The sequence below is a fragment of the Balaenoptera physalus genome (assembly GCF_965194825.1).
Source record: "Balaenoptera physalus genome assembly, chromosome: 1".
Taxonomy (NCBI): Eukaryota; Metazoa; Chordata; class Mammalia; order Artiodactyla; family Balaenopteridae; genus Balaenoptera; species Balaenoptera physalus.
Genome location: NC_138882.1, coordinates 147,215,196 through 147,287,284, shown reverse-complemented (window position 1 = coordinate 147,287,284; position 72,089 = coordinate 147,215,196). Strand labels below are relative to the sequence as shown.

At 43.1% G+C, this 72,089-nt stretch overlaps 1 long non-coding RNA gene across 1 annotated transcript; it reads right to left on the bottom strand.

The window, feature by feature from the left end:
• Nucleotides 1-51,820: 51,820 nt before the first annotated feature.
• On the bottom strand, nucleotides 51,821-54,723 carry LOC309663471. Its single transcript, XR_014265304.1, has 2 exons — nucleotides 52,448-54,723; nucleotides 51,821-52,229 (listed from the first exon to the last, which is right to left on the bottom strand). It is a non-coding gene; the product is annotated as an uncharacterized lncRNA (long non-coding RNA).
• Between the last annotated feature and the right edge of the window lie 17,366 nt (nucleotides 54,724-72,089).

Below are 72,089 nucleotides of genomic sequence, written 5' to 3'. Positions count from 1 at the left end.
ATTTTATCAATGCAGCTATTAAGCGTGAGAGGAGAGTTGCTTAGTCCATGGAGCTGGTGGGGCAGAAAGGGACCTTGAAGGTCATTTAGTCAGACCCTCATGCTGGGGCTGCAATGCCTTCAACAGCATTCTTGCCAAGGCCTTATCCAGCTAACATCCAAATGCTTCCGGGGATGGGCAGTTCAGTCTGTCAGACAGAGAAGTCTAAGTATGGGCTAGGGGAAACCCCTTTCTGACAAGACTAAATTGGAGGCAGTCTGGGCTTGATGTCTGAGAGGCTTGGGTTCAAATCCCAGCCCCACCATTCACTAGCGGGGCAAATGATCGATCTCTCCAAGTTCCATATCCTCATGTATAAAATTAGAATACAAAAGATCTACTTCCAAGAGTTGTTTTGTTAACGAAATAAATAATAGGTATCAAAGTACTTTGGCAAATATAAAGCAACACATACTTGTAAGTTATCATTAGTTTCACTATTATCATAAAGGCTTTCACCTTGGCAGGTATCATCAGGCATTGTTGCTGGACTATTAGTTAGCACAACCCTTTTGATGGACAAAGTGGCCCCATTAACCAACATTTAAATATACACATTCTTTTTGAGCTGCAGATTCTACTTCTAGGGATTTATTCTACAGATCCACTTCTACATGTGAATAATACGTTCAAAGATATTATTAGAATATTATTCATCACTTTATCATTAGTAATTTAAAAATACTGGAAACAATCTTAATGTCCTTCAGTAGGGAATTAATTAAATATTAATTAAATATTATAATATGGCAATACAATGGAATACACTGTTGTCTTGTTAAGAGAAAGAATTCTTTCTATACGTGCTGTTATGGACTAATCTTTAAGATATATTATTTAGTGCAAAAAGTAAGCTGCAATACAGGATATGTAGTCTGGACCACGGTATTAAAAAAGAAAAGCGGATATAATATGCTCACACATACACACGTGCACTCTTAGACTTTGGAAAAAATACACAAGAGGTTGGTAATAGTGGTTGCTTCTTGGAAAGAAATCAGGGAACTGATTTTTGCTGGATGCATTTTTTACTGTTTTAATTGTTTTTGCCAGTATATGTATTCCTTTTATAGGAACAGAAATAAAAGCACTATAAAGATGCTGACTCTCTAACCATAAATCAAGTTTTAAGGGGCAGAAGCACATCCTCTCCTCATCTCAAAAAACGGCCACCCCATGCCAATCCTCAGAACTGTCCTGTCTCTTCTTTCTCTCATATCTAACTATCAACAACTTCTATCTGCTGCATTTTTCACACAGGTCCAGAATCAGATCACTCCCTGCCCCTCTGCTGCTTCCTCTCTGGGCTGGCCCAATGTCTCCTCCCCCTCGGACCTCTGTGCTACCCTCCCCACTGGTCCCCCGGCTTCCATTCTCACTCTGTAGTCTCTTCCCCACAGAGAAAGAGCCTAACTGAACTCCTTGAAAACCTAATGCAGATCACATCAATTCTCTGCTCAAAACTCCCAAACAGTGCAGGCGTCCCTACCGCTGCCCCTGAGGACCCACACGGCTATGGCCCCAGCCACCCCTCTGACCTCATCTCCTAACCTCATTCCCCTGCTCATTCTGCTCCAGCCACATTGGCCCCTTGGTGTTTCTAGAACTTTCTCCCACCTTTGCACCACTTTTTTCCTCAGCCTGTAAGGTACTCCCCATATAGAGCTGTATGCCTGGCTCTCACTTCCCTAAATGCCACCCTAACCCTTCCTTCCCCACTTTTACAAAATAGCACCCCTATTACTCTTTATTCCCTCCTTCTGCCTCGTTCTTCTCCTTGGCAATATTCCCCACTTGACACTATTTGTTCATTGGTTGGTATAGTATCATCTCCCCCATTAGTGAGAACTTCAACATCGTTCTTAGCACAAAGCACAATGGTAGACCCATGGAGTTACTAATAAATGCCTGATGACTTTAGTTGGGCCATTTATTAGTGCAACAGAATGAGAACTGGACCAGAAAAAGGAGACCTGAACCCTGAACTCTTGTTCTTGCTTAGTTATGCCCGATGACATCAAGCAGATCTTTTCACTTGTCTAAACCTCAGATGGTAGTAATGGCTCCCAGGCCAGGGCTTCTAGGCCCTTGGTGGTTTCAGGAGGTTGTCACAGGGCTCCACTGTCAGTATTTCTAAGTGTCAGAAAGATTTCCCTAAAGTGTGTGCTATGGAATACTAATATATGTTCCTCAACAAAAAGTGAGGAGTCAACCCTCCCTCGTTGGCTATGAGACCCTCAAAGTCATAGGCTTGGTGTCAATCATGAGTCTCTGCAGCAGATGGTATAGGCCTGAAGTTAAAGATAGGAAAGGAGGGGGAGAAAGAGAGAGTGAGGGAGAGAGGAAGGAAGGAAGGAAGGAAGGAAGGAAGGAAGGAAGGAAGGAAGGAAGGAAGGAAGGAAGGAAGGAAGGAAGGAAAGGAGGGAGGGAAGGAGGGAGGGAGGGAGGGAGGGAGAATGGAAGGAAGGAAGGAAGGAAAGAAATGTTTGGGAATCACTGAAAAAGAGGAAGAAAGGAATTAAAATAAAGACAGAAAACAAGCTGAGCAGAGTACACAGCCTGAGAGCCGAATGTCTGGAGCGGCTTTGCCCTGAGGAACCACCATCCATGAAATGGTCCTATTTGTTCCATGAAAGAATTTCCAGGGACGAGTACATTGAGAAATGCACATCATGATGAACCGCTCATGGAAATATATGATGCCCACCCACAAGCATAATAAAGTTCTGAGAAGTTTTATAGTTAAGGGCCCTGTTATCTCAGTGTTCCCAAGCTTTCTTTTGACTATAGCACTTCTTCCTTTCTTTTCCTTCCTTCCTCCCTCCCTTCCTTCCTTCCTTCCTTCCTCTCTCTCTCTTTCTTTCCTTCTTTCTTGTCTGAATGGAGAGAGAAAAGACAATTTAGAGAACAGAGACAGAGACCAGAGACTCGGGCTGAAACCCTAGATTAATCCATGTCCAATCAGTCACCATCTCCTGAAGCTTTCAGCGTGACTCCCCTGTCTGTAAAGAAGTGGAATGGGAAGAACGAGAGAGGATTATAGGCTTCTGTCAGTTTTGCACACAGGAGCTGAAAAGGGGATGTCCCACTGTTATAAAACAGAAGTGGGAAATGATTTTGCCTGAAAATAAAGCCAGAGCGAGGAAGTGTGTCTCCCAGTGACGAGTGGGATGTGCATCATCTAAATGTGTTGGCCATGTGTGACCAAACACCCATGAGCCAGTTCATGAGAAGGGCAGGACAACCAAATTGATAGCATCAGGTAGGCAAACACACTTCTTCATTTTAGGGTATATGATCACCAACAGTCACAAACATCAGGCCACAGTCATGTGTGTAGTCCCGGATCTACAACTGGCAGTTAGCAATTCATTAGACAAGGTAAAAATCGCCCCCTCACTGAACTCTAAGCTGTCCTCTGCAAAATTCTTTTAGGGCAGAGGCAAAGTCTGAAGTGATGTCATATTCTGGACCCCAGTACCGACCCTGAGGATGAATGAATGAAGGAGTGAACAATAGGGGTGAATGAATCTGAATCTCAGGGTCATCCTGTGTATAATGGGGCAAACCATGGACCTCACAGGGTTATTATGAGGCTTTTCTAGGTTGTTAAGTGTTAAACGCTTTTGTTTTCCCAGACATAGCATTAATAATAAACACCTCCCAAATAAGGAATGAAATTTTAGTAGCAATGGAGAAAGTGCAAACACAGTCCATAATTTTCACTTCCACATTTCATACAAATGCAAATCAAACACAATCCAAGTGAGGCGAGAAGAATTAGAAAGAAACATTCCTAACAGACAAACATTTGGGCATTAAAGTCACCAGACTAACAAGGAGCTTTCTTTCTATTCATACCCTGCAAGTTCAAAATGTGTTAAACAAGGCTGAGTACAAATCTGAAACACCAAAAAATAAATAAATAACCCTCGTATAGTATCTTGACCCTTCATAAGGCAGTTTCTTATTATTCTCTCCATTAATTCACGTATTTATTCAGACAACAGTTAATGAGCGCTGTTTAGCAGTCCTCCACTTCGAAGGAGTGAACCAAGCACCTCCAGGAACTGGCTGTCTGATGCAAGAGACAAACAAATGGAAACTTATCTCATTTGATTTTTGTAACTACCTGTAAGAATGCTGAGACATCACAATATCAATTTTACAGTCTAATAAACTGAGGGACAGAGATTTACTCATTGAGAACTCCAAGGCTGGAGTTACACAGACAGGAGAGTGAATCGCCAGGCCTGCCACCTTCTCACTGGGGGACCTGGGACCATGAGTTCCTTACCTTCTCTGTGCCTCAGTTTACTCATCTGAAGGATAGTAATAATAATGAGCCCTCCTTCAAATGGATTAAATGAGTTTATTGTAAGGTTAAAAATAAGTCAACAAAGCTCTTGACATGTAGAGCCCCTTAATAAATGCCAGTGATCATATTAACATCTTGAGTTTTATTCATGTTATTATTGAGTTCTAGTAGTAGTTTTACCTAACGTCATACGATTAGTAAGTTTCAGAATGGGATTCAAAGCCATATGCACTCAGATGAATATCTGTGTACTTTCCATGTAAAGACAGAATAGGCTGAGAAACACAGAATCGTGGGTCTGAAAGGAAACTCAGTGATCATGAGCTTCAGTTTTCCTCCTAGTGACTAGCGGTCATCCCACCTCTCATCAAGATCTTTACTCCCTACTTTAAAAATTAACCCTTAAGGACAATTAGAAAAGTATGCCTTGAGTTGAGTCCCACTGTCACTCTGAGTCACTGTTCAGAGTAACTCTAGAGTAACCAAGAGCAAGCCTTCGCCTTCTACATCATGAGAACCTTCTGGAGCCAGTGATTATACTCTGACTCGTCTGTGGGATGATTAACAAGCTGCGTTTCCAGCATGAAATGGGTCACACTTGAAATACACGCCAGCAATGTACAGAATTTTTGGAAACATTGCTCATCCTAAGCAGAGGGGCTGTGCCATTTTTATTCACTCACTCAACATTCATCAGGCAGCCTTTTTTTTTAAGAGATTGGAGTTTGTTTATTTATTTATTTATTTATTTATTTTTGGCTGTGTTGGGTCTTCGTTTCTGTGCGAGGGCTTTCTCTAGTTGCGGCGAGCGGGGGCCACTCTTCATTGCAGTGTGCGGGCCTTTCACTGTCGCGGCCTCTCTTGTTGCGGAGCACAGGCTCCAGACGTGCAGGCTCAGTAGTTGTGGCTCACGGGCCTAGTTGCTCCGCAGCATGTGGGATCTTCCCAGATCAGGGCTCAAACCTGTGTCCCCTGCATTGGCAGGCAGATTCTCAACCACCTCGCCACCAGGGAAGCCCCATCAGGAGCCTTTATGTGTCAGGAACAGGGCTAAACACTGGGACCACGGAAAACAGAACACCGTCCTTGCTCTCAGAGAGTTTCAGACTAAAAAAAAATATGTTCTCTGGGTAAAAATGTTCTTTCTTCATGGTTCTAAGGAACATAGGTCATCTGGTCCAACTGTCCCTTTCCAGAGACGTCAACTGAGGCCCCCAAATGTCAAATGACTCACCCAAGGTCACAGAGTAAGAAAACGGCAGGCTTGACTACATGTCTTAAGAAAAGGCATGATCAAATACAAATGCTCATAGGCTGATGACATAAAGAGGTCTGGGGTTTCTCTGGGGCTTACCCTGATTTCCTTTTGACCTTGGACATGGGGCTTGCGGATGAGTCTTAAGGCTATCATAGGGTATGCCCATTTCTGCTCCTTGACAAGAGCTCCTTGGGGTATTTAAAAACACATTACACGACGTGTAAGCTGGAGCACATTCTCATGGATGGTTACCCGGAGTCCTGGTTCCACTCCCTACTCTGCCACTGAGACTGTGTGATTGACGACCTGGGTGTCTGTGACCCTGGGCCAACTGTCCTCCGCAGAATTGTGGGGACAATGGGAATTCCCAGGCACACTGGTCCATTGTGAGGATGGATTGTTTCTCCAGGCCCATAAAATTCTCTGAGTTCCGCTGAGAAAGGCCCGATTATTACGATCCCTTTGAGAGTTCCCCTTCCTTTGAAACTAAAGTGAAACTGTACTTTATCTCATTAGCTGCACATTATTATTGGTCACCTACTGAGAACTTGCAAGATTTCACATGTAAATTAGCCTGGGTCTAGGAGCCAAAATGGGATAAAAAGTTGGGGAGGTGTGAGGCATGGTGAACCAGGTGTCAGGGGGCTTGAGTTCTCAAATTGGCTCTGACCCTTGTCCTGCTGTGTGGCCTTGGGCAAACTTCTAGACCTCTCTCTTGGTCTCCCTGGCCCTCATCAAATGGAGATAATGATCCTATCCTTGTTTTCCCTGCCTTGCAGTATGGATGTGAGGCTCACACAAGACACAGACATGAAGGTACTTTGCAAATAGCAAAGCCAGGTATGAGCAGCAGATATGACTATTAAAGATGGTCTCTAGCTTATGGAAAATTTGTCTCCAAAGTTTGGAAGTCATGGGCTGAAATCTTGGGACACCAGCACTCCTCAAAATAATGTCATGCTTAGGAGTGAGGTTCCCAGGCAAGCTTAATAGAATCCCACTTAGGGACTTCCCTGGCGGTCCAGTGGGTAAGACTCTGAGCTCCCAGTGCAGGGGGCCAGGGTTCGATCCTTGGTTGGGGAGCTAGATCCCACACACATGCCACAACTAAGAGTTCGCATGCTTCAACTAAGAAGTCTGCATGCTGCAACTAAAAAATATCCCGCTGCAGTGCAGCCAAAATGAATAAATAAATATTAAAAAAAAGAGAGAGGGAGAGAGAGAGAATCCCACTTAACCCCAAATTGCAAAAACAAAAACAACAGGATTAAAGGCACCATTTCCATTATACCTAATCACCTTCAATAATATAGTTTCTCAAGAAAAATGCATTCTGGATTCTAAGTCCCCCAGAAGACATCTTCCTTCCCAACAGCCTTAAGTGAAAGGGGGTCACAAACTTGGGAACCAGGAAGGCTGGGTTCAAGTCCCACCTTTGCTACTCCCCTAGTTAAGTGACTACAGGCAAATGAATTAACTTCTCTGATCTCCAGTTTCCTTATCTGTGAAATGCAATTGATGATGACCACCTTGTGGCCAGTAAATGAAGATCAGAGCAAGTATTACACCCAAGATAGTTCCCTTCTTATACGTGAAGAACTTGCTAACTCTTTTCATTTCCATAAAGAAGGCAAATCTCTATAGCTCTACAGCAATCTCTCCTGAAGAGTCAGAGATTTGGGGATAGAGGTCAGCTGCCCCGTGGGGTGAGAGCTCCAGCCTCAGTCCCCCTCCTGACTCTACATATGGTAAGTGAATCATAATCATCAGGCTTAAAGAAACCATCCGTAGTTACCAGTGTCCCCTCCTGATTTAACAGGAGCAAGCCAGCGGCAAAACTTCTCTAGGGCAGTGAAACTACTCTGTGTGATACTATAATGGTGGATATATGTCATTACACATTTATCCAAACCCACAGAATGTACAACTCCAAGAATGAACCCTAATGAAAACTATGGACTTTGGGTGATGATGAGTCCATGTAGGTTGATTAGTGTAACAAATGCACCATTCTGGGGAGTGATGTTGTATCAGGGGAAGTTATGCATGGGTGGGGCAGGGGTTATATGGAAAATCTCTGTACCTTCCGCTCAATTTTGCTGTGAACCTAAAACTACTCAAAAAGAGTCTTAAAATTTTTTCTAGTGGCGGTAGAATGAGGGATTGTGAACCGTTGATTCAATTCTTTCACTAAATCACGTTTCATTCTGATCCTAAGTGCCCTGTAAATCAGGGTTTACCAAGTTAAAAGTTAACAACGAACCTAAAAGTACATTCCTTTAAATGGTGCACAAGGTTTTGGTTTCCAATAGGACCATTAGGATTGTCTCTTTATTTGGAAGGCCAGTAAACGTTTAAGGAATTTTTTCTTTTTTTTTTGCTTTTTCTCCAACATTGTTATAACTTTCAAACACACTGAATGCTTTTATAATGAACACCCCTGTACCTAGCACTTAACATTTACTATGCTTATTTCATCACATTATCTACCCATCTATCCATTCCTATTGCCAACCACCAATCTTATTTTTTGATGCATTTTAAATTAAATTGAAGACATCTGTATACTTTCTCCCTAAATACTTTTGCATGAATATCATTAACTAAAGCTCAACATTTGTTTTTTTTTTTTTCCTCTTGAGGTAAAAATTAGATACATTTAAATGCATGAATCTTACATGAAGATTCTCACTAAATAAGTTTTGACAAATACTTGTATGACCAAAGCCTTGACTGAAATATGAAACATTGCCATCACCCCACAAGCCCATTCTCATTCAGAATCCAGAGGCAACAACTATTCCTTTTGTTTCATGGTCGGTTTCGCCTATTCTAGAACTTCAGATAAATGGGATCATACAATACGTGCTCTTTTGTGCAAGGCTTCTTTCACTCAGCATAATGTTTTTGAGATTCCCCCATGATATTGTATGTAACAATAAGTTGTCCCTTTTTATTGCTGACCAGTATTTATTTGTATAAATATACCACTGTTTACTTATCCATTCTCTCATTGATGGACACCTATTTCTAAGTTTTGGCTAGCGTGAACAAGTCTGCTATGAATATTCTTATAAAAGTCTTTTCCAGATGTAGGTTTTCCTTCTCTTTGGTAATTGGCAAGTTGCAGATCTGCTGGGTCATAGGTTAGGTGTATGTTCAGTTTTATAAGAAACTAACAGGCCCTTTCCCCTGTTTTTCCTCTTTAGGAGGTGGTGCCATTTTCTACTCCTACCAACGAGCAGTAGTAGCTGCACAGGTTTGCTAGCATTTGGTGTTGTCAGTCTTTTTAATTTTAGCCATTTGGGTGGGTGTATAGTGGTATCTTGTGAGAAAACTGATTTTTAAAAGACTCAAAATTATTTGAAAATAAATGAAACATCTTTGAGCCAGAAATTTTTAGAAATACAAATATTTCTAATTGTATTATTTTTGGATGTGTGGAAGTAGAGGGTTAAGAGGGGAAAAAAAATCACGTTCTGTCAACGTCAAAAGCACAAAGATAATAAGAAGTATAGCTGATATAATATGCTTATGTTCCAAGAACACCCTTCTAAGCTCTTTACATGCATAAACTCCCAGTAACTACCATGGATTGAGTGATTACGATGTGTTAAGTACCTAGCACTTTACTTGAGCTAACTTAATCTTCTCTACGGCTTTGCCAAGTCAGTTTTGAATGCCATTTTTCATAGATAACGAATCTGGCTGGCCCAAGACCAGTAAAGAATGGGGCCAGGATCGGAACCCACATCCATCTAACCCTAAGACCCACGCTCGGGCTTGGCACTTCTTCACTGTGCCTTGGGGTCACCCTGACATGGAGGACATTGTGCTGGACCCGTCTCCCTGCTCAAATTTCCAAGCTTCCTGAAAGTTTCCATCTGAGCAAACTGTAAGGCAGGGGTACGACTTTTGCAGGCTCTGCGCTCTGCCAGAGAGAAGAAACAAAATTTCTGTGACCCAAGAAACCACTCTCCCCTAAGGCAAGTCATTTCTGGCTGTTCCAATTTCATTCACTTAGCAACTTCTGAGACTCAATCTCCTGTTCCTTCTCTGGAAGTTAAACTCAAAGCCTAATTGAGACATACATCTCCTGCCACCAGCTTCAGGCCTTATGCTGACTCATGTCTGCTGCAGAGGATAATTAGCGAGGTAACCTGGCACTTATGACAGCACAGCTAGTCTCGCATGGGAGTCAGGAGGGCTCAGGGATTAGGACCATCTCTTCTGGAGTCAGAGGGGCCTGCGTTTGACCCCTGACTCTATCATATTCTAGCTGTGTAACTTCTGGTAAGTTGTGTTACACCTTGCTGAGCCTCACTTTCTGCATCTATAAAATGGGCATAATAATCCTATTACATACATCATGGAGCTCTTCTGAGGATTAATCGAGGTAATGACTAAACTATTCATCACAGTTCATGACCTAGTGCTCAAGAAATGTTGATTATGATGATGATGATTGTTTAACGGTGTCTGTCTTCATTTGAGATTTTTAAAAAAATATTTATTTATTTGGCTGCACTGGGTCTCAGCTGCGGTACACGGGATCTTCATTGCCACGTGCGGGGTTTTTAGTTGCAGCATGTGGGATCTAGTTCCCTGACCAGGGATCGAACCTGGGCCCCCAGCATTGGGAGTGTGGAATCTTAACCACTGGACCACGAGGGAAGTCCCTTCATTTGAGATTATTAACAAATGAAAGTGAGTGTTACTGCTGGGGTAGTGAGCAGTCCACAGGTCAATGTTAGGAGAAAGAAAAGAGAATGAACAATTATTCTTCACCAACTAAATGCTGGACTAACTATATTCATATTTATAATGATTCTGAGAGAGGGGATTAATATTTCCATTTTACAGATGGGGAAAGCAAGTCACAAAGTGGTTAAGTAACATTAACAAGGGCAATAAGGAGGTCAGAGTCAGAATCACCATCAGAAAAAAAAAAAGACTGCATAAAAAACTGTCCTAGGCAGACGCTGTATCAGGCTGTCCACAGCTGCTGGAAATGCTGGGGACTAACTCTGTTCGACTTGGCAGGTGGAGAAGGAAACTTGAAACAGATCTCAATTTTTGCAGTGGATGGAGTGTAATGTTAAAGAAAGATAAAGAGAGCAAAGGATGGGCTCAATCATTGAAAGACCTGCTTTTAATTTCAGGCTTCATATCTTTCCTAAATGGTGACCTTGGGGCTGTTAATCATCCTGAGCCATGGTTTTCTTATCTAGAACGTGGGCACACTTTTGGAGGAACCCAAAGGCAACTGTATAGTGAAAACTAAAGCCTTATAGCAGCTTATTCCAAAGAAGACAGCAGCCCTTAAATAAATAATCAGCCTCGAGAGAGAAAGGCTTGTACTTCTGTAACTCACATTTGCTAATTGATTTGCTGTCTGTGATCATTGGCTGGAGCCTGGACCCCAGTCACATTTAACTCAAACTATATTCTGAATGGATCCATTCCCCTGCCTCTCTCAGTACAAGACACCATCAGTTCTTGCCCAGGTCACTGATTTAGGCCCCAACCAGCCTTCCTGCTTTTCTCTCTGCCTCTTCAGCCCACTATAAGGTAGATCATGTCACCCACCTGCCTGGAACCTCTTAGTGGTTTCCAGGAGCTTTCACAATTAAACCCAAGCTCTCTTCAAGGGCCTAAAACACCAACATGTTTGGGGCCCTGCGGACCCCACCAACCTCATCTGACACCCTTCCGTCTGCTGCTGATTCCCTTTGCTCCAGCCACACTGGCCTCCTTCTCTTTGTGACTCAGCCAGGCTGTTCCTACCTCAGGGCCTTTGCACCAGCTCTTCCCTCCATCCATGATGCATTCCCCGTGAGTTTTCACATGGCTGCCTCTTCTCATGTTGAGCCTTGGCCCAAATATCTTCTTCCCAGAAAGGACCTCCATGATGAATGCTAATTAGACCCCAGCACGCCGCTCCCAACTCCATCACCTTGATTCATTTCTTTGTAGTCACCATTTTTTTTCCTTCTTTTTTAAAAAAAATTATTATTTTATGTATTTATTTTTGGCTGTGTTGGGTCTTCATTGCTGTGCGGGCTTTCTTCTACTTGTGGCAAGTGGGGGCTGCTCTTCATTGCAGAGTATGGGCTCTAGGAGCACAGGCTGCAGTAGTTGTGACACACGGGCTCAGTAGTTGTGGCTCGCAGGCTCTAGAGCGCAGGCTCAGTAGTTGTGGTGCACAGGCTTAGTTGCTCCGCGGCATGTGGGATCTTTCCGGAGCAGGGCTTGAACCTGTGTCCCCTGCATTGGCAGGCGGATTCTTAAACACTGTGCCACCAGGGAAGCCCTGTAGTTACCACTTGATATCGTTTGGGGTTAGTCAGTTTTTCCTTTTACTTTCTGATGGCTGCCCTGCCTGACTACAGTGTAAGTTCCAGGAGAGCATAGGCCTTTTCTTAGTATCTCAGCACTCCTGTGCTTAAAATCAGGCCTGGCACATAGTTGGTGCTTGGTCGATATTTATGGAAGGTACAAATAAATATTACTAATCTTGGAACTGTTTGATAATGGGGGCAGCCACATGGAGAAGGAGCCCAACATAACTCTCCTGCATGATCACTCTGGTTGCTGGGTGGGGGTGGGGGGGGAATGGGGGGAGGGCTTGCCTGAAATCAATTTAGTCAGTTACACCTGCCAATCCAGTCCAGCCTGGAGCCTCTTAGCTAACATCCCACTAGTACCGGAAGAAAAATAGCAAAACTGCTCATGAGAGAAGGAGGAAAATGAGCTAGAGTTCCATGTCTATAACAGGGCATCAGAGTCTATAGCCACTGTGGTGACCCCTGGGAATCCAGATACCAAGGGAGGCAGGTGGGGGTGCAGAGAGAAGGCTGGAGGGAGGGAGATGGCAGGTGACCTAGAGAAATAACAGGACAAGGGCCAGCAATCAGAGGTGGAGCTTTTATAGGTCCCCTGGCCACTTCAAGTGTTCTGAGCAAAACAGCATCCCTAACCTAAAACACCAACAGCTTCAGAACCTGTTGCTGATCATTCAAGAGCACCCGGGCCAGGTCAGTGGGCTGAAGAATTCAAATCTTCCTTTCCTGCTTCTCAGTGGCCACTCCTGACTGCCTTCTTGAACAGCTGACGTCATGGAGCAGGCCCTGCCCTTTCCAGTCTGATGCACTTCCCGAGTGCCCTTCTCTCTTGGGAAAAGGAGGACACCACGACCCTCCCTACTGCTGTCAAGCCTCAAGGTCAGCCCCTTCAGTGGCCGCGGGATCTGTGCATGACATTGCCCACGGGCAGAGATGAGCTCCTGTTCAGATGGTCCCAAGGTGAGGGCCAGCTGACTGTGCCTGTCCAGAGAACATTCTGGGCCTCTGGTTGTGACTAAGCAGAATTAATCAGCTCCTCCTGTTATGGAAATCCCTTTTCATGGGATCCTCTGGATTCAGAGTTAGAGGTCTTTAGGCTTCACCCCTTGTTGGCTGCGTGACTCTGGGCGAGGCACAGGACACTTCTGAACTTCCCTTGCCTCTTCCTGTACAATCAGGATGATGACATTTCACACATCTGCTTCCTACGGTGCTCGCGGGATGGAAAGTGCGCCATCATTGAACGTATCACATTGCTCCTGAGATGTTTGCTCTCAAATCTGTCTTCTCTGTTGGGTTATGAGCTTCTTGAGAACAGGAGCAATTTCTCAAGACAACAGGTGGTATTTGAGTCATGCTCAGTACAGGGATTTAAACGAATGTGAAATACAGTTAACAATCAGGACTGATTTCCAGGCAGTAAGTATTGGCAGGATCACACTGGTTCTTACAATACTGAAATATTTCCATACCATCTGTTCCATGGATGGAGCGTAATGTTCAAGAAAGATAAAGAAAGCAAAGGATGGGTTTAATCATTGAAAGACCTACTTTTAATTTCAGGCCTCATACCTTTCCTGACCCAAGGCCCTACTCGCCTGCAGTGGCCACAGGGAAGCCACTGTCCCTCCCCAGGACCTCTTCACATCCAGTGACTAAAGGGTTAACACCTGCCTTAGGGAGCTGGAGGGCCAGGTCGCAGCTTTTGCTCTTTCTGCTTCCCTTTGCTTACTCTGTGCTGGGTCAAAGCAAATGCTATTAAATCTGTTCAGTGTCCCCTAACGACTCATTACTTTTCAGTATTCAAACAGTATTAGTCAAATGAATTTCTATAAGGTGAGTGTCTTAGTTCAATGGCTCTAACAGAATATCATAGGCTGGGTGGCTTACACAACAAACATTTATTTCTCGCCGTTCTGGAGGCTGGAAGTCTGAGAGCAGGGTGACAGCAAGGCTGGGTTTTTGATGAAGGCCCTCTTTCTGGTTTACAGATGGCCAGATCGCTGTCTTCTCTTGTATCCTCACACGACAGAGGGAGCTCTGGTCTCCTCATCCCCTTATAAGGACACTAATCCCATTCACGAGGGCTCCATCCTTATAACCAAGTTACCTCCCATAGGCCACACCTCCAAAAACCAGTACATTGGAGATTTAAGCTTCAACATAGGAATTTGTTGGGCCATAAACATTCAGTTCACAGCAACCAATGCCCCATAAGAACTATCTAACAAGCCAAGTGTATATTTAGGGACTTGGCTCTATTCAACCCACCACGTTCTCACTCATCTTCAGAATGTTGAGATGCTGAGCATCCTTTTGGAAAAAGTCTCCCTTCTACCCCACCTGCTCTCCAGTCTTGCCTTCATCTAGCCAACTATTCCTTGTCCTTGTGGTCTCAGCCTAGAGGTCACTGCTTCCAGGAAACCTTGACACTGCAGGTCAGAGGAGGCTGAATCCATAGCCTTGTTCTCCACCTGGACTTGTCTCCCCACAGGGCTGCAAGCTCCTGAAAGGTGCTGAGTGAATTTGTGCTGTTCTCCACAAAGCATCTTCATCCTCTTTTACAGATGTGGAAAGCAAGGCCACATGAGGCCAAGGAACCTCATGTACACCATACCTGGTGTACCTCTGTTAAATACTGGAGCCAGCTTTCCCACTGAGGTCGGGTTTGGGGCCAGGTGTGTGCCTTTCCACTGCTCTGTCCCATCCACCTGGCACTGTGTCTGGAGAGCACATTATGGCTCCAATAAATGTTGGATGAACAAACAGCCTCACAACATATTAAGAAACGTTATCCACCTTATACAAATCTAACACAGCACCATGAAAGGTTGGACTATTACTATTATTTATACAGAAGGCCGATCCCATGATAGTAATGATGAAGACAAATATTGAAAAGACCACAGAAGGATGCAGAACTTCAGGAAAGGCTAAATGTTTAGCTTTGGTGCACAAACTTTAGAGACTCTGGCCTTGGTTTCAGTGAGGGAGACAGGTCCTTCTAAGTCCAGGGCAGCAAATTTCAGGGGATTGAGGGTCGTGCTGCCTGCTGCATGTCGATACTCGGTAAATAATTTGTTGGCTGAGTAACTGTTCCAAAAAGAGGAGGTCTTAGAGATTCCAAGGAAGATGCAGTGTTTGCTGATATTTGCTGCACTGGATTTGTGAGGAAATCACCTCCTTGAATGAAACTCAGAACCCCTAGCACCTGTGCCCCACCTTCTCACTTTACAGAAAGGGCAGCCACAGAGGTCCAGAGAGGTTAAGTGCCTCGCCCAAGGTTATATAGCCAGTGGCAGCCAGAGTAGAGGATGAGAACTTCCATCTCCTAGCCTAATGCTTTTCGAACTTACTGTGCAAAGGAATCACCTGGGAACCTTATTAATAGGCAGATTCTAATCCTGTGGGTCTAGGGTAGAGCCTGCCATGCTGCCCTTCTAACCAGCTCCAGGTGACACCAACGCCCCGGGGACCACATTTGGGTAGCGCGGTTCTACCCACAGTTATGTTCTTCCCCACCCTTCTCCCACTAGTGTAAAAACCAAAGGCAAATGAAGAATCAAAGGACTGAGTCCTGCAATGCCCAATTTAAGAAGCCCTTATGGGGAATGCGAAGCTTTCTGTCAACGGTAGCCTGCCAACCTTCCTGCGAGGACATGGTAGCTCTTCATTTCTCCAGTGTAGTTTTCGGTTCTAGAATCACCATGTGATGAGGAGAGAAAACCCTAACAGAGGTACACCAAAATTGCTTCTGATCCATCTGCTTAATGGCTGTAAAGGTCCAGGGATGCAGTGAGCATCTGATTGTGAGTGGAGGAAAATGCAGCTCCCATGGTTGAGCATAACATTGAATGTTCATGGACCTGGAACAATCCCCTCCTTCAGGACTCAGGCGTGACAGAGGACAGCTCCCTGCCCCCGACAACACCTCAGGATTATCAAGTGGCTGTAATTAAATTATACTGCAGGCTTTCCAAGTTGTGGACTCAAGTGCAGATTTGGGTCTCCTGGCAACACATCAGTAACAGTGCCTGACGCTGGAGGTGCTTGGAAGGTGCAGTTTACAAGGCGCTTGGATATTTATCTTTTTATCCACAGAAAAGAGGCCTGGCAACATCGGCTTACAAACAATTAATTTGAGGTTCTAGCACCTCATTTACTGCAAAGAATATTTTATCAACACTTTGGGTCTCTGTTTCCTCATCTGTGAAAGAGGGATATTAATAACAATACTAAGCACTTGTTATTGTTGAAATTATTTTTAATCTGGTATGAGAAATCTAATGGGGTGGTGAAAAAGTTCCTGATGAATTTGGAAAACTGGATTGTGATCTTAGTGATGCACTAACTCTTCAGGTAACTTTGGGCAAGTCACTTAATTTAGGACCTCAGTTTTTTCATCTGTGAAATGGAATAGGTCAAGTGTTTTCATTTTTGTTTTTTTCTTTTCTGGGCAGAGGCAATAAAGTAGACAAATGTTACCCAGATACTCAATATATAACCAGGAGTTGGTTGGCAGCCAGAGTCCTGTGGACCAGGGTGCACTAAGTCCACGGTGAACCCACGTTGTTGTCAATGCACACCATTGCATCATTCCTCACAAGCCGTACTGTAGGATGACTTAGCCTCCATCCCAGGGCATATTGTAATCCATCAGTTAGTCTTTCAACCAACACTGAGCAACTGCAATGGGTCAGATTCTGTATGAAGCTCAGGAGGATACTCAAAGAGGTTAAGTAAGAGCCAAACCCTCAAGAATATTTTAATCTAGAGAGGAGATAAGACAGATGCATTTTTTTTTGGTAATATTTATTTGTTTGTTTATTTATTTAGGCTGTGCTGGGTCTTATTTGCAGAGGTGGGATCTTCGTTGTGGCATACAGGATCATTTAGTTTCAGCATGCGGACTTCTTAGTTGCGGCTTGCGGACATCTTAGTTGCGGCATGCAGACTCAGTTGTGGCATGCGGGCTTCTTAGCTGTGGCATGCAGACTTCCTAGCTACGGCATGCAGACTCTTAGTTGCGGCATGCATGTGGGATCTAGTTCCCTGACCAGGGATCAAACCCAGTCCCCCTGCATTGGGAGCGCGGAGTCTTACCCACTGGACCACCAGGGAAGTCCTAAGACAGATGCATTTGAAACTACAACTAACTACTCAAGGTAGTACTCTGTCTTCAGGTAGGTAGATTTAAGACCTTCAAATGGAAGTGATGATAGGTATGTGGCACACAGAGTATTAATCACCCCCATATCCCTTTTTCTCTTGTATTTACTAACACAATCTCCCAAGTTTCACCTGGGCATATGACCATCCAACAGAAGACTCCATTGCCCAGCTGTGTTGCAGCTCGGTATGGTCATAAGACTAAGTGCCAGTAAAGAAGTCGAAATGATGTATGCATTTTCCAGATCTCAATCTTTTAAAAAAAAGTTGCCTGCCTTGCACTTTTTCTTTCTTCTTTCCTGTGTGCTAGAACCTGGATGTGGCAGTGGCGAGACAACTTTGACCATTCAGAAGAGAACATTACCATGGGGAATGGCTGAGCAATAAGATGGAAGGAATAATGGTCCTGGAAGACATAGAACAGAGTGATCTACTGTCTTGAACTTCCTGTTCACTCTGGCTAGGTGAGAGAGAAAGTTCTACCTTGCTCGAGTCATTGTTCTTTGGGCTTAGCTGTGCTTTAACATAATTTGTTATATATTAAGCTATAGATAGCTTACAATCAGGGACCGTTTATCCATTCACTCATTCATTAAACATTTATTTGGCATCTATAAAGTATCAGGTGCTGTGTAAGGCACTCTCACATATTTTATCACAGTTAAACAATACAGAGCCAAAGATTACTGTCATCCCCATATACAGATGAGGAGATGGTGACCAAGAGGCATACAGTAACTAGAGGTCAGTACAGTAACTAGTTGCTAGAGGTCACATGGCTAATAAAGGACTGACCAGGGACTAAAATGAAAACCTGTCGACTGTCTAAAATAAGTTACACTCCTTCCACTATATCTACATAGCGCCAGACAAGAGCTGGGGATGCTGAATTACAAGACATGAAGACATTGTCCTCATCTTGAGAAATAATGTTGTGATTAAGAATCAAGAAACAATGAGAATATAATGCAAGAGTAAACCCAATCGCACAGCTAATTATGTGGTAAAATCAACACAAGCAATTATTATTTGAGCTGTTACAGCTGAACAACCTTGAAGTAGGCTGGTATGTGTTGGAGGGCAAAGGGTTCCAGAGGACCCCATGGAAGAGGCCCCTATTCCATTGGAAGGGGCCGTTCAGAGAAGCACAAATCCTGTCCCTGCCCCCATTGGACCTGCCCTCTAAATAAGGAGTCATGATAAATTGACCCTCATCAGCCAACATGCCTATATTTATTATGTCTATATGAGTACAGCCTATAGAAATAGAAATAATAGTCACTAACCCTCAGGAATATTCACCAGTGGGAAAGCACGTAATTTATAGGCAGCGGCTGTGAGAATGCTCCCGCTCATCTAGAATGGCCATAAATTGCAGAAGTAGATACCCAGATAGCAATTCTTTAGATTTGAGAAAGGCAAGAGCCGTTTTATATTATGCAATTACCTAAACCCACCATTCACCACACTCACACCCAAGATTTATGGTAACAAGAGAGCCATGCATGGGCCCTGGGGCATTTTCTCCTGATTTATAAGGAGACATTCAGAATGAGAGAAACGGCCAGTGAGAGTTCTGCCGTGGAAGGAAGAAGGCCAACAGGGACCTAGCCTGCTCCTGCCTGAGAGATGGGAGTAACTCTAGAACTGGCTGGCCCTTCAGCACTCACTCAGCCCACCCCCACTCCCCCCGGTGTTACGCCACTCCCCATTGGCCAGCAGGTGTTTCTTTACCTGTGTGTGTGCCCCACATGATGCTATAGGCACCTTAAGTGCAAAGACTTAATAGAAGGGGGAAAGCACAGACTTTACAGTGATTCCACCTTGAAGTCAAATCTAAATTCCAGCATCCAACAGCTTCAAAACCTTGGACAAGTTGCTTAGTCTGTTTCCTGTAGATGTTAAAATGAATATGATATCCATCTTGCAAGATTAGTATCCTGATTAAATCAGATAATAATTATTAAGTACCTTTCATTCAATAAATTTAGCTTGATCCCTCCTCCATATCCACACCTCTATCTCTACTGGTTGGTACAATTTCTGCCAGGTGATATGTGCTTAATTAATATCCAGTGAATGAATACATCAATAGTCATCTGTGATTTTGGAATTTATGACATAAAGATGTTTTAAAGATATTACTTATCATTGTCCCCAGACCTTGGAACTAGGGAACCTCCCAGAAGAGAAGCTTCCATGGAACCTAGTCTTGGAATCTAGCCTTGGTCAGAGTCAAGGTTATCCAGTTGGCTTGGAAAGTATCTAATAATATCTACCTGTGTAAACAACGGACACACCTGTGAGCTCAACAGGACACTCCAAAAAGTGCTGTCTCATCTATCTCCCTCTACCTTGTCAGCGACCCACCTCCACAGCTTGCTACATCTCACTTTACATGTAATCGTGTCATCTCACACACGGGACAGAGCAAGCACAGACACATACAAGCACATATCTCTTCTCTCTCTACCATGGTCACCATCATCATCTTTACATGCTGTCTTGGTGAGATACTGAAACCTGAGAGTTGGAAGGGACCTTACAGGTCACTTACTCCAGTGTAGAATGCCCTGTAAATGATCTTTCAGCATCATCTTAACTGTGTTGGACAACCCCCCAATCAACTTCCTGACATCTCTGATTATTGGAAACTGATTTATTATGTGGAGCTTATATCTCCTTCTTGAAACTTTCATCCTAAAGCCCGAATTCTTCCAGGTAGAGCTACAAAGAGGTGATTATGGAGGCATCCTCTAATTGTATTTTCTCAACACTGAATACTGTTCGGGTTTTTTGTTTGTTTGTTTTATTGCTGTTCCGCTGAATCAGAGGCTTACAACTTGGTTCTCTCAGGAACTCTCCTCTAAAAGTTCTCCTTCAGCGATTCTTAACTTGGAGAACCTAATGAAATCTTTCTAGAAAAATGCACATACATACATAATATGTATACAAATCTCTGCATTCAATTTCAAGAGTACAGAATCTCCAAAGCCTACCTATCAATCCCAGGATAGAAACTCTTATTCTAGACTGTGATTTCCTTAAAGGTTGGGGCTTTACCTTAGTCATTGTGATGTTACTCCAAGCACAAGACTGGCACCGAGTAACTGGTCATTTGATAAATGTTAAATAAATGAAATCTGGTCTTAGTGAGTGTGCCAAGGTGCCAAGGATGGGATTACACTCTTTCAAGTTTTCCTAATCCACAAAACAGGTCTGTATACTAGAGACTGCTACCCCCATTTTACAGGTGAAAAAACTGAGTCCCAGAGATCCCAAAGCCAGCAAGTGATAGAGCCAGAACTGGGACACAGGTCACCAGGGTTCCACTAAGTCACGCTGCTTTCCAAAGCAGCCCCTACCATTTTCCACCTCCCAGTGTGGAGATTCTCTGTACATTTCTCTTCTCTGAAGCAGGCATTACTCAGAGAAGTCACAGCAGCCTTTATCAGAACAGAATTGTGTTTCCCCCTGAGTCTGGGGAGTGAGATGCACTCCGAGTGGGACAGATGGTCACACGTGGTGCTATCTCTCCCCTGCGAAGAGCTGAAGTATTGATGCTAACATGTTGATCTGAGAGCAGGTTATGATGCCCAAATCCCAGACTGCTTCTACCCCACAGACCCTAAGACTACGCTGTAACTGACATTTTCTTGGCCTCTTCAGACCCACTCTCCCCACCTTCCTAGCAGGACCCATGTCCTCAGAAATGGACATAACAGCTGCATCAACAGGCTTTTTGCCCTCTGGTTTCCTGTTTGTTGGATTCCAGACAATGGGAGGCACAGGCAAGACATAGAGAAGGAGGAAGAAGAGGAAGCCTGAAATTTATTCCCTGGCTCTCTCCACAAATGTTCACTCTATCTCCTAAGAGGGGGGCCCCTCCCCCAAACTACCTTCTCTGGATTCTCGTAGCTGTTCTTCTCCTTACCCTCTCAGATGCAGGCAGTGTAGCTCAGGGGTCCTGCATTACTCCTTGTTGGTTTCCTAAACCCTCCCCACATCTTTATAATAATGCCTTTAATAAACTTTCCTCAAGTTTCCCAGTTTCAGTGTGCCGTATGTGACTTGCTCGGACCCCATCTGATACCCATGCCTGGCCACCACCCTTATTCCAGCTGAGCAAAAACATTTAATATTTACATGCAGAGAAAACAAATGGAGACGTCCTAGATTATAAGAGTTGGAAAAAATCTAAGAGTCCATTTCCAAGCCCTCTAGTCTATTAATAGTAACGGCAGTGGTGCCATAACAGTGCTGATCATTGAGCCTCTTCTATGTGTCGGGTCTTACATAAATTATCTCAATTCCTCATACTTTTCCAAAGTAGGCACTGTAACCCCTGTTTATAAAAGATGAAACCAGGACATAAAGACTAACTTGCCCAGGACCTCACAGAGGGTAGAGAGTTGAATGAAAATTTGAGCTCACCTTCATCTGACTCATAGCATGTGATCTCCGTGCTAGACGTCCTAGAGATGATGGCCCAGAGACCCAGAGGGCACACACTTGCCCGAGGTCACCTAGGGAAATAGCTGCAGAGCCAGGACCAGAAATGAGTGCTCTGGACAACCCACCCAGCGACCACTATACTTCATTCAGCATGTTTCAGGGTTTCTCAACCTCAGAACTGTTGACATTTTGGACTAGACAATTCTTTGCTGTGGGGCCGTCTTGTGCACGGTAGAATATTCAGCAGCGTCCCTGGGTCTACCCTCTACATGCCCAGTAATACCTCCCTCACCAGTCACGACAACTAAAACTATTTCTAAACCTTGCCAGATGTCTCATGGAGGGAAAAATCTCTCTCGGTTGAAAGCTACTAGTATGTAGTTCAATTCCATACTGTTTAACTGACTCACATTCCACATGTCAGACAGGGCAGGAAACACAAAGATGCTTCAAACCAGGCCCTCAGCATGTCTTCTGTCCAGGCAGGACAATCTAGAGGTGGGCACACAACCAACTCCCACACACACCCTAACACGCCCAGCATCAAAGGGCTTGAGAGGTCAGCAGAGGTCCGTGCCTGTGGAGGCTGGAGGGAGCTGGCTTCCCCTTAGCTGGGGGGAAGGAGGCTGCAAGGAGAGGGCAGCCCATTAGTTTGCCTTAAAGAATGTGTAAGACTCTGCCAGGCACACAGAGAGCCTGCAAGAAAGGCAATTCTTGTCGTGGTGTGTCCTGAGTAGGACAGATCACATCCCAAACTCTCAACAGAATAAACTGTGGCCTCTCTCTGAGAAGTCCAGCTTCTCCTGCAGGGAGTAGAAGGCCTTCCAGCTCCCACCTCTCCTGCTTCGTCTCTCTTTGTTCTGTGCCTTGTACTTCGGGCTCAAGAAACATTACGGCACCTTCACCGCTATGTCCTTGCTTATGCTATCATCTTTGCCTGGATCCTTTACTCTGCAACCTCACCCTCTCACCTGCTTCTTAGGCTTCCTGAAATCCTACATTTCCTTAGAGACAGAGCTCAGACATATGGTTGGAAACCCTTGCTTGGGTAGGAGGCCCCGTTCAATGCTTTCATAATAATTTATATACATATAAATAAAACATGTATATTAAAACTTGTATATCATACTAAGTACACATATATATATATATCCCCCCCCATGACTACTTACTCAGTAGTAGATTATGAATTTAGCTTGAGGCTTGAGGACAAAACTGCGACAATCCTTTCAGTATTCAAAACACTTAATAAAACACCTAGAACTTAAGAGGGGCTCACTAATGGCTCATAAATAAAAACTAAATGAATGAAAGAGTCACATAAAGTTTTAATAGCCTAATAAACCACCAATGATGTATATGTTAAGTGAAAAGGAGACAGGTTACATCATTGAATTTACAATCACCAATGCAACAAAAAAATCGAAAAAAGACTGGAAGGAAATAGCTTCCAACATTAACACTGGTTTTTTTTTTTTCATTAATAGCTTCCAACATTAACACTGTGAGATGGCTGGTGACCTTTATTTTTACCTTTATAATTTTCTCAACTTTCAAAAATGTATAGTAAACATGCATTATTATGTAATCATAGGATTTTAACTAGTTCCTCTGGGCATTGGCTGTGTTTACCACCGACGTCTATCCTTGGTGTGGCACTAACACCTCAATTTGGCTTTGGAGGAGCCAGTGCTGTCCTCATTCTTAACCACTGTGCTCTAAGTTGATTCCAGCCCAGGCCACGTGATTCCAGCACATGACCTTGACTAAATCAATCAGTGCAAGCCTTAGCCTCAGGGATTGATTTCAGCACTGAGCATGACCCAGCAGGCCAGTAGGGAGGATGAGATTCATTTCTGAGTCACTTACTTGAGCTGATGTTTCCATCAGCTCAAGCATCAGAAGATGCTTTCTGCTGGACTGGGTACCAGAACAATGTGACTCTGCAGCTGCCAGGGAAGCCACACTGTCCAGATTAACGAAGCTCTTAATCTAGAGGAAGCAGAGCCATGCAACAGAGCCCTGGGTCCTTGTTTGGGTCCTGAGTCAAGCCAAGCCTGAAGCCTATTCTACCTCCTTGGATACCCTGTTCCTTTCATTACCTGTTGAAATATTTGTAATATTTAATACCTACAAGAGAGTAATAATAATAAAATAAACAACCATTCGCTTAACAAAAACACTGTGCTGCCTTTACCATTGTGCCAACTATGTGCCCCTACTTATCCTGTTTCCCTGCCTTCCCCTCCAGCAACAACTGCCATCCTTAATGTTGTGTTAAGCAATCCTTTTCTTTTTAAAAAATAATTTACCACACATGCACATATCCCTAAACAATACATTATATAAATTTGGTTGTTTTTGTGCTTCGTAAAAATGGAATGGAATCATACCATATGTGGTCTTCTGAGAATTGCTTTTCTTTTCCAACATTAGCTTTCCAAGATTCATCTATGTTGTTACAGGTAGTGGTAGTTCATTTATCGTCAGCACTCTAAGAATTTTCATCTCTCTTTATAAAGAACCTTAATGGGAGTTGCAAATTGCCAGCATCCTCCAAAGGGAAGGAAGGAAAAAGAAACTAGCATTTGAGAACTGTTTTCTAAGGCCCCATGGTAGTCACTGTATGTACACTGTCCCTTAAATCCTCTGAAAAATTCTGTGAAGGGTATATGATTATCTCCATGTCACAGATGAGGACATAGATTATCATGTTTTCAAGGTTATCAAGCTAGTAAACTTCATGGATGTCCTGTTCATCTTCTTCCTAATTCACTGCCAGACAATTCTTCTTTATTACCTTCAAAGGGAAACTTAGGAAGCCTAATATTTCAATAAGAAAATCAAACGAAAGCATCCCCTTCAGTGCTTAAGAGACAAGGCTGTGGGGCTAGACCTGGTTCAAATCCTGGTTCTGCTGTTTCTTTGCTGGGTTCAATACCTAAGTTTCCTCATCTGTAAAATAGGGACAATAATAGTATCTACCTCCTTGGAGTGTCGTGAGGATGAAATAAGTTATAATAGCAAAGAACAAAGAACAGCACCTGGCACTTGATAAATCCTTAATACATGTCAGCTGCTTCTCTATATCCATTCTCCAGCTTTACTTCTGAGACATCACACACTTATATTTCATCATCTCTCATCTATGATAATTGCAACTGCTTTCTAACAGGTCTCCCTAATTTCTCCAAGCTCTCGTGACATTGCCAGGAGGGATATTTCTAAAACATAAATGTTGCCACTTTACTCTCCTACTTAAAACTCCTCGCTTCAATCAAATAAGGTCCTTAAACTGACATGGTCAATTTATACTGCAATATTCTCTATCTGCTTCTGGTTCCCAAAACACATGATGCGTTCCATGCCTTCTTTGCCTACTCTGTTCCCTCCACCTGGAATGTTCTCTCCTGCATCTGATTACAGCCTATGTTTCAAAATTCAGCTCAGACATTACCTCCCCTCCTCATTTCAACTCAGAGGCAAAGCTCTCTCTTTTAAACCAACAACACCCTGGGTAACTCTCAGGGCACTACAGTTATTTGTTTCTCTTATTTTGTTCTCCCCCTGTGGACTCTTACCTCCCTGAGGGCAAGGTCTGTATTTTCTCCACTTCTGGTCTGCAATTGCTAGTTTATAACCAGGCACCTTGTGGTACTCAAGAATGTTGAATGTTGTCAAGATGAAGTCCTCAGCTGTGCTGGGTTAAGGAACTAACAAATGGAGAGGCTGGAATTATGCTACCCTGATCAGAATGATTGCAATTTCCTTGCAGACTGGGGAGCTGGCATATTAGCACGTAATTTATTAGACCCTGGCATGAGCTCATTTTTATAGGCAGAGCATCTATTTTAATGGTTAGATATATAACCACGGTTTTCAATCTGCTCCTTTCCCCCAAGAGAAAATCATGAAAGGAATTAAGAAAGGATGGAAACAGAGGGGAGAAAATTAAGTCCTGTGTATCAGAGAGAAGGAGGAGCCTGGTTCATAAGGAAACATACACTTACTTGGAAAGTTAAATGAGCACAATGGACAAATTGGCTAGAATATTTTGTCTTGTGTATCATATTCATATTACCAATGTGACCAGTGTAGCAACTCTGAGTTACCCAGCTGTTTCATTTCTGGGAAGCTTCCCTATCGCAAAGCTCTTTACAGAAAAGTTGCAATGCGATGAAAGGAGCAATAAACCTTGGAGCCAGAAGGTTTTATGTTTGAATTCTGAATCTGGCACTTTGTAGCTGCAGAGCTTTGGGAAAGTGACTTCATAGAGTGTTGGTTTTCTCATCTGGCAATTGGCAAGAGTACCTAATTCAAAGGGTACCCTTTGATGGGATGAGGTAATGCTCATAACACAGTCAGCAGATCACCTGGTACTTGGCAGGTGCCCTGTAAATGTTAGCGTGTAGTACCATTCCTCACTTTTGCTGAACTGGGGACAATGGCAGGGGTGGTATTGTGGCGGTGGAGGTGGTTAGCATTTGAATCAAATCTTCACGTAATCCTTGGGTGCAGGCAAGACATTCAGCCTGGTCCTCTTACAATGCTGAAGACGATCTTGGAGGATGGTTTTCTTGGGAAAGCTTTAAGAGGGGGCAGGTTTAAACTGGTATTTGAAAGATGGTGTACTTTGGTTTCATAGAGGGCAAAATGAGGACACTCTGTTTAGAAAATATGTCCTGAATGTGCTACCAGGCTCCCGACATCCATTCATTCCGTCTTCCTTTTACTAACATACTTCTTCCTTTATTTAACTGGGCATGTGGCTGTCCAACTAGAAACTCTATGTCCAGCCTTCCCTCTGACTAGGCATGACCACTAGGCATGACCACAAGTTCTGAATGATGGGACATGACAAGAAGTTGCTGTGGACCACTTCCTAAGACGAATTTGCTTATAATACACGTCTTCATCCTCCTTTGTGAGAAACGGCATGGGGGTGTGGTAGAGTCATCTTTGGTCATGTTTGCAGACCGTGAGGGATGGTAAAGCAATAGGACAGAAGGAACTGGGTTCGTAGTGACCTTGTGAAACACTGCCACCCTACCCATTTGGACAACCCAACAGCTCCAATTTTACACGCGAGACCAGTGCATCTTTCTTCTTGTTAAGCCACTGCCATTTGGTCTCTTTTATTACAACCAAACCAATATCCTAACTAACCATACCCTGGGGATATATGTGAAGGAAGAAATGAGCCTGAATGTGTGGGGACAGAGGAGACTGGTCTGAGTGGAGAAGAGGATGAGTATCTGAGAGGAATGAGTAAAGATGAGGAGAGGATACTCGCTTCTAGATTCTCCATGGGAGGAAGGCTAGGCATTTCGAATTGAGGGTAAAATAAAGCCTCCCCACCCACATGCCACCAAAGAGGAATGGAATCAAATTAAAGATAATCCAGGAAAAAGAGCCAAGCAGACACATTCCTCTCATTACCATTCAACCCAGCATCAGCTCAATTCATAGAGTAGGATTGGGGCTCAGAGGACAGAATCCAACACGTCCTCACCAAGCGGGCAGTCCACTTTCTGTTAATAGACCATCTGCACAGATGGGAATCCAGGTCAAAGAGACCAGCCATTCTGAAGAGCCCTCTGCAAGCTCTGACCTGCACTTACCATAATCACCCTATTGTCCTAGCTCTACCTCCTGAGACCACACAAAGTGAGTAGAATCTTTGCATAATCCATGCTTCCATGTGTGAAGGTGGCTCCCATTGAAACCGAGCAGGATCCTATGGGGCTCCTGGGCACAAAAGCCTTCCTGTGTCCCCTGTTTCTTGTTTATAGGAAGTAGGCTTCATTCAGCCTCCATGACCTTCCCTGAGTTCCAAAGGGCAGGTTCAAACAGTTGCTAATCAGGGAGGGGGGGGATGTACACACAAGGGAGGAGCAATGAAGAAACAACAGTGCAGCCTTGGGGCAGGGTCCGGTTCCCCCTCAAGGGATATACATAACAATATCTTTGAGCCCTTTTGCAGATACTGAAATCCCCAGCAGGAAGAAGTTAACTGTACGCTGCCCACAAGCGCTAGACCCCAGTCCGGTTGGAACCAGAAGGTTGATGATGCTGACTCCCAATTACTTCACCACCAGCCAATCAGAAGAATGTCCACAGGCTGATCATGCCCTCCTCTTTGAACCATTACTATAAAACTCACTACCCCCTCCAGGTTGCAACACTCAGTATCGAGGGCCTTAGCCCACCGTGGCCCCCTTTCCCTGGCAAAGCAATAATGCTATTATTTTCTACTCCACCCAAAACTCTGTCTCCGACATTCAACTTGATACCAGCGTACAGAGGCCAAATTTCGGCTATACCATCTAATGGACACAAACAACGCTTTCATCCAATCCTCCTATTTACATATTCCTATTTTTGTCTGTGCAGACAGAATTCCCACCAAAGCTGAGTAGCCAGGGGCCAAGAAGCTTTCCTTTCCAGGCCCAGTTTCTCTATCTGAAAACTGAAGAAACTTGACTTTTCTAACCACAGGTGCTCACATCAAATACTGTAGGAAACATGAATGTATACAGTGGCAGGCATTAGACAGTGGGGAATGGTGCTGCAAAGTGCATCCTTAACTTAAGGACGGTACTGTGAAGATCTGAGGGTTTTTTGCCTATTGTTTGCTTGTTTTTGCTTTTGACTTTAAAGCTGTGTCAGACATGCGAAGCACATCTGAAGGCTAGATATAGGCAAGTGTGTGACCTCAGGTCTGAACGAGCTTCATGGCCCCTCTTGCCCTAAAATCCCATGGTTCTTTTAAACTGTCCCATTTTACAGAGTGCACTCGAACTAGGCCATTCTTTGGGCCAAAGGGAGCAGATGTATCCTTGCACTGGGTGTGCTCCGTACGCCCCTCCGGATCCCCTTGCCATCCCTTTCTGCCTTGCCCTGGGGGTCTGTTAAGGACTGCGTCAAGCTAAGTGCCTTGACTTCTGACTTGTAGTTGGGATTGGCCAAGGAGAGGCACAGCAGGGAGTGGGCAGGTGGAAGGAGAGAAAGGTGGTTGTGTTCCCTGCTCCCTCCCTATTGGTCTGCCAGGTGCAGGGGCTGCTTCCCAGGGCTGAAGGCCACAGCTCCTATCCGCGGGCCCTTCCTTCCCTAAGCTACCTGTCTCAGTGGGTTCAGATAACCCTCCCCCCACCCTTTCTCTCTCAGGCCAAGGAACAGAAATGGCTTCCCACTGTTGATAGTCTTTAGATACTTCACCATCCCTTTTTGGTTTCTTAACCCTTCCCACACCTCTGTAAATAGAACCTTCTCTGAAGCCTCTTCAGATTCTCCTTCCGAGTATACCACGTTCCCTGTGGGGACCCAGACTAACTCATTCTCAACCCTCTTCCTGATGTGCTTCCAGTGGGGAGTGGGGTCTGTCCTAAAAAGTCCAGATGTTTTAGTCTCCAAAACGTAGTTTATAGGATGTAATGTTAATGAGATGCTTGTAGTGGTTGTCTATTTTTCTGTCCTTTTAGCACCCTCCCTTCTGGGAAGAGTTGAACAATAGCTTCTTCTTTGATCCAGAATATGTAGAAGGACCAATCATAGTGCCCCTCACCCTGGTCATAGTATGGCCATGTGACCCAAGCCAGAAAAAGTTCTCTCAGGATGTTTTCGAAATGGAAATGAGAGAAGAGGGTCCATTCCTTTTGGATGGTGATGCTGGGAAGTGGAAGGTCTGGGAGTTGCAGTGACCAGGTTTCAGCCTCAAGGAGAAAGTTGGGCTGTGATAGGAGCCTGATGAAGCTGAATCATAGGAAGAAGTAGAGAGTCCAAAAGCAGCAAGTTTGGTTTGTGTTTGAAGACGAGCCTCCTCTCATCCTGAAAGCCCAGCACACACCAGACATCCTGCAGTTTGCCTTTGGTTGACTTTTTGGCTTATATTTCCTTTTTTTCTTTTAAATAAATTTTTTATTTATTTACTTATTTATTTATTTTTGGCTGCGTTGGGTCTCTTCATTGCTGTGCATGGGCTTTCTCTAGTTGTGGCGAGCAGGGGCTACTCTTCGTTGCGGTGTGAGGACTTCTCATTGCGGTGGCTTCTCTTGTTGCAGAGCATGGGGTCTAGGTGCGTGGGCTTCAGTAGTTGTGGCACGCGGGCTCAGTAGTTGTGGCACGCAGGCTCAGTTGCTCTGTGGCATGTGGGATCTTCCCAGACCAGGGTTAGAGCCCATGTGCCCTGCATTGGCAGGTGGATTCTTAACCACTGTGCCACCCGGGAAGTCTGCTTATATTTCCTTGAGTATAGTTTCTCTCTCAATTAATGCATTCCTCATGGAAATGGAGTTCAGGATTGGTCTGACTCCAACTGACCAGGTACAAGACCTCTTAGAAAAGTGTTCAGCTCTACATGGTGAAATGTCTGCTGGATCCTCACTTTGGTGTAGTGTTTTGTGGTTTATAAAATGCTTTCATACCCATTGTTCCATTTTATCCTCACAACAGCCCTGGGTGACAAATAGGGCAGAGAGCATTATCCCCTAGTAACTGACATGAGTCCTAGGATTCAGAGAGGCAAAGGTCCCAAAGGTAAAGCCAGTTTTAGCTTTGGCCTTTGACTTTGCTGGGGCCATGCCAAACCTTCCCTCAGAGAGGCACGGTGACCGTGTTCAGACAATTTGTTCCCTGCTGGACCTTGCTTATATCCACACTTCACTTGCCACTACCTTCTCTAGGTTTGAAAATATTTTTTATGCTCTTGAGCTTAGGATATACAGTCTGGTCTACAAAAACCTCCGGCTTGAACTCTGGCACTTGGTGTTCCAGCTTTTAGCCTCTGTGATGTGCTGTTGATATTGAGGTCCGTGGCTGGTTTTCTCCCTCCTGATTCCACCACTCTTGCTTCAGCTCAGCCATCTCTCTCTAAACTGCTCCTCTGAGCAGGTCTAATGGGCACTGCTTGGTGTGAACTAGACTCCAGCCTTGGAAGGTCAGGTAGCTGAGGAATCGGGGCTCCCTGTTAACCTGACTTAGCCCAGTGTCCTTGGCACGGTGCGTCCACTGAGTGCAAATCAAGGATGTGCCCAAGGACAGAGAAAGACCCTGCTATTCAAAAATCGGTGCACTTAGATTTCCCCTAATTACAGTGCCTTTTTGTGCACGCGCCCCAGAGTCAAACAGTCTGAGGGTGGAATGGACTTTCTAGCCTCACTTTCAGTCGCCGTGTAGAATCTCATACAGAAAAGTGTAGAAGTTGGAACAATACAGCATGCTCCTTACAAATGAGACAAAGGACTGAAATAGAGGATACAGCCCAAATTAGCACCAAAGCAACTCCCACTGATGAGGAAATTATCTGACTGCAAATTACACACTGTGCTACTCCACGAGCTCCACTGAAGTTTAAGGTATTACATTAATCAAAATGAAGCAGGAAAAACAAAACAACAACCAGAAAAAAACCTAGAAAAACAAATGCACCAAGGTGAAGAGGAAGGAATATGAATTCATATTGGCAAAGTGCCTACTATGCACCAGTCTATATCACTCATATAAATCCCATTTAATAATGTTCAAGAGCTGGTGGAAAGTGAAATGCCAAGAAGTGAAGGCACTTAGCCATGGTCTAATCCAAGATTACAAGATGGGTCAGTTTGGCCTCATAACCCTACCCCCCAAAAGCAAGATTGACTTTTATTCAGCTGAGTAATATGAATCAGAAAAAGAATCTGTTTTGTCAAAGGAAGGGAATATAGCAGATCTAATTACCACAGATAAAATGTATTCAGTCAGGGAAACATTTACAGATCACCAGGTATATCTGTCAGGGTCCCAGCAAGAAACTGGTGGCACATTCAAATGAGAATAGCTCAGTGAGGGACTAATTATAAAGGTGTAGACAAGGGAAGGGAAACTTAAGGAATGGGGAAGGAACCCAGAGGTGATAATAGTGGAGGTTAACACCCCCAGGCTGGAAGGGAAGAGGTAAGAGGGAGCCATTATCAGAACCTAAATGAGGGGGCGTTCTGTAGAGCAGCACCCCTGAAAGGATTACTGACATCTGGGACACAGTCAGCCCAAGGTGACCTGACAGGGAGGGAACCAGAAAAAAAAATACCCTGACCTCACTCTCTTCTCTCCCCACTTCATCCAGAAGCCTTAGGGCGCTGGAGCCCACGGATGTGCTTCATGTAGGTCAGTCTCCTGGGGCAGTGGCCAGAGTAGAGGAGGACTGAAAGGCAATTTAGTTATCCAGCATACCAAGAAGTTCAGAAAAACGGACAAGGTAAGGAGGAGACTGCAACTGACTTACCTTCTCGCAACCTTAAGAGTGAGGTAAGCCTCACTCAGATGAAGCTTGACCCAAATAGATAAGAGGCTAGGGCTTCCCTGGTGGCGCAGTGGTTAAGAATCTGCCTGTCAATGCAGGGGACACGGGTTCGAGCCCTGGTCTGGGAAGATCCCACATGCCACGGAGCGACTAAGCCCGTGAGCCACAACTACTGAGCCCACGAGCCACAACTACTGAGCCCACAAGCCACAATTACTGAACCTGTGCGTCTGGAGCCTGTGCTCTGCAACGGGAGAGGCCGCGACGGTGAGAGGCCTGCACACCACGATGAAGAGTGGCCCCCGCTCGCCGCAACTGGAGAAAGCCCTCGCACAGAAACGAAGACCCAACACAGCCAAAAATAAATATAAATTAATTAATTAATTAAAAAAAAAAGCAGTTTCACATTTAAAAAAAAAAAAAAGATAAGAGGCTAGAAGGACACTTGAACCACTCTATGTTGGCTATTCCTCCTGTTAGCGATAGGATGTTTTTAAAAATCACATGCAAATGAAGCAGATATTTTAATGAGATGTGGAGCAACATGTGATCTAGTTAAACCCTGTCTTGGGGGAGAGCCTGGGGAGATTTGGGGAAGCCCTGGCACAACGATGTGGAGAAGAGCTTGGCTCTTCACGGGATTAAACTGAGATTACGCCCTCAGAAAAATCTTGGGTCCACCAGATGCTCATTTCTTTGCAAACGTGAACATAGTCAATGTAAATAAAACTGAATGTGATCTAGTGAATGAGGAAATAAAGTCCTAGAGGTAGTGAGGAACTAAATCATCTAGTACTGATACCGACTGAATCGGGCCCTGCTGCTCGCCACTTACAAAAGCAAACTCATAAACGTTGGAAGAGGGGAAAGTTGTCTTTAGTCAGAATGCCGGCAACGTGGAGAGACGGTGGATTCAGTGTCCCCAAAGAACCACCTCCGAATATTCTGCTCGGCCATGAAAGTTTCAAAGGAAAGCTGGGAAGTAATCTCAGTTAATCATTGAGATGGGGAGGTCAGAGACGTCGCCGTCCCCTACTGCAGGTAGGCTTGTCGGGTCCTCTTGATCTTCCTCTAGATGTTATCCTGTTCACACAGTTTGGTCACACAATTTGTTCTCGAGACTACTGAAAGGGAAGCTAGGAAACAGACCTGGTCATCTGTTAATTACTTATTCTCCAATCCTACTTCTTTTGATCTACGGAAAGAACCCGACAAGTTAGGCATGGTATGATGTGATCAAAAGATGTGAAACGTGTGCGCGGGCCAGAGGTGAGTAGAGCATGAGGGTTCCTGGTTTAAAAGTTAGTTACAATGTAGCTTTGCTAAAGTGACAAGAAAAGGGGCTTCCTGCTGAGGGCACTTGCCTGCAAAGAGCTGCTTACAGTATGTCAGAAGATTTTGGATAGAGGATTGTGTGACTTGACTTACATTTTTAATAGGGTTGTACAGAAAAATGTGTAGAGAAGAGGTTGTATGAGAACATGGATGGATGTAGGAAGACCAGTTAAGAAGCTACTGCAATAATCCAGGTAGCAGTGCAGGTGGTAATAGGTGGCCGTGGCCAAATTCCAAAGACTTTTTGTAAGTAATACCAATGAGATTCACTGAGTGATTGAACATTAGGTGTTAGGGCAGAGGAGGAGTCAAGCGAGACCCAAGGTTTTCTATTTATTTATTTATTTATTTATTTATTTATTTATTTATTTTTGGCTGTGTTGGGTCTTCGTTTCTGCGCGAGGGCTTTCTCTAGTTGCGGCGAGCGGGGCCACTCTTCATCGCGGTGCGCGGGCCTCTCACTATCGCGGCCTCTCTTGTTGTGGAGCACAGGCTCCAGACACGCAGGCTCAGTAGTTGTGGCTCACGGGCCTAGTTGCTCCGCGGCATGTGGGATCTTCCCAGACCAGGGCTCGAACCCGTGTCCCCTGCATTGGCAGGCAGATTCTCAACCACTGCGCCACCAGGGAAGCCCCTAGACCCAAGGTTTTTGACCTAAGCAGTGGGAAGGATGAAGTTGCCATTTGTTATGACAGGGGAGACTCCACACTGTAGGTGAAGCAGTATTTTACTTGAGGTGAGGGGGGAAATCAGGAGTTTGGTTTTGAACATATCAACGTCAAGACATATATTAGACATCCAAGTGAGAATTTCAAGTAGGTCCCTGGATATGTAAGTGTGGAGTTCAGTGTAGAAACCCAGGCAGGTGATATACATTTGGGGATCGTCAGTACATAGATAGTATTTAAAGCCACAGACAGGATAGGGCTGCCAAGAGAATGAGGGTTGACAGAGAATAGCAGAATCCTGGAGCACTCCAGAGTTTAGAATCTGGGAAAACGGGGAAGAACCAATAAAGGAAAACCAAGGAATAGCTGATGAGGTAGAAAGGAAATCATCTGATGACACTGCTACATGGGCAGAAACTAGAGAAGAAGGAAGGTAGGTGAGTCCACGGTTTCTAAATATAAATAAGAATTAGGACCTTGGAGTTTTGTACCTGACAATCTATAAAGCTAGACTTCGCAGGAATTTGATTGAAAACTTGTTCATGATAGTACCTGATTGTCAGAGGAATATTTGAACACAAAGTATGAAATGCTTTGTTGTGGCAATTACGACCAGTGATTAGAACTCCTTGCTCTAATGTGATGTGCTAGTTGCAAGGTTCTGGGTAAGTTGGTAGAAAGAGCATTCATTCATTCATTCATTCATTCAACAACTATCAGTTTATGACATGCCAGGCACTGATGCAAATGCTGGGAACACAGCAATAAACAAAAGCCAAGAGAAATTCCAGGCCCCCCAAGAGCTTTCTTTCTAGCAATCCATGTGCAGGAGTGAAAGGGGGAAGGGGGTGAAAAATCTCAGCGATCCCACTTAACAACTTGAGCAAGTCACCTTCGTCTCTTCCTTTTCCAATGTCTCATCCAGAAAAGGGGATTCAGAATATGTATTAGTTTGCTAGGACGACCATAACAAAGCATCACCAACTGGGTGACTTAAACAACAGAAATGTATCGTCTTACAATTCTGGATACTAGAAGTCCAAAATCAAGAAGTGAGCAGTGTTGTTTCCTTCTAAGGGCTGTGAGGGGAGGATTTGTTCCAGGCTTTTCTACTTGACTTGTAGATAGCTGTCTTCTCCCTGTGTCTCTTCCCTCTATGCGTATCCATCTCTGTGTCCAAATATCCCCTTTTATAAAGACACAAGTCACATTGGATTAGGGCCTACCCTAATGATCTCATTTTAATTTGATTACCTCTGTAAAGACCCCATCTCAAAATAATGGTGTACTCTGAGGTGCTGGGGGTTAGGACTTCAACATATCTTGTTTTTTTGGGGAGATGCCATTCAATCCATGACAGAATACTTGTCCTTGTGCCAGCTCTATGGATGGCTGTGGGGCTTCAGGCACACAGCAGAGTGGTTGGCACTCACTCTGGACCAATCTGTCCATTCAAGAACAGTCTTTGAGTGCTAATGTTGCTTCTTACTGACCTGGGTTTATTATTTAACCTTCCTGAAAAATGGGAGGGGAGAGAGGGAAGGATGGGACCTACGTCATAGGATCATTGCAAGGTCAAATATAGGAAAATATGGACCTGGCATATTCCAAGTACTTGATAAATGGTAGCCATTAGTCTGTAAGTATTATAAATGCTTGCAAAATAAATTTACATGCAAAAAGAGATGTGAAGGTCTTTATATTAAAAAGTGCCCTACAAAAACCAATATTCTTACTTCTAAACAGTTTTAAGGTTTACAGGGCATTTTTCCCATCCTCACTAAGCCACTTCGATGAATACTATTATTCCCATTTTACAGATGAGAACACTGAGGCTCAGACAGGGATGTAAAATGGTAGGCAAGGGATTAGAGTGGCTGCAGTGTTTCAGATATCCTAAGCATGGTGCTCTCTTTTCTATTTCCTTTTTTTTTTCTCCGTTGTCATCCTATAGCTCTTAAGCCCACATACCAAACATGCCATAATATAAACAGTCAGGAAGAGAAGCTGTCCAAAGGAATTCAGAGCATCTTTGCACTCCTTGCTGAATAATTAAAATCTTCAACACACTCAGGCTTGGGCTGGTTTCCTAAACGCTTTCACGCTTTGGAAGCTGGGGAGCTTGACTCCTTGGGGACCTTTCTGTTCCTTTTCAAACCCAAAGCAATGGACTTGAAAATCGAAATCCAAAAAGCTAACAAAGACCTTATTAATTGTGGCTCCTTTATAAACAATTTTTTTCACTCTTTTCCCCCTCTCTCTAGGCAACCCTTGCATAAAAATATCCATTCGCCAACTGTTCACCAACTGTTCTTCCTCTCGCTGGCGTACCTTGTACCACGTTCTAAGATGCCAGAGTGCGTTTTTGCTGCAGCCCTCCACGTTGCCCGGGCTTGCCGCCATCAGGTCCTGCTACAGAGAAGTGTGTGGGACAGGAGGGAGGGGGTGTCTTTGGCAGAGGAAGCCTGGGCCATGTGGCAATTAAGACTAAGGTGGGAAAGTCGAAAGTCAGTGCCCATGTCATGCACTTTGGAGTCAGAAAGACCTGGGCTTGAATCCCAGCTCTGCCGCATACTTGCTGTGTGTTGTCATTCAAATTATGTTACTCTCTGAGCCCAAATCGGCTCTCCTGTAAAAGGCAGATAATAACTGTTTCTAAGAATTGTCATGAAGATCAAATAAACTCATATATGTGACAGCCTTGATATGGCGCTTGGCATGTTTTACAAGCTCAACAAATGTGAATTTCCTTTATCTCCCTTTAACTACTGAGGCACTTTTGATCCACTAAGAAAAAGAGGCAAACTCACAAAAAGGGAAATCCATGCAAGTGTTAAATATTAAGCAATACAGTAGTGCAAAAGATGGCATAGGACAGTATGTGGTGACTCAGAAAGAGGAAATGGTGCTAGACTTCCGAGGAGGGAGAGATTTTTGGAAGCTGAACAGAGATCCTCACGCTCTATTTCGGGAGTCTGGTTCTAGCCCAGCCCTACCACTTCACATCCGGGTACACTGAGGCAATTCATTCCTTCATTCACTCCACAAACATTCACAGGTGCTGACATGGGTGAAGGCTAAGCCATGGCGGCACCGATGAGTAGATTTCAGCCTTCAGAAGTCACAAAGGAGCCGCCAGCTCACAGAAAAACCTGTTGGCAGAGCTACCTGCAAACAGGTAGTGGCAGGTGAGAGAGACAGAATCCTGTGGCTGTTAATGGAACAGGCCTGGAGGAGTTGGACAGACTGGGGACCAAATACTAGCTCAGCTAGTAACTAACACTGTGGTCTTGGCAAGTGCCTTAAGTTCTCTGAGTCTCGTTTTCCTCGTTAGAAAAATTCAAATAAAAACAATTACATCCTTAGGATGTTGTGAAGGTTAAATGACATAATGCTTGGGAAGACATAGCATAGTATTAGTACATGAGAGTCAATAAACGTTAGCTGGTATAATTCGAGGTGAATATGTACATACATATATTCATATATTTTAATTATGATATATATGCATGAGTATATATAATGTATATTTGTATATACTATGTCTGTGTAATATATATTATGTGGGTGCATATATAATATATATTGTATGTGTAAATATGTATAATATACATATGTACATATGTGTACATACATATGTGTATATAATGTATACACATACACATGTAGTTTTTACAAAGTACTGTGGAAAGCCCTTAACTTCTAAACTTTTCACTTTCCTTTTTTTTTAAGTTATCAGTTGGGTCAGCGTCCTCCCTGTGACACATCAGGCTTCCCACGATCTGACTCACCCACTTCCAGTACCATCTCTGACTAACTGAATCCCCATCCCCCAACCCCATCATGCTGAACCATAGTAGACCTGAAGGTTTACAAGAGTCACTTCCTGAAACTTTTGGAAATCTCCAAATCATGAGGGTGGATATGACAGCAAGCACATCAGAACTGGCACTAAGACCCAAATTAAAGGTCAATAGATGGGCAAGACATAGTCTTTATTGAATGCTGAGTTCACAGGCTTACGTTTCAGTCCAGACAGAGAAGGACTCAGACTGTTGTGGCTGTCTTAAAGTCTGGTTCAGCAACTTGGTAGTTAAAAGAGTGGATTCAGAAGTCAAATGATCTCAAATCAAATCCTGGCTATGCCTCTGCTTGGCTGGATGACCTTGAACAAGTTACTTAACCTCACTAGGTCTCCTTCTACTTATCGCATCTTTAAGGGGGATCTTCCTAGTGCCTGCCTCAGGGTTTTGTTGTGAATATTGTATGTGATAGCACTTGGAAGCTGATTATCACTGTACATTTCTGGTATATAATCATTTCTCAAAAAACATTAGTCACTGTTCATATTATTCCTCTTATTTATCCATGGGTCTGAATGTACGCTTAATGAGACATTTTCATTCGGAACAATGTGTCTAGCTATTTCCTCCAATAAGCTTCATCAACTAGGTGACAGATGTGCCCCTTCCTATTATCATCTCACCACTTAGAGAAGAATTTCTTACACATTCTTTAGCTAAACTCTCCTTCTCCCATGGTTTGTTCATTAGCCACACTATGCCTTTACTGCCTAGCTCATCACCAAAATGTTTGTCTCATCTCCCATCTGCCTCCCAAATTACATCTCCATCAGGTCCAGCGTTTCTTGTGTTTCTTCCCAGACATTAGCAGTGACGTTTGGCCTCTCACCTAAGTTTTTGCCTTACTAGAGAAAACGTGAATATTACAGTTAAGAATCTCAACGGTCCACTCTTATTGCCTTTCTCCTAATTTTGTCCTGCACTTTTTCACTTCCATACTTTTATATACCTGTATAAATGATTTATGCTCTTCCCTTTGGCTCACCTTTCCCCTCACCCTCTTTACCTGGCTTATTTCTCCCATGTCTTTCAAGATTAAGCTCATATATGACTGTATCCACTCATTCACTCAACCACAAACATTACTGGAGCATCTACTATGTGCCAGATACTGTGCTAGGTGCTGGAGACATAAGGTAAGCAAAATAAATGAGGTCCCTGCCTTCACGGGGCTTGGAGTCTTAAAAGTCAGACAGACATTAATGAAGTTATCACACACACAACTAACATTAGACCATGATAAATGCCATGAAGGAAATGCCCAGGGTGCCATGAGAGCACATAGCAAGGTGACCTGGTCCTACAGGGAGGGGTCAGGGACAGAATCTCAGAACAAGCGACATTACTCTGATTGAGGTATCCTCCTCTGCAGTTTGATAGTACACTTAGTCTGTAGCTATTATTGCATTTATCATGGTATATTGTTATTCTCTCTCTCTACTACCAATCTGTGAACTTTTTGAAAGCTAGCGAAGCATCTTATTCCCAGAGCCTGTTACAAGCCTGGCACTTAGTAGGGACTCCAGAATTGATTATTAAATGATTCTGTTGTTGTTGCTGCTATATCTTTAAGGATCCTTTGAGCTCCAATATTTTTCTCTCAACCTACCCCAGGATCAGACCAGAAAATTCTGATCTTGGAGACACCCTGCTTCACGCCTATGCTGCTACCCACTTCCCCTTTCCCCCTTAATCATCCCATGGGAAGAAGTGCTGTAACTCCAGCTTAGGCCCAGGGCAGCTCTCCTCTGCTCTGCCACCAAACTCATATCGCATAACATTTAATACATGTGTATAATGAATGCTGCACACATTTGGCAGTGCTTCTGTGCACCATGTCATTATAAGCGGTATTGACAGCAAACAAGTCACATATTCTCCCTGTGAACACTACAGGAAAAAAGAACATATAATTTTGTTGTTGTTTGTACGTTTTTTTCCAAGTCACATTGGACACCATTTGCCTTTCATTAGAAACACCATGCTGACAGTAAAATCACATATCTCCAACATACAAAGAGGAGAAAAACAAGCTGTTTGGGCCCCCTGTGAAGGGGAGGAGCAGTGGCATGACCCTTGGCGGGGGGTAAGGGTAGCAGAAGAGGGTGTTTTCCTGGGCTTTAGTGGTTCAGAGCCCCTAAGAAGGGAGTTGATACTCTCTAGTCCCACAGGGTCTGTCTGTGTCATCACGTCCTGAAGTCTTACTCAAGTCTTGCCTCTTTCATTCACCCACCCATCCATCCATTCATCCATCCATCCAGCAATGTATTTTTAAAAAATATTTATTTATTTATTTATTTGGTTGCACCAGGTCTCAGTTGCGGCAGGCGGGCTCCGTAGTTGCAAGCAATGTATCTTGAATCGCTAAATATTCTTTCTGGATTTAAGTTAGGGGTGAGTTTAGAATGCTAAAATATATTGAGCTCTTACTATAGGCATCTGCTACATATTTACTTTTCACAGAATCCCCACGAGGTCAGTATTATTGACTGTTTTCACATACTTGATATCTGAGCCTCGGAAAGTTAAAGGGACTTGCTCAAAGTTACCAAGAGAGTGAGAATAAGATCTGAACCTATCTCATTAGAGACAGTAATTAAATGAATATGTACCAAACGTCTCGAGTGTGAGGCACTGCCCATATGTCTAGTATAGAGTTGATATTGTAATTGTTTATACCCCTGACTTCACCGCTAGGCAAGCTTCTGTATTTATTTATTTAATGTGTACTCAGTGGCTTCTCTGTGAGTTTCCTGAGAGTAGGATTGATGTCTTAGTTATTTCTATAGTTCTAGGCTACAGCACAGTGCCTGGGACAGGGCAGAAATGTGAAATCTACTGGAAAAAAGAGAGTAAGGGAGGAGACATGGAGGCAGGAAGGAGTAACTGTCTAGTGGAAGTCAGGCATGTAAACAGTGAACTGCGCTAAATAAAGGTACACATTATTTGCTTGGAGAAACATTGACGAATAGGTGGTCAATGGCTACCAGACGAATAAAAAGAATGTTTTTCCAAAGAGGAGTCACTTTAGCTATTCATAAAGACTAAGAATTTCAATGTGCGAAAAATGGAGGGAACATTATCAGTAAAGGCAAAGAGATACGGTAGTGGAGACCATATCATAGGAATAGTGAGTAATAGGGTAGAAATATAGAACTATTGATCAGCAGAGTAGGAAATAAGGCTGGAAAGGCAGTCTGGAGCCATATCATGGAGAGTCTTGAGTTTCCTTCTATTTTATTCAGTAGGGGATGGAGAGGTCTATCTCATGTAAATTTCCGTTCATATAAACTTGTAAACTTTTCTTCTAGAAAAGAATGCAGAAAGGCAACAGGGTTGGGTGAATTGAATAACTCCATGAAGAACATGGCCTTAGGAGTCAGACAGTTTTGAGTACAAGTTCTAATAGTTGTATCACCTTGGGCAATCTAAATCTATTCTCTAACCCCTTGGCTCCTCATATGTAAAATCAAGAAGATAGTACCTACCTCACAGGTGGTGAGAATATATGAAATAAATATGCAAAGATTCTTAATAGTTTCTGGCATGTAATAACTTTTTGATAAATGCTGTGGATTATTTTTCCCATCATATTATTCTCAGCCATATGAGCTCAGATAACATAAACAGGAGACACTCATAGAGGAAAGAGCAAAGCACCCACAATTTGGAAGTCCATTCATCTTTCTATCCAGCAACATATACTGAGAACCTACATGCCATCTCTAGCAGCATTCTATGAACTGGTAATATGCAAAGGAGAAATAGACAGTCTCGTCCTCAGGAAGCTCACAATCTTTAGGGGAGGTAGATGGGAAAATGGAAAACTGCAATACTGCAGGCTAAGTGCAAATGATAAATAGACTACTAAAATGGAAGAGTGCCATGTGCTGACTGTGCATTTAGCAAATTTCTTCATCTTTCTGAGATTCAGTGTCTTCATCTTTAAATGGGGGTGGAGGGGAATGATAAAATCTTATAGAGTCTTATAATAACATGATGAGCTAACATAAAATTAAAAAAAAAAAACAAAACCTGGCACCTCGCCTGGCTCACAAATGATCTTCAATAATTGCTTATTTACTGCACCAATGGATTAGTATTATAATAGAGGTACATACAAAGCACAGCAGTGCTATATGGAGAATGTGCTAAGGTGGGATTGTATTGAAGATCAGGGAAAATTTTTGCTACTTCTCACTGAGGTCTATCTTGAGTAGTTAAGGAGGCCATGATAAATTAAATATGGCTGCAAATCCTTTGCAAATTATTTCATTAAGAAGTGGAGTCAGGGGCTTCCCTGGTGGCGCAGTGGTTGAGAGTCTGCCTGCCAATGCAGGGGACATGGGTTCGAGCCCTGGTCTGGGAGGATCCCACATGCTGCGGAGCAACTGGGCCCGTGAGCCACAATTACTGAGCCTGCGCGTCTGGAGCCTGTGCTCCGCAACAAGAGAGGCTGTGATAGTGAGAGGCCCGCGCACCACGATGAAGAGTGGCCCCCGCTTGTCACAACTGGAGAGAGCCCTAGCACAGAGGCGAAGACCCAGCGCAGCCATAAATAAATAAATAAATTTAAATTAAAAAAAAAAAAAAAGTGGAGTCAATTTTCTGACCTCTTGAATCTGTGATGGACTTGCCACTAGAATGGACTTTGACCATTAGGATGTGTGAGAACTGACTTTTTGTGAGTTCTGGAGATTAGGTCTCAAGAGGAGGAATGTTATTCTATCATCACCATGTTAGGAAGCTGGTGTGGCTTACTGTAGAATAACAAATCACATGGAGGAGAAATGAGGCAGCCCAGCCAGCATACAGTACTAACTACTAGACATGTGAGTGAAGCCATTTTGGACCTTCAGCTCTGTGACCCTCCAGCTGAATGCAACCACATGATACAGCCCAGGAAAACCAGCAGAGGAACTGCTTAGCCAACCCAGAAAATCATGAGAAATAATACATCGTTGTCATTTTAGGTCACTGTATACACAAAGAAGGTGAATAATCACTGTTTTAAGTCTAGGGCAAAAATGTCAAGAGCTTTTAAAGTTCTAGCTTTACGGCAGGACCAATTACACAGCAGAGAGCTGCCAATTGCAGTTCAGCCTTCTTTGGGAGCCACAGCACCACTGGAGCTGTCCGAGGTGCTGACTGTGTTGCCCATTTCTGGTTAATTAGCACTGTCCCTTTCTTATAGGTAGTTACTTGGTCACACTGCTAAATCACATTAAAAATGTCTTGCTTTGCTAAACAACAAGGGACCCAGATGACCTAGTAATGCCCACCTGTTTGATCCTGAATAGTACCTACTATTGTCCCCAATATTGCCCACTGTGATGAATATCGGAAGATTTTAATCTAGGTATACCTGAATTGGATCATATTCTCAACCAGATGTGCTCCCTTATTTCCATGAGGCCTCTGAAAGACCTCTCAGTCCTGAAAGCCCTAGTGAGACAAGGTGTGGAGTTGGAAAATACCTGGTTTGGATTCAGAAAGAGCAGTGCAATTCAGAGTGAAGCTTCTGGAATTAAACTAGCTGGGTTATCAGCTACATCACCTTGGGAAAATTTGGGAATAATATTAATACCTACTTCATGGGTTTGTTTGTGAGGAGTAGACTGTTAAATACATATATAATGTATTTAAATAAATATATTAAAGGTATTTAGAAGAGGGCTCAATCCATAAGTGCCCAATAAAGGTTAGGCATTTTAATGAAGATGGTGAATGATAATTAGAATGACTGATTATTATGATGACAATAAAGATATGGCTTTGAATCCCAGCTCTGACACTTATTAGCTATGTGACCTTAACTTCACAAAGTTTTGGCATTTTCTTATATAACATGGGGACACATGCTTGTTGTGATGATTAGATGAAGAAATGAAAAGAGAAAACACAGTGTAAGACATATAATAAATACATAATATAAATGTTATTTTATTCTCTTATGGGAGTCCCTGTTTTCCTAAGACTTAGCAGATCCTGGAATATTATCTGAAGGAATGTGTATGTGTGTTTGGGTTTTGTGTGTGTCTGTGTGAATCTGTAACAAAAGAAAGTATAAAAGTCACTTAATGAAATGATAATGGGTTCATGGAAATCATTCTAGGGTCTCCTGTGCCCTCTCTGTCAGAGAGAACACCCTCTCAGTCCACTGCTTGTTGCCTTCGCTGTTAAGAAGCTATTGAGATAGATTAAAACAATAGCATCCACAGAGGTATAATTTTCTTCCATCTCACTTTAATTAGCTGTGAACCTCAGGGCTTTCCAAGTAGTAACAGAATCAGAGAAGGCGGGAGGAACAGAAACCTACCACTTGAGTTCTTGGGATAAAGTAGCACTTACTGGAAACCATTCTGAGAATCTGGATAAAAGATGCTGCAAGTTTTTCTCTCATCTCTTTTAAAAACAAACCTCTGTCTGTCATCCCATTGCCAATTACAGCCTAGAAAATTGGCATGAAAATATGCATTTTAAAATTGTGGTAGAATACAGATGCATGAGTCAAGAGGTCTCTGCTTTGAGCTGTCACAAACTAGTTTTTTTTATCTCCTTTAAGTCTCAATCTTTCTGACCCTTAATTTTCTTATCTATAAAATGGAGGTTGAATTAGAATAAAGCTACAATTTGTCAGTACCTATCATATGCAGAGCCTTACAACAATGCTATGAAGTGGGTATTTTTATACCCAAATTTCAAATCAGGACACTGAGACTTAGAAGGCTCAATTTCCTCAAAGATGCACAGCTTGGAAACAATGGAATCCAAGCAGCCATGGATCTAAGTCTTTTTGAATTCTTCCACTCCATCATAAGACCGCTCATCTTTCAAACCCCTTCCAGTGCCATAAGTGTTGTGTCATTTGCATACTGATGAATTTTTGTCTGCTCGGAGGCAAAGAAATGCCACATGTAAGTTCTTAAACCTGTCCCCATCATTCTTATTTATCTGGAATAATTAAGGAATAAACTGAATAATCTGCTCACCTAATCACTGTACATATTTTACATGAATGTTCACTTTTCAAAGAGTTAGCAAAACTAATTTAAGAATTCAGTATTTGTCAACCAGAAGGCAACAGAGCCCAGAAATGATGAAATTTTTACACGGAGTTCAAGTATCTGAATATCCATCAGATATTTCTGTAGGTTGAAAAAAGAATATCTTGGCAATATATAAATCAGTATTTTTCAAATGTGTGTGCATAGCTCCATAAATTTAATGTAAGCATGTTTCTTTATCTAACATTTGTATATACTTAACATCTGAGTTCATTTAAAAATGGCACCATGCTAGTCATTGTAGCTTTTAGTCATCATGTCTTTTCTCATCTAATAGAAACCAAATAGTTACTACACATCACAAAACTTCTTGATGTTAAAAGGAGTCCTCAGTCCGAGATAGGTCAGAACTGCTTCTTTACATACAAGATTACAAGGTACATAAAAATCTGTTGTCTCATTTAATTCTTGCAATCAAATCAACAATAATCATGGAGCACCTCTGAGAGATTTTTCCTAGTTGCCTCTCTGCCTGGTTGGATTCTGGAAAAATGGAAATTTACTACCTTTCCATTTTAGATCAGTTTTGTGCTTTGGGATTATAGACAATAAATCCTAAGATTGCAAAGAAAAATAGATTCCCAACTAGAGGTGAGAGAGTTTTGCTTCAGAAGTAGTCAAAAAAGTATGGGCAGAGAATATCACAACCCATGTTCCTCTCTTTGAGAGGTTTAGCTTAGCCAGTCAGATTACCCATAAACCCGTGCAACACACCGAAAATTCCACCATGTTTCTCACTGATTTTCCCAAGGCTCCTTGCTGAGATGTCCTGAAGCCACAATCAAATCTAGAAACCAGAGCACAAAAAAAAAAGGATATCCATTGCTGGATACCTGTCACCTTTGGAGAGCATTTCAGCTAAAATCAATAGACTACCCAGAAGATACTGGTGCCTATTCAACATGAATAAGAAATACAGTCCTTTCAAATCCAAAGCGCATAGTCACTGCTATAGACTGAGCATTTGTGTCTCCATATGTTGAAGCTCATTCCCATTGTGATGGTATTTGAAGGTGGGGTCTTTGGGAGGTGATTAAGTCATGAAGGCAGAGCTCTCATGAATAGGATTTGTACCCTGTGAAAGAGATCACAGAGAGATCCATCACTCCTTCAGACATGTGAGGACACAGTGAGATAAACCCTCTATGAACCAGGAAGTGGCCCTTCACCAAACACTGAATCTGCCAGTGCCTTGATCTTGAACTGCCTAGCCTCCAGAATTATGATAAATAAAGGTTTGTTGTTTAAGCCACCCATTCTATGGAAGCTTGTTGTAGCAGCTCGAATGGACTAAGACAGTCATTCAGTTTCAAATCCAACCTCACAGAATCTAACTGCCTAAAGTAAACATTTATACTTCTTTATCCATCTGGAACTTGGCTATATTAGATGTCTGGGCCAATGGTCTTTAGGGAAACTCACTATGCAATTTTCAAATTATTAGTGTCCTTGAGGTCTGGCACAGAGATCCAGGGCCTTCCAAGAAACCCACAATTTTCTATGAGAGACAAGAAAACCTTCAGTGACTACATAGATTGAAAATTAATTCCCCATGGAGGAAAAAAAGTTATCTGAAAGCTTCCTGGTCTTCAGACCATAGAGTTATTATTCACTGTATTATTTTCAGAACATTTTTGCCTCCATGATTCTGTTTGATCTTCACGATGGCAACACAAGGAAGTGGGTATTATATGATCATCCCTATTTAAAGATGAAAAACAAAACAAAACAGAACAGATACTCTGAGAGGTGATTTTGTCTAGGTACAAGCAAGTGAAGGCTTAGATCTTCTGGCTTCTTCAATTGTATTTTTTTCTGCTACTCTTTGCTCTCTGCCTTCAGCAATCTCTGATTTTCTCTTGGCTTGGATAGAATTTTTCTATTGTTTACAAACTCCCTTATCTGCTTCCTTGTGCATTACCTATCCACACTTATGAGTGTCTTGAGCAGAAATTGAGTAGATTTCCTCCCTTGTTTTTTTTTGAAGGTCAGCTGTTTACTCCTATTTGCTCAGATTTGATTTTGATGGCTATCCATCCGCAGTAATAGCTGGTTTGTCTAGACTTCAGGCAAATTACAAAGAAAACAGTACAGGGTGAGGAAGAGAGAACATCTTTCTACGAGTCAAGAGGCCTACATTCCAGCCCCAGCAATTTTACTTACGATCTGTGTGACACTGGGCAAGGTGTTAAAACTATTGAGTCTCGGGCTTCCTTGGTGGCGAAGTGGTTAAGAATCCGCTTGCCAATGCAGGGCACACAGGTTCGAGCCCTGGTCCCGGAAGATCCCACATGCCACAGAGCAACTAAGCCCATGCACAACAACTACTGAACCCGCATGCCACAACTACTGAGCCTGCATGCCTAGAGCCTGTGCACCGCAACAAGAGAAGCCACTGCAATGAGAAGCCCACGCACCGCAATGAAGAGTAGTCCCCACTCACTGCAACTAGAGAAAGCCCACGCGCAGAAACGAAGACCCAACGCAGCCAAAAATAAATAAATTAAAAAAAAAACAAAAAACTGTTGAGTCTCAATTAGCTCATCTTAAGACAGGAATGATGTTATCTGTATCACAGGGGGTTGTGGTTGGGGGGTGGGCATTATGAAGCTGAAATGAGGTCAGAGATGATCAAATTGTACCAATCGTAGATACCAGCATTCTGTCAAAGGTATAAATCATTTTATACCAGGGATCACAAATCAAATGTCTTCAAGGGACATGTAGGTTATAAAGGGGTGGAGCAGGCAGGTTTAGTAAAATTGTGAGTGGTGCGACCAGAATCCACAGGAGACTGATGGTCCCATCAAAGGCATTACGCTTTAATTACACAATAACAATCATCTGCTAGCCAATCCAAACACATCTGCTGGTCAAACTGGGTATGTGGGACACCAGTTTGTGAATCCCATTTCCACTATAATATCTTCCAAATCATGGGCTACAGATCCCCCAAGGGTTTTTAGAGTTATTTCAATACAACATGAATACATATAATACCAAACATTACCTATCACCTGGAAATGCCATGTACATCCAGAGAGTAGCATTTTAAAATGTAAGTAGATGCCATTATGATTATTTAATAAAGTATACATTTATTCAAAAGCATAAGCAAATTCATATTAACTTTTTGTTAGTGTATAGTTCTCAATCAATGGCCGCTAAGCACATTCAACTCTTCCTTTGGTGGTAGGGGCAACGCAACATTTTTTACTTTAAAGGGGGGCTTCGTAAACTTAGATGCTGGGAAACAACTCTAAAACATTTTCAAAATTAAATTAGACACCCAAAGGTTATAAGTAAGCATAACCAGTTATACAGCCAAAACAGAAGGCTTCCTCTTGGGGTGGCCTGAGGATATAATGTTAACGTGGATTTGCAGGGAAAGCAAGAAAGACCGATGTTGTTTATAAACACTTTCTCAGCAGTAACCAAGTGACTGGCAGAGTCTCCTGATGTGGCGGCATAGGAGAGAAGAGGTGCGTACCACACAGAGAGGGCCACACATTCACATACAGTCCTAAACAGCCACGTGTGCATGTGACTTGTGTGTGTGTGTGTGTGCACGCACACACACACACACACACCACTGAGCTATAATCTGGACTCTTCTCTGTATGGTTTGAACCCCAATGTACACAGGCTCTCATTCCTGGAAACTGTAAATGTTTCCTTTACTTGGGAAAAGGGTCTTTGCAGATGTGATTAAGTTAAAGATTTTGAGATAGGGAGATTATTCTGGATTATCCATATGGGCCCTAAATGCAATCACATAAATCCTAATAAGAGGGAGGCAGAGGGAGATTTCACACACACACGCACATGCACAGAGGAGAAGGTGATGTAAAGACAGAGCAGAGAGAGATTTGAAGATGCTGGCCTTGAAAATTGGAATGATGCAGCCACAAGCCAAGGAATGCTAGCAACCACTAGAAGCTGGAAGAGACAAGGAACAGATTTACCCATAAGCCTCCAGGGGACTGCAGCCCTGCCGATACCTTGACTCCCACCCAGTGAAACTGATTTCAGACTTAAGGCCTTGAAATCTGTTGAGAGAATACATTTCTGTGGTTTTAAAGCCACCAGGTTTGTTGCAATTTGTTACAGCAGTCACAGGAAACGTATATACTATACTTCTCCTCAATACATATTCTACACGTATACATTACACAGGCATATCAAATGTATATCAACTCTAAATGCACAAAGCCCTTATACACCATAAACACATCTCCCTGAAAACCCCCCTTATAAATACCCTAGAAAATGGCACCACCATTCACCTAGTTGCTCAAAAACCAGGTGTTAAACTCAATCTCTCTTTTCCCCTCAAACCTGCTTAGTCCATTAACCAGGCCTGCCAGATCTACCTCCAAAATATCCCCAATCCATTCACTTCCCTCCACCTCCCCTGCAACCATCCTCCTCAAGTCACTACAACATATTTCCCAGACTACTAGATTAGCCTCCAGTCTCTCTGCTACCTTTCATGCCTCCCTATGACTTCTCCAAACAACACCCACAGTGGTCTTTAAAAATCCTTAATGGGATTATGTTACTCTCTTACTTTAAACCCTCCCAATATGGTTTCTCAGTTATTCCCAATAAATCTCCTTACCATTTCCTACAACACCTTGTATGATCTAAAGTATATATCCAAAGGGTAGAAGTTATCTAGGTTGGGAGGAGGGAATGAAAAGGGGAAGAGTATTTGAGGTTATGGGAACAAAATATGCAAGAATATATTGAATATATGGTTTGTACAGGGACCTGCATGTTACTCATTTTATTCGTTTATTCAACAGGTAAGTGTGACTGCTTATCATGGCTCAGGCATTGTGCTTGTTCCTAAGAATACAGCTGAGAACAAGATCCCAGACTCATGACACTGAAACCTCCAGGGGCAGGGCCTGATGAAACGTATTATTATAAAGCTCCCTTCCACCCCCCGAGATGATTAACCAGCCAGGGTTGAGAACCATTCATCTAGATGAACTCACACTGCTGGCTTCCAGAAAAAAGAAATAAAGGGACTGAAGGAACAGAAGCCAATCTAGCCAGTCCACAAAACTGCAAATGTGGGCAAGCTTAAGGACTCCAAAGGCAACCTCCATTTCATTCTTATCTACTACGATAGTCAGTAATAGTTCTGGGAACCGTTGCACTGTTAACATCTTGGATTTCTTTCCTTCATTTGGGTCACTATCCATTGAACTCCTGACTCCTTGACTTCTTGTCAAGACCAAGTCAGAGAGCACCAAGCCCCCCAGATATAGGCCCTTACAGTCTTGAAACTAGATGCCCCAGACCACAGGGTCTGGGTTGATGAGATCCTACGGACCCAAGGACTTCTCTTGTTTTTCATTCCCCTGGATTGTACTCTGGAACTTGGGACAGAAAGTAGCCCATCTCCTTTCCATCTCTCAGGTCACCCAGCATCAAAGAAATTACAGAAGTCAGCAGCCACTGCCAACCAGCCCAGGAGTAAATGGTTCGCCTCCCGTCTCCTTCATTTGAGGGGAAATCTTGCCTGAAGCAGGAGCAAAGCTTCAAATTGATGTAATTTGAAATTTCAAACTGCCGGATGCAGCTTTGCTTCTGACTGCCATCTGCTTTTCCAGCGTGTAATGACACCAGGCCTGTTTTTATTGTGTTTGCTCAACCTAGGCCACCAGTAAAATATTAATAATTTCCCCAGAGCCTGGGTGGTTTGTGTGCTTGGGATGCTATACGAACATTCATCAAGCTCATACAAGTTATGAGCAAAATAATTTTTCTCCTTAAGCGGGGAGGGGAGGAGGGAATCTGGATTTTTATTACTTGTGCATATCAGTAAGTGACACTTTTTTAGCTTTCTCTGCTTGGGGAAAAGAAAACAAGCGTATTGCTCCTGGTCCCAACATGAGATACATTTCTTTATAGAGAGATAGTTTTCCAGTCAAGCAAGAAAATAAGTAATCTGTGGATTCTAGTAAGATAAGATAGAAAGTCAGGTGCCATCCCTAAAGGCTCTTTCCCTGACTCTTCACATGCAATTTGACACTAAGTCCTGTTGAGTCTGAGATCATTCCCTTCTCTCCATTCCCACTGCCACTGTTTCAGTCCAGGCCTTTTCCAGTCTGATCATTACCATGATCAGCTGCCTCTGATGTCCTAACCCCTCCTAATCAACTTCCCTTTCCTCTCCCAAACTATCATCAGAGATGGAGTTTATTTACTCTCTGCAGGATTTTATCAGTCACTGTCTTCAGAGCCTTCCTGGGCTCCCCACTGCCCTAAAGATGAGGTCCACATGCTTTAGCATGATTGACAATGCTTATCTCTCTTTCCATTTCCACACCAGCATCCCATGTACCCGTTGGTCTTTATTTTCCTGGTGCAACACACCCTCTCCTCCCAGTGGGGTTTGCACAGGACAGAAGATGTACAGAGCATCACACACGGTGTCTGGTCAACAGCATGGTTCTAGAAGTGGCAGCTGTCATTACTATTGTCATACTCATTATGAAAAACTAGAGTACTATCCAGGTCACCCTGGTTGATCTCTGTCTTCATCAAAGGCATCCATGTCTTCTTTCAGGGGAAGAAAAAATAAATAAATTGATTCCACTGTTTCCTTCCACTTTGATTCCATGGAAGAATGGCTCCTAGCCTCCGCACTGTACATAAAAGGCCATATGGCAAAGTGGTTAAGAACTCTGGATACAGGGCATCTTACGTGAAAGGCTGGCTCTGCCACTTAACTAGCTCTATGAATCTGGGAAATCCACTTAAGTGCTTTGTGTCTTCAGCTTGACTCTCTCTAAAGTGGGCATTATAATAAGTGTCTACATAGAAGCAATAGGCAAGATTGAAAGATTCAGTAAGTGGTGAGCACTAAGAATCAGACTAGGTATGTAGTAAATACTCAGTGAGTACTAACTCCAGTGTATACACATCTCTGAAGGCAGATTTGCACGTTCTGAGAGGGACCACAGGCTCTCCTCCTGCAATGCCTTGGCTCAGGCCGTTTTCTTCGCCTGGACTTCTCTTCATCATCGTCCATCTGGAGATAGACTGTGTCTTCTTCAAGGCTCAGCTGAAAGGCCACTTCCTCTAGGATGCCTTGACAGGAGTGAGATTTAGGGTATGTTACACTTGGCTTTAAGTGCAACATTTTCACGTTCTATCTGCATAATGTTGAGTAGGTTGACTCACCTGCCTGAGTCTCATTTCACTCACCTGTAAAATGGAGATAATATTATCCTCCTTAGAGGATGGTTGTGCGTCCCATTCAATACATTTCATTTCTCCAAAACACTTTCCCTTTACCCCTATTGTGTGTAGAAATTGATTAATCCCTCTGCCGGGCTCCCCCTAAAATATATGTACTTTTATTATAGCTACAGTCACTCCATTTTCTGAACTAAAAGTTAGCACTTGCTCCTATCTTGCCTGGATTATTATTTTTTTTTTTTTAACATCTTTATTGAAGTATAATTGCCTTACAATGGTGTGTTAGCTTCTGCTTTATAACAAAGTGAATCAGTTATACATATACAATATGTTCCCATTTCTCTTCCCTCTTGCATCTCCCTCCCTCCCACCCTCCCCATCCCATCCCTCTAGATGGTCACAAAGCACCGAGCTGATCTCCCTGTGCTATGCATTGCCTGGATTATTTTGACTTTACCTAACTATTGCCTTTCTGTCCAGTCCTGTTTCCTATTTTCCTATAGTCAGAGCTGTCTCCTAAAAACACAAATCCGATCAAGTCACTCCCCTGAGAGCAAAAGCAGGAGCAAACTTTGATGGAATCTCTTTACCTATAAGTCAAGTTCAAACTCCTTGGAATGATATTTAAGGTTCTCGAGGTCCTACCCAAGCTTGCCGTGCCAACCCCAACTCCGGTCACTGCCCTGCTGTGAGTATTCATTGCTCCCATTGTTGCCAGAACAAGCCATGGACTCCAGGTGTGTTTCAGAAGTCACCTCTACCTGGAACACCCTTCTGTTACCCCCTCATCAACTGAAATCCCACCCCACCATCCAAGGCCCAGGTGAAGCACCCTTACTTTTCCAAAGCCTTCCCAAATCTCCACTCTACCCATGTCCTGCCCCCAACAACTGGAATAAGTGAAGTAAATTAACAAACAGGGAGACTGAAATTTCAGAGCCAAAATTAGGAAGTAGCAGAGATGGGTCTCAAGCCCAAATATTCTGATTCTAAATGTTTCTAACACACTTCCTTGCCCCCATCCTTTGCTGCTTCTCTCTCTACCTTCCCCAAGACACTCATAACCCGTAATAGCCAGGAGTTCCAGAACTCTCAGAAACTGTGTATGTCTGAAACTCTCAGTCATGTAGGGTCATTTGCTGCTTCTTTTGTTTCCCTTTTCATTTCTGACACGTCTGATGAAATGGGCTCTCTCACACATTGCTGGCAGAAATCTAAGTGGATGGAACTTTTGGAAAGCAATTTGGCTGTATGTATTACAAGTCTGCAAAACATTCACGCTCTTTTACTTAATCAGTCCTTTTCTGTAAATCTCTTTTAGGAAATTAATCAAAAGTGACTGCACATGCATGCACACACACACACACACACACACCCGCACATGCACACACACACAGATATTACAGGGAAAGATTGGAATCAGCCTAAATACCTAACAATAAGGTTAGGAACTTCAGTGGCAATGGTTAGGAACTTCAGTTGTAGAATCAGAGAAAACAAAATCCTAGCTCTACTTCTTAATATTTGTGTTACCTTAGGAAAATTATTTAATCTTTAGGTGCATTAATTGTCTCATCTCTATATTTGTATCTATAAAGAGATAATAGCAGAACCTACTTCATAGAGTTAGTAGAGAATTGAATGAGATTTTGTAAAGAAAGAATTTAGGGCTTCCCTGGTGGCGCAGTGGTTGAGAATCTGCCTGCCAATGCAGGGGACACGGGTTCGAGTCCTGGTCTGGGAAGATCCCACATGCCACGGAGCTACTAGGCCCGTGAGCCACAACTACTGAGCCTGCGCATCTGGAGCCTGTGCTCCGCAACAAGAGAGGCCGCGATAGTGAGAGGCCCGCGTACCGCGATGAAGAGTGGCCCCCGCTTGCCACAACTAGAGAAAGCCCTCGCACAGAAACGAAGACCCAACACAGCCAAAAAATAAATAAATAAAATAAATTAAAAAAAAAAAAGAATTTAACTCAGAGTCTAACACACTGAAAGCTCTTAATAAAGATAAGCTCTAAAGAATAAGTCCTACTACTAGAAGTACTAGTAGTAGTAGTAGCATTATGAGGAGGAGGAGGAGAAGGAAAGGACAAGAAAAAGAAGAAGAGGAGAAAGAAGAAGAAGAAGGAGAAGGAGAAGAAGAGGAAGAAGAGGAAGGGGAAGAAGAGAAGGAGACGGAGGAGGGGAGAAGGAGAGGAGGGGGAGGAGGAGGAAGAAGGGGGAGGAGGAGGGAATGGGAAGGGAGAGGAGAAGGTGGTGGTGCTGAAGGTGGGGGAGGAAGAGGAGAATAAATAGAAAAGACAGCCACTGGTTATAATATTACCTGTTATTATGCATTATGTTTACAGAGTTTGAATTAATAATATGGAAAATGAATTAATGATCATTGAAAAAGTAGGATTCCAGATTGTGTGTACAGTCATCACCTAATACATTTTTTTTGCATCTTTAATAGATCTTTATTGGAGTATAATTGCTTTACAATGGTGTGTTAGTTGCTGCTGTATAACAAAGTGAATCAGCTATGCATATACATATATCCCCATATCCCCTCCCTCTTGCGTCTCCCTCCCTATCCCACCCCTCTAGGTGGACACAAAGCACCGAGCTGATCTCCCTGTGCTATGTGGCTGCTTCCCGCTAGCTATCTATTTTACGTTTGGTAGTGTATATATGTCCCTGCCGCTCTCTCACTTCGTCCCAGCTTACCCTTCCCCCTCCCCCCTCCCCATGTCCTCAAGTCCATTCTCTATGTCTACATCTTTATTTCTGCCCTGCAACTAGGTTCATCAGTACCAGTTTTTTTTTTTTTTTTTGGATTCCATATATATGCATTAACATATGGTATTTGTTTTTCTTTTTCTGACTTACTTCACTCTGTATGACAGACTCTAGGTCCATCCACCTCACTACAAATAACTCAATTTCATTTCTTTTCAGGGCTGAGTAATATTCCATTGCATATATGTGCCACATCTTCTTTATCCATTCATCTGTCGATGGACACTTAGGTTGCTTCCATGTCCTGGCTATTGTAAATAGAGCTGCAGTGAACATTGTGGTACATGACTCTTTGAATTATGGTTTTCTCAGGGTGTATGCCCAGTAGTGGGATTGCTGAGTCATATGGTAGTTCTATTTTTTAAATTTTTTTATTTTTAGTTTTTTAAGGAACCTTCATACTGTTTGCCATAGTGGTTGTATCAATTTACATTCCCACCAACAGTGCAGGAGGGTTCCTTTTTCACCACACCCTCTCCAGCATTTATTGTTTCTAGATTTTTTGATGATGGCCATTCTGACCAGTGTAAAGCGATACCTCATTGTAGTTCTGATCTGCATTTCTCTAATAATTAGTGATGTTGAGCATCTTTTCATGTGCTTCTTGGCCATCTGCATGTCTTCCTTGGTGAAATGTGTATTTAGGTCTTCCGCCCATTTTTTAATCGGATCGTTTGGTTTTTTGATATTGAGGTCCATGAGCTATTTGTATATTTTGGAGATTAATCTTTTGTCTTTTGTTTCATTGGCAAATATTTTCTCCCATGCTGAGGGTTGTCTTTTTGTCTTGTTTACGGTTTCCTTTGCTGTGCAAAAGCTTTTAAGTTTAATGAAGTCCCATTTGTTTATTTTTGTTTTTATTTCTGTTACTCTAGGAGGTGGGTCAAAAAAGATCTTGCTGTGGTTTATGTCAAAGAGTATTTTTCCTATGTTTTCCTCTAAGAGTTTTATAGTGTCTGGTCTTACATTTAGGTCTTTAATCCATTTGGAGTTTATTTTTATGTATGGTGTTAGGTAGTGTTCTAATTTCATTCTTTTACATGTAGCTGTCCAGTTTTCCCAGCACCAGTTATTGAAGAGGTTGTCTTTTCATCTAGTACATTTTTTAAAAAAAATCTTAGAAAAATGCTGGTAGAAGAAGTGCTTACTGTTAGCAATAGTTATACCTCAGTGATGAGACCACATATTTGTGTGTAGAGGATTGTAATTCTTCAATATCTTGGCTTTGTATATTTTTTGTCTGTGTGTGCCCATCCTTGCCCAAACAGTATCATGGTTATCCTGAAAAACATGGCAAACCACAATAGAATTTTCCTTTATCTCTATTGTCCTCTGACATGAATTCAGTACTGAGAAAATGAACCTTGTTGACTGAACAGGCAGTATTGTCCTCATCTGTAAAATGGGTGCAATATGTGTCATGGGTTTTTGGTAAAGATTACATGAGTTATTTTATTAATGATGCCCCAGGTGGTGCCTAAAACATAATACTGTTCAATGAATATAAGTTTCCTTTCCGTTGCCTCACTTACTTCTCTGCTTTATTTTAAAATGTCCAAACTGGCTGGCAGTAACAGAAGTGGCTCTGAAAACCCATTCTGTCACTGGCCTCTCTGGAACAGCTAACTATATAGTGCATTTGGATCAACTGTCAACAGGCTTTTGGTGATGGGAACACTGGTCCACAGAGAAAGGCGACTGACCAACTCAATGTTGGCCACCATGGGTTTGTGAGGTCTGAGCACAGAGGAGGGTGAGGTTCGAGTTCTAGCATCTTCTCTTTGGAAGTTCTCCAGTGCCCCTCTGCGAGAGCTAACTCTGGCATTCAGGCCAAAATCCAGTCCCAGGAATTAATTGTGGTTAATGGAAAATCTTCTTCTTCTGTGATAGGAAGTCAACCTTCATTTCTTGTCCCTGAGCCTTGGATGATGGTGTTGTTGTTCCACCTACCAGGAAGCACTTCCAGGTAATAAAAAAGTTAATTTCAGGTCAAAGAGTTTGACTCTTTGCTCAGGCGAGTTGTGGGTTTATCCTGGTGGCCAGCTTAAGTTAGATTTAACCCTTCCTTCATTTATTTACTTAGCACTTGTGGGCAGTTACCATGCACCGCATGCTGGGGATGCAAAGGTGAATTGCCATTTAGACCAGAACCTGTTTTAGGTAAAGCGTCAATATTAAGCAAAAGGATCAACCATGTGGTTCACTTAAATGACCACTGTGCTTTTCTAGTCTATATATGATTGTGGTAGAACAGGAGTGGTGGATTTATCATCAAACCATTCAAGCCCAGGCTCTGTTCCTTCTTAGGTATCAGACTTTATGTCTGTTTCTTTATAAAATGTAACACCAAGCTGATGTCAGGATTGGAGCTAGTCTATGTACATCATACAGCAAGCCCAAAGCCTGACTCAAAAAGCAGGTTCATGTTAGTATTTTCATTGTGGTTTTAGTATCTTTAAGAAACCCTGCTGCCAAAGAGGAAGAAGGTATATACCTCATCTTCCCAAAGAGAGCAAAATTCTCTACCATCGTGAAGTCAGATGCCTCCCCACTTTCTCTTTACAAGCACTGCCTTCTGCTACTGGGGACTGATTTTAGTTTCTCTTTTATGACTTGTTCTGGCACCTCCTCCCTCAGAGAGGATGGAACAGAGTATGGGATGGGAGTTAACCTTTCTTGAAAGTCTTGTGTATGCCAGGCATTGTCTTCATACCTCTTACCAACATTTTCGCATTTAATTTCTGCGGCTGGGCTTGAGGTAGGTATTACGGCCCTGTTTTGCCAAGATTTGGAGATGGAGGCTCAGAGGAGAGGGACCTGAGGTCGCAGAGCTCTTAAGTTGTGAAGCTGGTTTGCAGCCAGGTCTGTTTGACTCCAAATCCCACCTCTTTCATCGTGCCCTGAAGCCTCTTGCCCATTCTCTTACTCAGTTAGGTCACTGTGTTTTCTCTCTTAGGAAAGCAAAATGCAGAGAGAGATAAGCCTTCAAACGCTCAATCTCTCTGAGTTAGATTTCTGACACACAAGATGCACACATTCACTACAATTTGTAGCTGAGAAGAGCCTGGACCTTTAACATATTAAATAAAAACAGAAGGCTTGAGGGCTTCAATGACTAGTTTGAACCCATGCAGAAAGCTTGTGGTGGAGTGACGACCAGAAAGGGTCCCTTCCCAAACACAGGAGCAATCTCCTTATTTAAAGCCACTTTGAAAATTCAAGGGGCGGGGTGTGGGTGTGGGAATCTGGCCAACATATTCTGGGCATCGAATGATGGGAATCCCAGGCGGCCAATGAACTCACTGGACAGAGAAGAAGAGAACACAGCCTGGGTGCAGAACTGCCTTCCAAAGTACAAACATGAATGCTAAACAGCCCTCCAGCTGCCAGGACAGCAAGAGTAACAGAGGTTCCCAGGCAATGAAAGAGCAAGGCAGTGAGGGCACAGTTGAACTTGTCGTACCAAAATAAGAGTCACTAAGGAGGATCCCAGTCCCGCTGTTCTGGTGGAAGGGCTGTCACTGCCACTCATCAGCAAGTAGAGACTTGCTCATACAGAAACTTGCAAATAGAATGTCTCCTGAGCATTTTTGTTCTAAATTCTCCTTGTAGAAGCCTCATTATTCTTTCATACTCACCTCAAAGCCATCCCCAGTCAAGTACTCAAGTACATTCAAAGCAATTAGAAAATCTAGCTACAGTGAGCCCAAAATGTGCTTGTGGTTGTTCTCTGGGAAATGGCTCAGTGGACATTTTCCCCAGAATAGTGTTATTTATGTAAGGAAGAGCAAGGAAGATGCCTCTCTTTCCCAAAGCATAAAAATACACACACACACACACACACACACACACACACACACATTTACCATGACAAATGGATGCAACATCTCAAGAATGAAATATTGTGTTGTGGGTTACAAGCCAAAGCCAGGCAGCACCGCTCCAGTAAAGCACTTAGAAACTGTTGCAAAACAATATCAAGAACTAGGAGCTCGCCCTCGTGAAATAACAGCTGTAGGATTTCAGGGCTCAGGACCAGATTTAGACATGAAAGGAAAAAAAAAAAAGAAAGAAAGAAAACCACCAAATGCATTGCTTCAAATATTCTGCTGGATCTCCAGGGTGGTCTTGTGTTTCTAATTAATATTTCCCACTAATTACGTGCAGGATGGTAGTGTGCTAAATGCAAACTCACTCCTTTCCCAGCGCCAAGCTCTGGCAGGCGGAGGAGGAAGGCATTCTAGGAGGAAGACTGGGCAGCTTCATTGTGATGCAAAAGAATGCAACAATTAAGAATATAATTTTGGAAGATGTCAGCAGCCTAATTACTCATAGGGCTTCCAGCAAATTAAGCAGTAGGTGAATTAGCTCATTTAATGAGATCTTGGAGTTTGGAGGCAAGGTACTTTTACTTTGCATTTGAGAAACCTATTTCCCAACTAGATGTTAATAATTTGGGTACCCCAACATGCTATTAGCTCAACAGGTTTTGCAAAAAGCATGAAGACCAGTTGCTTAAAAGGGTCTGTAAGCCACTTAAATTGCATTTCTCTGTTCTTTGTCTACTCTCTCCCTCCCCCTCTTTTTCTTTTCTTCCCAAATGCAACTGTCCAACTTGGAAAGCATATGGTTCAGGAAAAGGGTTTTGGAAACTCCAGTCTTCAGGGCAGAGTTAGAGGAGGCCGAGTAGAAATTGGGTTGAAACTCTGCTTTAGTATTTTTATACCTCTCTAAGTCTTTGTTTCTGCATCTGTCATATGTAAATAATGACATCCATCACTATTACAGTTTTTGTGCTTACTAGTTGAATTCCTTTCCAGGATGGTATGCCTTGAAGACAGAGGATACGTGATATTTATCTCTGTATTCTACTACCTACCACCGTGCCTGGAACATAATATATGCTTAATAAGTGTCCTAAATGGAAATTAGTAATTTCAGTGTGGCCGGTGTTCCTCATTCGCAGCACCAGCGCAGAGACTCAACTGCTGTTTGTGACACGGGGCGCTCAGTGCAGTCAGGGAGGGTGTTAATCAAGCCACAGACCAGAGACTGGGGGGCCGGGGAGGGGGCACTCCCATCCATCCAGATGTGGTATCCTAACAACGCTGTAAGGTAAGGATTATTATCCCTTCTTTTTATGGATGAGGAAACTGAGGCTCAGAGATTAACCAACTGGTGAAACTGACACCCAGTTGATCATATGTATTTTGGGGCCGTGTCCCTCACGCTTGGCACCGAGACCAGTATAAGAGGCATCACGCTGTACTCTGATTGGGGCGCAGCTCCCTGGGGGGGCTGAGTTGGGGGAAGGGAAGGGAACCCCTAGCCTGCCTTCCACCCTATCTCCTCTCCAGTCTCCCTGACAGAGGACCACATGTTTTCTGATGGGTTATCTGTCAACTTCCTTTCTAGTGTGGAACAGGGTCCAGAGAGGTGAGATATCCCAATTCTAAAAGTTCCTATTTGTGACTTCATCAGGGTGTTGTCTTCCAAAGCCATCTCCTGAGGCTGAATCCAAAGCCACATTCTCTCCAAGGCTCTCCAGGGAGCTCAGCACCTCCAAATGCGTATTATTATTATTCAGGTTTTAATTAACTGCCATTTATTGAATATTCACTGTATGCTGGGCACTGGGCTTTACATGCATGATCTTATTTCATCCTCACCAAAAAAAAAATCCATGAGATAGTTACTATTAGTATCTCTAACTCAGAGATAAGGATACTGAGGGTTGGAGAGTTTAAATAAATCTTTCAAGGCCACTGGGCTTGTAAGGGGCAGAGCTGAGATTCCACATTGGGTTTTCTAACTCCAGATCCATGCAGGAACTGTTCAATATCACCTGTACTGAATGGCTCTGGTAGTTACAAAATATTTTGTTAATAGAAATATTAATATTGTATTAATATATTATATTAATATTAATTTTTTGTCTCTCTGGAGCTTCCATCTACTTGCCATGGTTTTCTCTCTGGACCCACAAAGAACAAGTTGACTCCTTTTATAGGATGCTCTTCAGATAATGGGAACTCCAGCTCCCCCCAGCAGACAATTCCATCCAGCCACACAGACATATCCGGATTCTATTTTCTATAAAGGTAACTCACAGTTACGTTTGTTTTGGGGGGTTTTGGTTTACCTTTTACATGATTCATTTCACTGACCTGATCCCATTCAACTCCACTACAATGTTACAAGGGTGGTATTGGTTCCCTAGTTATAGAGATGAGGAAGGTGCAGAAAGGTGAAGTCTATTGTTCAAAGGCAAAAGATCAGTCAAATAGCAGAGCTGAGAACCCCAGGATTCCAACTGGTATATGTCTAAAGTCAAGGCACGTGCTCCTTCCACTGTGCTACGAAACCTTCCTGAATGAATCAATCAATGAATCAATGAATGAAAGAATGAAATATACATGGCAGAGTATGATAAGCACCTTAAGAAAGGTCCAAACAAACGCTAAGGGCACTCGGCTCAGAAAAAGAGATGCCTTGTCTCTCCCACCAGGTCTTTAGTGAGGCTGCACTAATTACCATTTATATAAGGTGGCTGCTGCCTTTCCTGGTGCTTGGAGAGAAGTTTTAATTTGCTGGTGAAGGAGCTGGGGGAGGGAATGGGAGTGCTGTGAAGTGTCCGCTGCAAAGCCGAGTGATTTCTGTACAGAGAAACACTGAGGTTACTAATGGGGAGGAAGAAAAGCAGACCACAAAGATGACAAGTATACTTGGGATGCGACCGCATGCCTGGAGCATCTGGTGGGTAGCATTTGTTTGTCCTTTCATTCCTGAGATTGCAATTAAGTAGCTAATATGAGAGAAAACTGACAATCGGGTTGTCCTACTGAGCTTGGGGCCAGGGGAATATTTACAAGTCCAGTCCCACCCAGAAGAGACTCATCTGTGTTAAAAATGAAAATGCCCTAAAGGGGGGTCAATATGTGAGGCAACTGGCCCATTTCAGTGATGCAGGCAGAGTAGTGGGAAAATCAAAAGCTTGCCCCCATCTGGACTGAGCTTGCCAGGGAAGAAGAGCCCTGAGGTTACCCAAGGGGAGGAAGGATGCCACGGCAGAAAACTCAGAGCATTTGCCATCATACAAGCCTGGGTTCCAGTTCTGAATCCCCACTCACTCTGTGGCTACGTCATCTTGGGCAAGTCACTTACCCTCTCTGAGCTTCATTTCCTTCCAATGAAATGCATCTCAGGTAGGGGATTGGAGGATCACAAATGACTATACATAAAACTCTTGGCACATGGAAGGTATTTAAGAAACCTGAGTTCCTTCCTCTTGGGAGAAGCCCCCTCATACTGAGCTAGGACAGGTTCCGATCACTAAGACTCATTTTCCCCTCCGGTGAGGTTGAATCCCCAGAGTCTAATGCCCCCATGAATGTAAAGCAAGCACAGCGTGGTGCTGATTGGACTGTTAGAATCCACAGGTTACCTGGTGGAAAATTCGAGGGTGGGATAGAGGGGAATTGAGAGAGATGGAGCTGGGGACCTTAGGCAGCCAGCATTCCCGACTTCCAATGGCTTAACAGCCAAAGTATTCTGGAGCCTCCTCACAAAGTTAAACACATATAAATATCATTTTAGAATTACCAGAGGTTTCCATATTGGCTCTGCTCAGGGCAGCTGAGAAGCAGAGAGGACCTCAACAGCCTCAGTTCTGGGCCCTTCCTTCGCCACTCTTCTCAAGAGCCTGGTTTCCTGAGCTCAAAGCATTTTCAGAGGTCATCTAAAGTCCACAGGCCCCCCGTCCACGAGGAAAACACAGATGCTAGAGTCAGATGGGCCTGGCTCCAAATCTTAGCTTTGCTACTTACTAGCTATGTGACCTTGGGCAGGTTACTTTAATTCTTTATGCCTCAGTTTCCCCCTATATAAAAGTGAGATAATGAGGCTAATACCTCATGGCGTAGGCGTGAGGCTTAAATGGGTTAATATAAGCCAAGTGCTTACAGCAGGTCCCCAGCATGTAGCTGTCCTCTTATCCCCACTCTGGGTAGCTGTCCTTCCCCCACGCCAGTGTGCCCTCCCTCATCTCTGACTTCCTTCTTACTCTGTTTCTTTGAATGGAAACATGTTGATGGAACTGCCAACGACATATATGAATTTCGAAGCAGATCTCCATTTTTAATGTGGGAAGGAAAACATCAGGATGTCAACCTCGGGGCAGCTAAATGAGCATCTGTAGCCCACACATGGGGCACTGGGGACCAGAGGCTCAGAGAAGTAATTGCCACAAATAAGACTCAACTGGACATTGATTTATTCAGCCTGTTTGCTTGATTTCCACTTGGAGCTTGTTTCATCAGTTATTCCTCTTTGTTGTTCCTTCTCAGGAACACGACCCCAGCTCATTGGCACGGAAATGTGCTCACCCATCACCTCATTAATTTCTGGGACTTTGCATTATCACTTACACCCCCCTCCTCTACTTTCTTCCCCCCCAAAATTCAAAGTATTGGTGGGAATGAGACAAATGATATGCCATTTCTCCATAATGTGTCAGGACCTGTATCTGCCATTTGCAACCCTGACTGTTAAAATCGACCAAGCCAGGCTACAGTGCACCCCAGGAACTCATCAATGTGAGGGTGCAGAAGGGAGGAAGCCAAGGCCAAGAATGGGGAGCTGGTTGGACGGCAGAGGTGTCTTATCAGTTCCCAGGAGCTGGCATCTAAGGATGACAGTGAACTGGGCCTTCATGCGAGTGAGTCCAAAATAATGACAATGCTGGTGCAAAGACAGCACCTATTAAACTCTTACTACATACATATGTCATCATATGTATCTTTACAGCAACTCTACATGGTAGACTTAGAGAAGATAACTGACTTGCCCAAGATCACATAGCTGGTAAATAACAAAAATGGGATTCAACCCCATGTATGTTTCCTTACAAATCCCATGCTCTTTACCACTACCAAAGCCTTCATTTGTTTCATGTCCCCCCGAAGCATAACAGCATCCATTTTCTAGGTCCTCTTCTGGTTCAACTCTAAGAGTCTTAACACACATACATTGTTTCTCTCCTTACAACAAGCCTAGGAGGACCATACACAGAGTTTCGTTTACAGAGGAGGAAACTGAGCTTGGGGAGGTTAATCCACTCACAAAGGGCACCCAGCCTTAAGAGGCAGAGGAAGGGCCCCACCACAAGTCTTTCTGAGCATGAAATGCTGTTCTGTCCACAAGACCTGATGCCTGTCCCCAGAGGTCCAGACCGATGACGGGACAAAGAGCAGGAGGGAAGGCAGTGGATAATGTGGAGAATAAGGGGCAGCAGGGTGGGGGAGAAGGACCCAGAAACAGAGTGCCAGACTTGTGGATTCTGGCAAGGCAATCCCAGAAAGAATTCCCAAGAGGTAAATGAGGTCAGTTATTCACACTAATTCATGTCAGGGATTAGGGTACCCAGATAGGTGCCCAGGACTCACCCCAGGCTCTTTGGATACCAGGGTCATAGCATCCTTCCAGGACATACCTGCTGCTGGGGAGGAAGGAAGGGAAGCATCAGTGGAGCTTCTGCTGTGATCAAGCACCGTGCTCTCTATGGTGTTGTATTCAATTCTTATAACAACTCTGTAGAGCAGGTCTGTTACCTTCCCTTCACCCTTTACTCTAACTTTCTCATGTCTAGCACAGTGCTTAGCACACAAACATGTATAATAATAATGTGTGGGGTTGATTATTTCATTCGTCTTCAGTTCTGCAGGCCAGGGAGAAATTCATAGAAACAGAAGCTGTTACTGAAGCATTGCCTTACCTCCAAGGAGTGTTGACTACTTCTCCAAAGTATTGACAATCAGTAACTTTCCTAGTAAGCTAAGACTTGAGCTATATTTGAGGTCTTGTAGATATCATCGCTACCTTGCTTTAATTCAGTGTATTAAGTTCAACAAACATTGACTAATATACACCCTTTGTTGGGCACAGTGCTACGGACACGGAATTAAATATGGCTCCTGCCCCTGGGTCATCCCCTGAGGGTGACGTGGACTTGTAACAGTCAGGATGCTACAATGTGAGCAGCACAGGGGCGGCAGAAGCACGGGAGCTGTGGGAGGGATGCCCAGAGGGGAGAGGCACAGGACCAGGCTCTACAGGCCAGAGAAAGCTCTCTAGAGGAGCTGATGGCTAAATAGGGACTTGGATGCCCAAGAGTTGAGAAGGTAAAGTTGGGAAGTGCATCCCAGGCAGAGAGACCTGCAGGTAGAGAAGCAGAGAGGCACAGTGCAGGGTGGGGATCTATAAGCAGCCAGCTCAAGTCCCCTGCGAGGGGTCGCTGTCCCTCTCACAGAGTGGAAATCGCTTTTTTTTTTTAAATTGGGAAGATAGTATTTCTTTTAATTGAAGTATAGTTGATGTGTAATGTTATATAAATTACGGGTGTACCATATAGTGATTCATAATTTTTAAAGGGTATAGCCCATTGGTAGTTATTATAAAATATGGGCTATATTCCCCATGCTGTACAATATATCCTTGTAGCTTATTTTATACCTAATAGTTTGTGCCTCTTAGTGCCCTAGCCCAGTACTGCCCCTCCCCGTTCCCTCTCCCCACTGGTAACCACTAGTTTGTTCTCTGTATCTGTGAGTCTGCTTCTTTTTTGCTCTATTCACCAGTTTGCTGTAATTTTTAGATTCTATCTATACATATAAGTGAGATCATACAGTATTTGTCTTTCTCTGTCTGACTTATTTCACTAAGCATAATGCCCTCCAAGTCCATCCATGTTGTTGCAAATGGCAAATTTTCATTCTTTTTTTTATGGCTGAGTAATATTCCACTGTGTATATGTACCACATCTTCTTTAGCCATTCATCTGTTGATGGATGTTTAGGTTGTTTCCATATCTTGACAATTGTCAGTAATGCTAGGAATACATTTTTTTCTGATTATAAAATTAATACAATAATGTTAAGTGGAAGGCGCCAGAGACAAAAGAGAACATACTGAATGATTCCATATATATAAAGTTCAAAGACAGGCAAACCTAACCTATGTTGTTAGAAGATGGCATTGTGGTTACCTTGGTGGGGTGGGGACTGGCAGGGGCTGGGGTGGGCTTCAGGGGTGCCTGGACAGCTGTACTTCTTACTGGTAACAAGGGTGTGTCCATTAGAGAAAATTCATCCAGTTCTGTAGATATGATTTGTGCGCCTTTCTGGATATACGTGTAATACTTCAAAATAAAGCTTACATCAAAAAAAGGAACGCAATATTATTGAAAAATAATTTAGGCAGTGCAGATAAAGATGAAGTAGAAAGTATAATTTGACGACCCAGGCAGGAATATCAAAGAGACTATTTTGCTCCCTGTGCTTCTCAATCTGGCCCAGAGGAGGGTGGTGAGAACCAGCATCCAAGTTTAATGATTTGCCCCTGAATGGTTTCCCTTTTAAGGAGGAGAATCACGGTTTTCAGGGAGAGGACAGGTTCTTTGGATGGATTCTCCCACTTTGTCCTAACTTATCCCAGAGAGAGCGCATCTCCCCTTCGATGGTGCATAAGCCCTGCTTAGGTAGGTGTGAGCCTGGCAGGTTGAAGGAGCAGTAGGGAGGCTTCTGGCTGGAGCCAGGTGAATGCAGGGAGCGAGTGAAGACTTGGCAGGTGAGGCAGGCAGGACCACCCTGGTTCCATAGGGGCTCAGACACCTTGGGAAGGAGTTTAGATTTTAAGTGAGATGTCATGGTAGGCTTTTAAGCAGAGAAGTGACATAAATGGATTGACGGTTTAAAAAGACCATTTTGCCTGTTGTAAAGAGAGTTGGTGGGGGAATACAAGTGGGGAAACAGAGGGACCACTTAGGATGCAGTTGCAATGGTCCAGGAGAGGTCAAGGTGGCTTGAATCGAGACTGAGGCAAAGGAGATGGAAAGAAGAGCACAAATTCTAGACAGCGGCTTAGACTAGCTCATGGATTGGATATGGGAAATGAGGGATGGGGAAGAATCGTTAAGGAATTAAGCAGATTACAGTGGGAAGGCTGAGTAAAAACTCACTGTGGGTGGGAACTCGGGAATCAGTTTTGAACATGCAAATATGAGATACTTGGGAGACAACCACATGGAAACGGGCAGAAGGCAGCTGGAAGTCCCAATCTGAAGATCAGAGGAATACTCCGGAATGGAGAGGTGTAATTGAAGTTTTATCGCGTACAAAGCACTCTCACATTTGCCACTCCATTTCTCTTTCACCACCCTTTCGGTTATAACTGGGAACTCTATTCCCCCAGATGAAGAAACCGAGGTTCAGAGTGGCAGAGTGTCTGACACCAGCCACATGAAGAGTAAGCAATGGTACCTGGAACAGAACCAAACTTACTCTGTTTATTTCCATTTGCTTTAAAATCAACCCAAATAGTTTAAACTTGACAGGTCTTTGTCATGAACATGAATTGTGGTATTCTGGGAGAGGCCCTTAGGGGCCATGAGGATATGTAGGCACATTTGACATATACTAAGTGGCCAACCCTACTATGCTCATAGGTCCTGTGTCTGCTTGTTACAGTTTCTATGTTACATCCCTCACTGTCACACTGACTTCAGACAGATGCTTCTTCCTGCTGTTAGAACAGAGTGTACACGTCTAGCAACTCTTCTATATTTCTTCATAATCGCTTGTTTTGAATCTGATTTGGGTCATCACCCAAGTAACTTTCAGAACTGTGTCTATGAGAGCATATAAGTTGCCCTGTTATATGCTCTCCAGCATGCTTTACTTTTCCTTCCAGGCTCTTATGACATCTAATTATTTGTGCAATTTTTTTGTTTAATGTCCGTAGTTCCTGCTAGATCAGTACTTACTGCTCTATTCCCTAGTGCCTAATATTTTGCTTGGCATGCTGAAGCTTTCCCATTCAATATTTGTTGAATGAATAGAAAGAAACTCACAACTGAGCCAATGGCAGACACAAATGAACATTCTCCGCTACAAAGACAACAGTCCCCACCTGGAGAAATTCACCAGTCTCCGGAGTGTTCATGTCCTGTCTTCAGACCACCTATAATCTGGTGCCAGAGACCTTTTAGAACTCCCACCACTTATCACTTTCTTTAGAGTAACATCCCACAACGATGTGTCCCATGGGATGCAAATTGAGCTAGAAAATGATTGGTGGTTGGCTCATCCTCTGCAGGACACATACCCTGGTAATTGTGTTAACCTTACAAGAATGCAACTCTGCATCTTACATGGAGGCTTTAGACTCTCCTTGCATCCTCATAAAGATATTTTACTGTATTTCTAGGTGCTATGTTCTCCTTGCTAGACTGGCCTTCCTCCCATTTAATCCAGTTGGGTCTGTGTCCCTACCATGGAGGGACACAGGAGTGACCAGGAAATCAAATTCTACCTCCCCAGCCCTGATGGAGTTACCAAGAAGGGGTTACTATATATTGAACTGCTACCATAGGCAAGAGTATCCATCATCATCACAACTACACACTAGGTAAGCCTCAGTATACTTTTTTACAAGTAAGAAAAAACCCTATGGTTTACAGAAGTGAAGTAACTTATCAATGGTCATATACCCAGGACTGGAGCTTTAAGTTTCCCTACTGACCCTCAGTTAACACTTGATGAGTACTCATACCTTAAAGCACAACACATTTAGGGTGCTTTTTATTATCCTTCCGGTCACCCTAATATTCCTTGGGAGGACCAAAGAATTGATGGATATTTCTGAGAGGGCCAGAAATCTCTGACCACTCTCCCAGATAATTCAAGTTGTTACTCCATTTAAAAAAAAAAAAAAAGATGCAATAATACTACTATTGCTGGCCATGTCTTGGAGGGGAGGGACCACCGGGGTCTTTCCAATGAGCAGATAACATATTTAAATGCAGTCCATCAGTCAGTAATCCACTGCCATCCCATCCTCGGAGAGCTGCTTTATTGAATTTTGTAATTGCCTGGATGCAGTTATTCATTTCTGTAGCTGTTGCTATTAATTAAATATTTTTGTTGAAAGCTCCCTGTGACATTTCTTGCCGCATTCTTGAATATCTGATAAGATATACAGCCAAGTACACTGGTACCCGCTGCATTTGGCTGATAGTCTTGTCCTAGTTTCTAACCCTCAAAACACTAAAGAAATGACACAGTTTTAGTGGAATGAGGACTTCTATTGTTACAGGATTTGGGGAGATAGGGGGAGTGCAAGATTCTTAGTGAAATAGATGCAAATGTCACGTTTTAGAGCTCATTGTGCTGGGTCAAGCTGGAAACTGGACTAGACCTTCATTCAAAGGCTTAGCCCATTCCTCAGGTCAAAGAAAGCTTGGCTGGACTGATTCCGACAATCCCAGCCCCAGTGGAAACAGGCATTTAGTCATTCATTCAATAATATTTAACTGGTATCACAGGAAGTCCCTCTATGTACCAGGCCCTGGGCTAAGTGCTGAAGTTACAGAATTTAAATAATAAAAATTAAAATTAAAACCAAAGCAATCTCTGCCCTTAAAAAAAAAAAATCACAGTCTGTTGGGGGAACCCAGGCAAACCTACTACTGAAGGAAGCACGCTTTAATTCCAGGTGTAAACTAGCAATAGTAACAGCTGAGGCTGCAGGGCCTCTGACTATTGAGAAAAGCCTGGCAGCAAAATGCACAAGGCAAAGGGAATGAAGTGTACATAGAGCAAGGCATCCCAGTCGAGACAAAACTGACGCATAGTTTGTACGTGGAAGTGACAGGCTGGAGACTTCTCTGGTCCTCCATTAATCTGGATAACATGTATGAGAACTTAAAGTATAGTTGCTGTACAATATTATATGTTACAGGTGTACAATATAGTGATTCACAATTTTTAAAGGTTATACTCCACTGATAGTTTTTATAGACTATTGGCTATATTCCCCGTGTTGTACCACATATCCTTGTAGCTTATTTTATATCTAATAGTTTGTACCTCTTACTCCCCTACCCCTATCTTGCCTCTCCCCCCCTTCCCTCTCCCCACTGGTAACCACTAGTTTGTTCTCTATGGCTGTGAGAGCTTTTATTTTTTTTCCTTGAAAGAGGAAGGAATCTGAGACCAGAACCTTTGGGGTGAAGAGGAGGACAAAGTGGGAGAGGATGGCCTCTGCCCCCCACTTAATTTCCAGCCTGGGTTGGAGCCCATATGGGCAGAAAAGGGGGGCCAGAAGCTGAAGCGGTTGTGTCCATAAGAGACTGTGAGACTTGGAACATGGCCTAAGCAGCCGTGGGACCCAGATGCTCGGAGCGCTGCGGGAGTTGTGGTGCCAGGCCTTGCTCCTTCACAGATACCGGCTTGCTCCAGCATCTCCAGGACCAGCAGATTTGGGGCATGGGGAGGAAGCAGCTCTGCATGGATACTGGACTTCTAACCGGCATGACTGTAGTGGCAGTAGAGGGGGTCCTTCAGAGGACTTTGAGGATGGAGATCCACAAGGTGGGGTTCAGACCAGAGAGAAAAGGGGGCCAGATATGACAAGTGTAGCAGATAGACTGGTTTTATGAGAATAGGTGAGTGCCCCTTAGACACACCTGGAGATTCTTGGGGTGGGGCAACTCTGAAAAGTGATGGAATTGGGGAGGGAGGGGTTTTCAGCCTGAAAAATTTGAATATAACTGTTAACAAGGTAAAGCAGCTTGGGGATATTTGAACTGTTTAGTGATTTAAACAAAAAAAAAGAAGGAAAGAAAGAAAAGAAAAAAGGAAAGAACTCAGAAGACAGTGGCAGATGGATGAGCCCCTTGGCCCAAGCAGAGAATCTGCCAGAAGAACTACTGGAACCGAGCAGTGTGGTACAGTGGAAAGAACACTGCGGGTCAGGGGACACTGCTTTGCTGGTAACTGTCTGTGTGACGTCTAGCAAGTTACTGCCCCTCTCTGGACCTGTTTCCTTGGCTATAAATGAGAGGCAAGACCATTTCAACAGTACGTTTCTGCTCCTCTGAGTCCAAGATTTCAAAGGAATGACTTACAGGTCCTCAAGCTTGTAAATACAGGAACCCCCTAACACCAGGTGAGGGTTGCAGATGTAACTATAACAAAGTGAGAGATGGGCAGAAAGTTAAGGTTCTCATGGCAACCGATTCATAGCAGCTTTGCATTGCTAAAGGGGCTTCTTCTGACAGGCTGATGAATAATCCCAAAGTCTACCTATTGTGTAGGAATTGCCAGGGACTCTTTTTTGGGGTCTGGGTTGGGGCACAAAGGCAAGATTAGCCAACCGTCTCAATGAGATTTTTTTTTTTTTTAACATCTTTATTGAAGTATAATTGCCTTACAATGGTGTGTTAGCTTCTGCTTTATAACAAAGTGAATCAGTTATACATAAACAATATGTTCCCATTTCTCTTCCCTCTTGCTCAATGAGATTTTTAATCAATGCAAACATTTTTGGGCAACACTTTCAATGAAGGTGCCCAAATAAAAAATGCATTTATATTTAATGAGGCACTCTGTCTATTTATTATTTATGCAATAATAAATGCCAGTTGGTTATTAATAAAATATTGCTCAGTCATTAATCCTCAATAAATACAGTTAGAGTAATTAGTATGAAAGTGACACAGAATACTTCATAATGAGAAGGTAATTTTCTCTATGGTAATGGATTATTCAAGCAAACCTTAACTTGCAGTTATCAAAATCAAGACCCTCTAGGGAAAGAGACTAGGGAGTTAAAGTATAACCTTGAAAACTTGGAAAGCTTAAAGACTTGAAAATGAGGCCAGCAGGTGTCCTCAAACTGTTAATAAGAGTCTCAGGTTTCTCGGGGGAAAAACCATACAAAAGCCCAAGCACATGGAGGATCTGGGATAGAAGCTAGAATTTAACCATAACTAAGTTGAGTGACCTTGGCAAAGTCATTGAGTTTCTACACACCCTACTTCCTTCCTTTGAAAAATGAGGATAATGCTATCTCCCATTAAAAGCTGTGGTGAGAATTAAATGAGATTATGTATTTTTTAAAAACCTAGCACTGTTCCTAGCACATAATAGATGTTTGATAAATGAGAGTTCAGGCTAAATCCCATCAATAACGAAGTGTATTCCATTAGTGTGTCGAAGGGAATCATAAGTCCTGTTTCTTAAGGATCCCAAATTTCGGAAACTTAACTTCACTTGTTGGGTTGAAATTCATATTCCTCATCTTTACTCAAAATTATGACTGTCACTTATGAGCCCTTACATTGGTCCTTTCTGGCAGATCCAAGCTGTTTTCATAGATGTCAAATCACCTTGACAGCATCTTACTTCTGATTGTGACAATAACACAGAAGAATAGAAAACTGTACATCTGAGAATTTAGA